Source organism: Amaranthus tricolor, chromosome 2 (assembly GCF_026212465.1).
Source record: "Amaranthus tricolor cultivar Red isolate AtriRed21 chromosome 2, ASM2621246v1, whole genome shotgun sequence".
Lineage (NCBI taxonomy): Eukaryota > Viridiplantae > Streptophyta > Magnoliopsida > Caryophyllales > Amaranthaceae > Amaranthus > Amaranthus tricolor.
In genome coordinates, this window is record NC_080048.1 from 14,382,150 (window position 1) to 14,454,238 (window position 72,089).

General features: G+C 33.9%; 3 protein-coding genes across 5 annotated transcripts; all 3 read right to left on the bottom strand.

The window, feature by feature from the left end:
* Window positions 1–11,738: 11,738 nt before the first annotated feature.
* On the bottom strand, window positions 11,739–39,198 carry LOC130804997 (ADP-ribosylation factor GTPase-activating protein AGD4-like). 3 transcript variants are annotated; one of them, XM_057669593.1, is made up of 19 exons: window positions 38,979–39,198; window positions 38,328–38,404; window positions 37,744–37,841; window positions 34,975–35,045; window positions 33,404–33,466; window positions 29,139–29,183; window positions 28,155–28,220; window positions 25,226–25,273; window positions 25,043–25,138; window positions 24,918–24,959; window positions 22,928–23,146; window positions 22,613–22,744; window positions 20,672–20,890; window positions 18,945–19,031; window positions 18,594–18,875; window positions 15,065–15,186; window positions 14,543–14,633; window positions 13,984–14,423; window positions 11,745–13,057 (listed from the first exon to the last, which is right to left on the bottom strand). In XM_057669593.1, exons 1-19 carry the CDS (start codon window positions 39,024–39,026, stop codon window positions 12,943–12,945), a joined length of 2,361 nt encoding a protein of 786 aa, XP_057525576.1. In that variant the 5' UTR covers window positions 39,027–39,198; the 3' UTR covers window positions 11,745–12,942. The 3 variants fall into 3 exon arrangements, with proteins under 3 accessions (XP_057525578.1, XP_057525576.1, XP_057525577.1); XM_057669594.1 differs by having other exon boundaries at window positions 11,749–13,057; window positions 18,594–18,863; XM_057669595.1 differs by lacking the exons at window positions 28,155–28,220; window positions 29,139–29,183; window positions 33,404–33,466; ... (2 more) ...; window positions 38,328–38,404; window positions 38,979–39,198 and adding an exon at window positions 27,530–28,147 and having other exon boundaries at window positions 11,739–13,057.
* Window positions 39,199–57,855: 18,657 nt separating this feature from the next.
* On the bottom strand, window positions 57,856–59,653 carry LOC130804998 (serine/threonine-protein phosphatase 7 long form homolog). Its single transcript, XM_057669596.1, has 3 exons — window positions 58,790–59,653; window positions 58,279–58,716; window positions 57,856–58,199 (listed from the first exon to the last, which is right to left on the bottom strand). Exons 1-3 carry the CDS (start codon window positions 59,090–59,092, stop codon window positions 58,110–58,112), a joined length of 831 nt encoding a protein of 276 aa, XP_057525579.1. The 5' UTR covers window positions 59,093–59,653; the 3' UTR covers window positions 57,856–58,109.
* Window positions 59,654–65,915: 6,262 nt separating this feature from the next.
* LOC130804999 (succinate dehydrogenase subunit 4, mitochondrial) lies at window positions 65,916–68,229 on the bottom strand. The gene is made up of 4 exons (XM_057669598.1): window positions 68,126–68,229; window positions 67,949–68,040; window positions 67,642–67,855; window positions 65,916–66,303 (listed from the first exon to the last, which is right to left on the bottom strand). The coding sequence occupies exons 2-4, from the start codon at window positions 68,009–68,011 to the stop codon at window positions 66,065–66,067; spliced, it is 516 nt and encodes a 171-aa protein (XP_057525581.1). The 5' UTR covers window positions 68,012–68,040; window positions 68,126–68,229; the 3' UTR covers window positions 65,916–66,064.
* Between the last annotated feature and the right edge of the window lie 3,860 nt (window positions 68,230–72,089).

The following is a 72,089-nucleotide window of genomic DNA, read 5'->3' on the forward strand; positions in this document are numbered from 1 at the left end:
TATATTTCATTCATCAAAACATCCCTATGGTAAGAGTGGGAGTAAGACAAAAAATTGATGAGAATCCACAAAAAGTTAAAAACATTCTTGTAGATCAGATAGTTCACAAAGCTGAACAAGTTTTAGAGCATCAAGTTGAAAACATGATCATAACATGAATTTGATCAAGCCTTAAGACGATCTGCAAGGGAAAGAAGATCAACTATCCAAAGTGATTATATAGCATATTTAAAAGAACTTGACAATGATATTGAAGTTTACAATGATCCTGAGTCCTTTAGTTAAGCAATGAGTTGTAATGAGTCAACACTGTTATACAATACCATGAAATTAGAGATGAACTCTATGAAAGCAATGGATTCTAGATTCTTGTTGAGTTGCAAGATGGAGTAAAGATGGGTTTTCAAAACCAAAGGATTCTTCAAGGAACATCGAAAGATAAGGCAAGAATTGTTGCAAAGGAATTCGCTCAAAGAAAAGGGATTGATTACTCAGACACATTTAAACCTATTCATAAGAAAGATTCCCTAAGCATTTTGTTGCATTAGTAGGCCACTTTGATCTTGAATTAACATTTCGCAACGGTTAATGCACGCACAAGATTTCATAAGCCACTTTACTTTTGCCCATTATAATTTAAAATAGTAGAATTTTAACTTCCACTTAAAACAATAGAAGGGGGAAATCTTACTTTAATCTTATATACTAGTAAACATAAAATATTTAACCCTCCTCCATTTTGTTTTATACATAAGAAAATATAAGAAATCAACCTTAGCAAAAAGACAACTGAAAGCCCCGATTAATGCCTAAGGCCCTTGCCTCTGCCAAACAGAATGTGAAGACTACATATGGGTTTAAGCCTATGTTTTTTAGGACCCTTTGGATCTAAGTCTACATCAAAGTCCAAGTACCTAATTCATCGCCATCAACAACATAATCATACCTAGTATATCCTGCTCATATAAGCTATGATCAGGGACTGCGAAGGGATACAAGACGATGACCTTTTTTAGATGCTAGACCTTGAGTCTTCAACTTTTGTACATACGTCGAAACTTAGCCCAATTCTCGCCTTATGATACCAAGAAACAAAATAAGGTTTGAATCTTGGATCTAGAGATACACCCACGTTCTACTCATGAATGTTGTTACTTAAGAGTTAAGAAGCGGAGTGTTCTAAGGTAGGTGACCTTTTAGTACCACCCTAACTTACTCGTGAGAGTTATTTTTATAAATCCCTCGTACCTTAATACCTTGCTCTTGAGAGTCTTTTTATGAATCACTATGTACCTTACTACCTTACTCTTTGAGATTCATTTTACGAAACCCTCCCTACTGAAAGTGAATTGATCAAGTACTTCAGAACAAAAAAGGCTGAGAAATGGATACATGTTTAGACCATTGCAATTCAAAAGTCAAGTAACTAGGCAACTACATCTCTACATCACTTTATGATATAAATATTTATTTAGTGCATTGTAACTCGATTTAAAACCATAATTGAAAATCAATTTAGATCTATATATTTTAAACGTCTAGTAAATGCTCATAATTAACTTAAAAATATCATAGATGTACCTCTTTGGCGATACTAACTAGATCTTCCACAGTAAGCTCATCTTCACTTGAATTGTATTCGGTTGTTCCTATGTGAAAATTTTTCAACTTTTTTGATTGTTTCTTCTTGACGGCTTCTTCAACAACTCTTTTTCGGACTAAGCCCTTAACTTTCTTACCCTTATCACTTTCAAGAGCATCATCCACCTGATCTTCACAATGCTTATCCGACATTCTTTTTTTTGTACGTTCTTTACGAGGTTCTATTGAACCATTCTCTTTGTTTTCTACTTTTGTCTCTAACGTACTTGTTTTCTCACGCTCAGCAGCAGTAGTTCTTATCATCCATGATGGCAATTGTCGTCTTACTCCACTATCCATGTTTTTATAAGTAGTTTAGGTCTAATGAAGTTCTGTAAAGATTAAACACAAAGGGCAAACTTAAAAACATTCGTATCAACTGAAAAGGGACAAGGAATGGAAAAGAATTCAGAATAAACTAGTGTATATGAATTGGAAGACATTGTACAAGCAACATGGAGATCGAGCCCTAATTTCTAAGTGATTGAGCGAGCTCACAATGTGACAGTGAACCCCCAACCTGATTATGCGACTGAATTTTTCGAGGGAGATGGATGTAAGATTATCTTGTGTAATTGATGGGCTGGGTGATGGATACATGCTAGTTGAATTCCACCACAATCTATTGACAACCCTAATTATGAACACTGAATGTCACTTTAGAAAGCCACATTAAACTAACAAAACTAAATTCAAATATGTTCTTTTAGTTTACCCCATTTTGAGGGCATGAACCAATCAATCAGATTATAAATTCCTTTTTAATTGTCGTTATAATAGTTGTATTAAATATTATGGTAGATATTTATAATAGTTAAGGTACGCATTTTTAATTGTTATAATTGGTTTCATCGAAAAAGAGGTCGACATTTAAAATAATTTTGTTAGGCATATGAAACTAGTTTTTGGTAGGTACTTTAAATTATCATAGTAGGCATTATAAATATTTATAGTGTGCATTTGAACTAGTTTTAGTTATTGATGTAGTTTTAGTTATCATTTCTGAAAATAGTACTTGTTTTTAGACAATGAAGCATGTGTTTTAATAAAGTAAACATTAAAACAAGTAGACAGTTTTAAATTGTTATAGGCATTGAAAAACTATATTATAAGTGTTCTAACTTGTTATAGTAGGTAATTTTGATTATCAAAGTAGGCAATATAAATAGTTATAGTAGAAATATGCGTTTACAATATTTCTGAAAGACCTTTGAAAAATATATATGAAGATTGATAGGAGATCAATTATTCTCTATCAATCTTCAATTGGTATCAGAGCTGAGTTTCACATACAAAGATTAATATCTTGTGATGGATCCGATAGGAGAAAGAGTTGATTGCTCAAGGTCGTTCGTGCTCCAAGCCTCCTTTGTTTTGTGGAACAAATTTCTCTCATTGGAAAACTTTGATGAAGATGTTTGTGATCAAGATATGGAGCTTTTGGGCATCATATCTAAAGGACCTAAGGTACCAATGAAAAAGGACGCTCAAGGAAATGATGTGGTAAAATCCGAGTCCGAATACTTACAAAGTGATTTGGAATCCGTATCCAAAAACTATAGAGCAATGAATCAATTGTGTTGTGCTTTAAATGGTACGTACCGAGTTCAATAGAGTTTCATCATGCACAAGTGCTGAGGAAATATGGGATAAATTGGTTGTGACATATGAAGGAACAAGTTAAGTAAAGGAGACAAAGATCAACATTCTCATGCATCAATACGAAATGTTCAAGATGAAAAAGGATGAGAATATTAATGAAATGTTTACTCGTTTTACATTAATTACTAACAGTTTGAATTCTCTTGGTAAAACTTTTACTAATGCAGAAAATGTCTAGAAGGTCTTGAGGTGTCTACCAAGATCTAAATGGGGTCCAAAAGTCACCGCCATCGAAGAAGCTCAAGACTTGAGAGTTCTATCACTTGACGATCTTCTTGGAAAGCTCACAACTCATGAACTTACCCTATATGATGATGGAGAAAGTGATGTAACACCATCTATGAAGAATCTTGCTCTAAAGGTAAAGAAACATCATGAATCCTCAAGCGAAGATGAAAAATTTAAAAAATTTAAACCTAGAAAGAAAGGTAAACCTTCAAGTTCTAACTCCAATTCCAAAACTAACAAACTTGCTTGTTTTGAGTGTGGATCTACAGAATATCTTGTAAAGGAATTCCCTAAGAAGAAAAATGAATATTACAAGAAAAACAAAAAGAAACAAGCAATGGTTGCTAAGTGGAGTGATTCCGAAGGATCAACCGAATCGAAAAGTGAAGATGGTCAAGCTCATTTATGTCTAATGGCTAATAATGACAAAGATGATGATCTAGAACAAAATCATAAGGACGTACTTGACTATCTTAATTCTTGTTCTAAAGACGAATTAGTTAAAGCTCTCTTTGATATGTTTCAAATTGAAAAAATCTTAAAAGATGAGAAAAACATTTAAGAAGATAGAATTCGTCACTATGTCGAAGGTTGTGAAGACCTTATAGAGAAAAATGAATCGCTTAACGCTGAAAGATTAAAATTTGAAGAGACTGTCAAAGTCTTGAAAGAACAGAATATCAGTCAAATGAAAAAGCTCATTGATCTTCAGAATAAAAATGATGATCTTGAATCTAAGCTCAAGACTTTGAGACATGAGTCTGAGAAAAGTTTAGAATCCTTAACAAAGCCACATGACTCTGAATCTAAATTCTTAAAAATGCTTTCACAACAAAAAGGATCTAATGATAAATGTGGTATCAGTTATAATAATGCTACACATAACTATAAGAGTAAAACAACATTCGTTAACAGTGCATACAAACATAGACGCTTACCTACTTGCTCCTTTTGTTGCAAAGAAGGACATCTTAAGTTTGCATGTCCGTACAGACGTAAGGACAATTATATTATCAAGAATTCCTTTCCTTTTGAATTACGTGAGCAGATAAAGCAAATATGGGTTTCTAAAGGGACAAGACCACCTAACATGGTCTACACGTAAAAACAAATACTGTTATGGTTTGATCAATTTAAACATGCATTAAAGAAAGCAATCATAGCATATACTTTAAAAAACTGCATACCTGAACCTTTCAATGATTAATTTCTTAATCAGGATTTTTGTGGATGAATCAACCTTCCAATTTTTTATTTTGCTTTAAGGAGAACGCTTGCCATAACCTTTAGTGGAGTTTGATCATGCCAAGTTCCAACCTCATCTTTTCATGTTGTTCCCTTGGAAACATATATATATATATATATATATATATATATATATATATATATATATATATATATATATATATATATATATATATATATATATATATATATATATATATATATATATAATTAAATACCTTTAATTAATAAAGAATATTTAATTTTTAAACTAAATTGTATGCTTGTAATATTTGAACGTCAACCACATATTAAATACTTATTCATGAATTTGGTCCTAATCTAACTATTTCTTAATTGGACTCATCATTACACTCCTTATACATTCCCTCACGTCACTCAAACACACTCCAAACCGGTCAAGTCTTCACTCAACATCAATGTTGCCTTTTCCCTAAGTTGTCAAATCACAATTTAATGATGTACAAATGCATTATACTTCATCTTCTTTTAATAGGTTGTGAACCGTCCTTTTCCCTTTCACTCTCACACATTTCTGATTTTTCTTGTGAACCATCCCTTTCATCCTTTCCCTTTCAAGTTCTTAAAAAGCTCAGTTTAGCTACAAAATCCGAAAAAGGAGAGACTTTAAAGTCTCCAAGGCAAGAAACTCCAACTCTATCTATTCCCTCACCTCTTACTTCTTTGGAGGTACCCAAAAATTGGTTCGAGAACCATACTGCATTTGGACGGTGGATTGACACCTGCAAACACCGTTCATTATCTTATGTTGATATTCTTGATTGCAACTTCTTTTTATTTGAGGATTTTGAGGTTGTATCTTCATTCATCCAAACAACTCCTGGTAAGTTGTTGGATTCGGGTTCTGTTATATACCCTATTCTTGTCTAAATTTTCTATTGCGATTTGTCATTCATTACTGTTGATGGATATCCGACCTTAAGGAGTTTTGTCAAAGGCCAAGAATTTGTAATCTCTAAAACCCTAATCAGAGTTTGTAATCTCTAAAACCCTAATCAATAAACTACTGAAATTTTCTTCTGATTTGGATGATTCTACACCTAATTCTGTGGCACTTCAAAATGCCAAAGACATGTTCGTTCTTGATTCTTATTCTGATTTTTCTCCCACCAAACAACTTACCCACAATAGTTTAAATCTTTGTGGAAAATTATTACATACTCTTCTTGTTAGAGCTGTTTTCTCTCGCAATTCATCTTGTAAACTTGTCACTGATGCACATATCATTCTTATGTGGAAGGTTGCTTCAATAAAAACTGTTGATTATGCCTCTCTTATTATCTCAACTATGCGTTTTTGTAGTTCTCCTCTTCATAACATTGCACTTCCTTATGCTAATCTCCTGACCATAATTTTTGATCATTTTAATTTACTTTCTGATTTGGAGGAAGTAGATTACTCTGGTTCTCAATCCCTTTCTAGCAATGTCCTCCCTCCCCTTGGTATTTTTAAAGTTCATGGTAAGTATGAGTTGTATTCACACTTATCCTTGTCCGAAAAAGAAGATCTTCAAAAGATCCATGGTAAAAAGCTTTCTCGCCTTGAACCCCAACTCAAAGAACACACCACACATTCACGCCTCCAGTCTCTTGACTCTGAGGTAAGTGAAATGAAAATGTCTATACTTGGTTTACATAACAAAGTGTCCATTTTAACTTTTATGTTGCACACATTTATGAAAGAAATGAACGGTATGGTTGTTGATGATGTGGTTGTGGAAGAAGAAGTTGAAGAGTGCGAAGCTGAAGAGAAGAAGGAGGAAGCTGCTATGGAGGAGGAAGAGGAGAAAGCATAAGAGAAGGAAGAGGAAGAGAAGAAAAAAGAGGAGGTTGCTACCCCTGTCAAACCTGCATTACCACCCATGTTGTTGTTACCCCTGTCACCACTTCACCTGGAAAATCTAAGGCTTCCAAGAAGAGGAAGACCCGGTCCAGGAAGTAGTTTATTATGTTGGTTGATGAACATTTTTAAAAAAAAAAATAAAAATAAAAAACAAAAATACAATCCCAAACATGTTAATCCCTGTTTCTTTTTGATGAAAGTCAAAAAGGGGGATATGTTATTGTATTATTATAATAGTTTAGTTGGTTTAATTTTTGTTGCTTTGCATGCTTGATTATTTGTTTGCTTTATTGTTGCTTAATTATTCATGTTCCAGTTCATGTCGTTTCATGTTGCATATTCGTGTTCATAAAATGTCGTTTCATGTTGCATATTCATGTTCATAAAAGTTCATGCTGATTGTTGATTATTGATGTTCATATTTATTGCTTATTGATAATCATGATATACTTTAATTTTTATAATATGACAATGTGATATGATGTTACAATTTAATATTGATAATTGTATCTTTGCATGTATTGTGGTTGGATATTTGTTTACTTGTGTTTTGTGGATAATGGTTTATTGTATTAATGATTTATTATCCATGCATGTAATTTTATTGGTTATGTTATATCATGTTCACCATTCTTATTTAAAACAGTTTTCAAAGTCTTGAAAACTTTCTGTTTAATTATAACTTAACGTGATTTATAAAATATCTAAGTGATTGTTCTTATCATGTTTCTTAATTCATGTTCACTTAGTAATATGATTTAGGAAAATATGCTTTTGACTTTCATCAAGTGGGAGATTGAAGACTCAATTCCTTTTAAATGATGATAATTTAAAACACATATTAAATTAAACAATAAATTAAGTAATTATATTTAGTTGTTAAAGTAGGTCCAAAATCATATTAAATATTAAATGATTAATTGATAAATTAATTAAGTCCGAAATATATTGAATAAAGTTTAAATTAGAATGACTTAAGTTTATCTTATTTGGATAAGGTTGTAATTATATTTGAATTTGAATTTGAGTTTAAAAAACGTGTGTTCAAGATGTTTAAATTTTTGTATGTGTTATTACACGTTTTATGTTTAAATATTTGAATAAATAAGTTGCATGGAAATCAAAGTTTGCTAATTAAATGTTTTCCTATAAATAAGGAGACATTTTGAAACTAAAAATAGGAAAAAATATTTTAATTAAGCTAAAAAATAGGAATTTAATTTAAATAATATTTACATGGTTTTATTATCTGAATTATTGAATTTGAAATACCTTATATGAATATTAACGTGGCAGCACATCAAGAGTACAAATAGCTAAAACTAGCAATCAAAGACGTCCTTGAATAAGTCTTCAGGGAGCGTTAGTTTGAATTAAAGCTCAAAGTTTTGAAGACTGACTCAGATGAATTAGATTAGCTATATTGTCGGATGAAGCTTGCTTGGCTTGCAAGATTATGTTGAAGCGTGACATATATATATATATATATATATATATATATATATATATATATATATATATATATATATATATATATATATATATATATATATATATATATATATATATGATCAAATAAGAAGGATTTTAAAATGAAAAGGGCGAGAAGGATTTTTGATTGATTTTGTTTTGTTACTATATATACAAAAAAGATAACTATGTTATAATATAAGAACATTCTAAAAATTTATCTCATAGTTATTTTTCTGTGTAACATAGTTGCTTTTACAATTATATGTTTTTGGCTCAATCGTGATCATAGATTTTTTTTTATTTTAGTGAAATTAAAGGTGTAGAGTCAAATTGATTTATTAGTAAGATGCGGGCAATCAAATTAAGAAATCTTGTGTATATGCACGGGAAGTCAAGATAGTAGGGTAGGGTTGCATTTAAAAAATGTCGCGCTTCATTCTTCCCTAAATGATTTCGGAATTAAATTTTTTTTGTTTAAATTTACCCCAAAGGGGGCCCAATAGTAGATCCGCCCCTAACCATAGGAAAGAGAATTACAAATGCTATGTTCTTATAATGGGAAAACTCTTCAAGGAGATATCCAACTAAATATTGAACATTTTTAAACAAACTGGAACAACCAACAATGTTAGTGGTTTTAGACTACCCATAAAAATGCTCACAATAGAATCGGCTCTCTATAGTCCCAAAAAATGTCATTCGTGAACAATAGACTAAAAAGTGTGTTGGACAACACTATCAAAATTGCACTTGCATATGTTTCTACAGATGATTAAAAGGAAGAAAATTCACAAAAGTGAAAATAGATCAACTTGGTTTTGAGTTTTAATGGCATTCATGTTCAACAATGTCTTTCTAAACAAAACTAGTATTAGCCGGTACTTCATCTATCTTTTTGATATTGCTTCTGATAGTGACATGTATATGAACGTCAGAAAATGTCACTATAAACAGTGTAGTATCTTGTTATTTAGTACAAGTAGTACTTGTAATGCTTCCCACAACAAAAGCATGGAAGTATGAATCTACTTCACACTTTATATGAAAACTGAAAAACATCAGAAAAAGGTTATGAGTGAAACTAAAAACTTGTTCAAGGATTTTGCAAAAATGTTCAAGAATAAGTTGCAAGAATATGCTCAAAAGCGAGGTTTACCATTTCCTGCATATCGAACAGCTAACGAGGGATTAGTGCATTTACCCGAGTTTAGGTCCACTGTGTTGGTTGACGGATTGGAGATTACATCTAAGCTTACATTTCGCCGTCTCAGAGAGGCTGAACAAGATGCTGCAAAACTTGCTTATGAGTGCCTTATAAGCAATGATCGCCAGATGAATGTCCGACCCTTAACACAAAAGGTTAGCTTCTAATTAGTCATTTAGAAGAGCCCATATAATTAACCTATTTCTCTAATTAATCACTTTAAGACTATAAATTGATCATTTTGAGATTCAATTTAAGATTAAAAGTGTACGTTGGGCCAGACCAATAGGAATAGTCTCTCCATGAGATCGTCTCATTTGAGAATTTGTGTTAGTCATTTGGTAAATCTGATACGTATTACATATATAGATTTTCATATTTCAATAACCTTATTTTTGTTGTGTAGGATTCAAAATCTAACAAGACAATTCTGTATGAATATGCATGGAAGCAGCAATGGAATATCCCAACATATAAGACTTGTATATCAGAACAGGGATCAGTTTCTGTTTTTGTTTCCAAAGTTACAGTGGGAGGTAAAACCTTTACTGGAGATGCCGGAAAAAACACGAAAGATTCAGAACAGCTCGCTGCGCGTGCTGCACTTAAGGTGCTTCTAGGTACATTTCATTTTAACTTAATACACTCATGATTTTCTTACAATTGTTCTTGTTTTAATTGAATTTGTGACTGTTATTGCTGTGGGTCAAGGCACTGTTTTTTTTGGGTATATACCCATTTTAGTAGAAGTAAGAATTTTTACGTGAATTTGCAGATGATGCTTGTTATTATTTTAGGGATCATAAATGACCTCTTTGTTATTACAAAGGTAAGGTTGTATATATTCGACCTTCTCAAACTGTGCCTATACAGACCTGTGTGGGAGTTATTTAATAGAATTGGGGTACAACGGAAGTCTATCCCTATTGGTTCCGTATAGGTACTGATACTGGAGCTGTTCTGAAGCAAAAGGTGAGCTTGAAACGGAAACGGTATGAAGATCTTAAGAAGGTGAAATTCGCTGGGTCTAGTGAGAAGAAACCCAGCAACACAAGTGTTAAAGGTAAAATCAACTTCCTAATATATTTTTAACCAACATCTTTCAAGTGGTAATAACCGACCTCATTTTACTCTTCAGGACCTGCAGTTGTCTCAAAAATGAAAGTGGAGTCACGGTGACCAATTTCAGCTTACGCTGTGTTTTTTTTTTTTTTTAAATTTTTTTGATTATAGGGTAGGATGAGGTGTTGGAGTTTGGTGTGACTTTGAGTGTATTAATGGGGTTTGATGAATTTGATGGTGTATGGATGTGTATATGTGGTGTATGATGATGAGAGAAGCACTCTTGAAGAGCTGCTCTACTACACATAACAGCTGCTCGATCGAATCTAGTTACCTCGACCAGATCAGTGAGCCACTGACTTGTTGGTCGACCAGTTCAGCCTTCGCTCGACCAGTTCAGCCTTCGCTCGACCAACATCTTCTTGGCTCGACCAGTCGAGCATGTTCTAGCAACATCAGGAGCCTACTGGACTGCCGCTCGACCAAGTCAATTTGGATCGACCGTCGAGCGAGAATTTAGAATACCCTTTGTTTTCTTGCACAATCAGTTATACGGGATTGTATCATTATGGACTTTTGCCCCAGCACTTGTACATGAATTCAATATAAATAGAAGTCCCTACACACATCCCTAAATGGATTCTAACCCTAAGCCAAACACAAAACCCTTTCTTTTTTCTCACTCTTCTTCTCCAAGTTTAATACTCCATTGTATGAGTTCTTGAGAACTCCATTGATTCTTCACATAATACAAGCAAACTAACCACCACCGAGGACGTAGCCCACATTGGGTGAACCTCGTAAATCTTGTGTCTCTTGTTTATTGCATTGTCTCATATTGTTTTTCATTGCTAGTTTATTGAAGTGTTGGTTTCATTGCATAGAAGACCCCTACCATAGTTCTTGGGTGTTGTTAGGGATAAAGTTTGAAATTTTGGACCCTAACGTGCTTATTATTTCATAAGGGAATGAGGAGCTAGTGAGAATCGAACCCAAAATCTTATCTGAAGAAAGTAGTAATTACTCCAACTGAGATAAAACTCGATTTTCTGTTTACGCTGTGCTTTAAGTCTTTAATACTATATCCCCTCGACGTCTTTCTCTTACTTGATACGTCAATTCATGTTCATGTGTATATATGTTCATTTTTGTTTCTGAAATACTAGTTTTATATAGTTTTTTGTTTACTATTTGCAGCTCTTAAAACCAGATTTTCACTCATCTATGTCCGTAAGAGACTTAAGAGTCATTCAGTCGCGCAAAAAGTAGCTAACCTGGGGACATGAATGTATCCATTGACTGAAAAGTTTAATCTTGAATCGTTATAAAGTATGATAAACCAAGAAGTAGATGGAACGAGTATTACAAAGTTAATGTAATTGTCTATTATTCATGTGAACAAATCTCTGTGATAAAAATCTGCCTAAGACGTTAGATAAGGCAAAGCATACAACATCATTGTCCTAATTTGGCTCGTTTTAGCCTTATCAGAGCTTTAAGAGCTGAACTACAGACTAAAGACTAATGCTATACGGATGTGCAACTCCTGCTTGGTAATCTCATCATGCTTTGATGTGGTTTGAAATTATTATTACTGTTGATTTTGTGCAAGTTTGGTTCAAATCAAACTCTAGTTTAGTATGTCTTTAAGTTTGCACCGTAAAACTCCAATATGTCAGAGCTTTTTCAATCCTAGTGCGCAAAGATAGAGGGAATGTCAAACTATTGATAAACAACATATAATAAGTTCATAACCTTCTAAATTCTTATCAATGTAAGTTGCATACAAAATAGGGTGGTGTTATCGATTGCTAAACAACCATGTTGGTGTGTGCTTGATCAAAGACTTCTATTTTCCAATATACGACGCTGTCATGATAAAAATATGAACAAATACCAATTGCAATATTTCTCTCGACCAAGCAATACATGTCAGCTAAATTCACAACAATCATTAGATACGACATTTCTAATTCACCCTGAAAGTGAAGTACTTCCAACTCAAAATAGAGAGGTTGTCAAGCACATCTTATAGAACACTTTGTTCAGATTGAAAAATACAGCAACGAACAGCATAGGTATTCCGTGTAAATCAGTGGAATTTTGATACTTGCTTAGCTATTCAAAATATTGGAGATAGCCACCTTTGTTTCTGAATATGCTATGACCACTTCTCATACAAGACTGGAACCGAGAGTGACCCGACCTGTAACCTGTCTGACCGACCGTTTTCCCAGGTCTATTCATGGGGTAAAGCTTTCGACTTTGTGCATCCGATCTAATACATAATAACTAAAAGAATTGAGTCGGTAAGGGACTGTACTTACAATCAGCTCACCTTTGCACCACATTGTAAAAATCAGCTACAACAACACTACCTAAATGTAAAAAGCATCCATCCTGTAAATCAATGGTGGGAAACAGGAGTTTACTTGATTTGTTTATATGATGCATCCTTGCATATACATTTCATCTTTGACATTTTACGTGTAAAGTAATTTACATGGTTTGCATTTACACACAAGCCAGATAAATACAGTAACACTGGGGCATTGAAATTTCGCTCATTCATTCTCAGAAAGCAAAATGAAGAGCTCGTCATCTGTGATTGATCCGAGCTCCATTGCTCGTTCCAGTGCTGTTAATCCTCCCCAGTCCTTAATAAGTGTTCTTGCACCTCTGAATCCAAAATAAAACAAAAAAAGGATTTTATTAACAGCGGAATAACAAGACATGGCAAAGCCTTGCTGGATTAGAAGGATTCAGAAACATTTCATCAAGCCGCCAAAGCCAAAAATGGGGAAATTCTGTAATTTCCTACGCATTACATTAGTCGAATACAGACAACAATGAAAGAGGTCACTCAAAGTTTTGTGAACTACAAACGAAAATCAAAAGTAACCTCATCTTAATAGTCAAATTTTCTCAACCTCTCCTAATTGAAGACATGTCATGATTTTCTAGATATATTTTATAAATATACTCTCTATAATAGTTGTTATATCTATATCCTTTTGAAGTTATTTAGTTTAAGCATGAGCATATTAGAAAATCCAAAAACAAACCAATACTAATTTAGGAAATGTGACAACTTTTTTTCGAAGATCCTTGATAGATGATGTTATTATTAATTGTTTCAAGACGTTTAGAATAAGATGCCACATTTTCTAAAAAGTAGTGGTTTACGATTAGATTTCTTTTCATGCCACAACTCTAAGTGATCAAAGAGTAGATAGAAATCATTATTATAGAGATTTGGATGGGATGGGATGATTTGGAGGGAAAAGAAGAGAAGTGAAAGGGAGGGGTGCAATTCCTTATTTGGACAGGAGGGAAGATAAATGGAGAGAAATTTCCCCTTTTTCTTAGAGATTTGAAACGAAAACGATTTCTTCTTCCATTCTCTCCCATTCTCTTAACTCCTTCTTTTCCCTCCTTACCTCAAATTTTACTATCCAAAGCATGTTTAAGCGGAATAGCCTACCAAAAGCCAAAGAAGCGATGGGAGAAGCCAGTTTACATTGACATTTAAGAGAAAACATAAAGGTTTATGAATTAGAAATGTATCCCTATGTCAAAATTGTGAAAATTCCATCACATTTTACCTTCTTAGAAGATATTTTGCCAAATTATTATCCTTCTTGGCAATACAGTGGTGCAAAGGAGTCCTTCCATGAAAGTCACGCATATTAACATCAGCACCAAATTGCAGCAAGAGTTCAATCATCACAGCATTGCCAACATGGCATGCCAAGTGCAGCAACGAACAACCACGTAGGCAATTTTGAGGCTCACCAGCCTTTACTCTTGGGCATGAAGCTGGATCCAGCTTGTGACCAGATTTTCCCAAGCTTTCTTCCAATCTAAATGAGTCGGCACTTTGTATCTCCTCAAATGTTGTATTCAAGATGCTGTTATCTGACACAGCAATTAGACGATAGGCTTGATGCAAGTTATTAGATCTAACTGCTTCCCACAGAGCATTGGCACGTGAACCACGGCCAGCATCAATTCCATTTGCATTAATTAACTTTTTTTCTGCATACTGAACCCAGATCACAAGAACCATGTCAGATAATGCTTGTGGTATCCCAGGAAAAGAAAGACAGGACCCTTGCTACACATGGAAGTTATTGAGTAAATACAAGAACACATTGGGATTACCTTCATCTGGACATATTTCTCCTTTTTACTGAAAGAGTCGTGTGAAGATGGTTTCACAATAGATTTGGTACAACAATCTGAGTCATCATTTCTGCAAGTGGAAGCTTTTACTAATCAGACAATAACAATTGAAATGCCAATGCCTTAATCCCAAAGATATGGGGTTGGCTACATGAAGCTAATCAAGTAAATGAGATATCATTGCTAACAGTGATATTGCATTCCATCCTAATCCATATCTTTATTATCTACAAGAACTGAATCAGAAAAGAGTGAAAGAAAAAAATAAGTAGCAACTGATGTCAAAAGAATATTCATTTATAGGACATTGAAGTAGACATTTACAGCTTACGGGAAACTTCATTTTTGTTAGGTTTTATTGGTTTGTATAGGAGTACTTAGTCAACAAATAGCCACTGACAAGAAAAGTATTGAACATTGAACAAGAGATACAGTCAGAGAGAGCCTCTGCATGTGAGTGCTAGGGAGTGAAAATTGTGCATAAACAGTAGTCATATTTACCTCTCATTGTCAGCTAACAATAGTTCCTCCCATACAGAATTGCAAAAAGCATTACCAAGTGCTTGAAATAATTCCACGATTGTTGACTCCCAAACCTTGACATCCAAAGTTATAGATCGGACCTACAAATGGAAACAAAGATGCAACATTAACTTCGTTCAAATTCTTGAGCTACACATTACACAATAATCTATTCAATGTAGGTGTGGTGTGCATTTTTTGCTTTCATTAACCAAAAATGATTCCAATTACATGATTAAATGATGTGACCCCCTTCTCAAAATAAATTGCTTTGACAAGTCATAGAATGATAGAAAGACTCATTATCCCAAGTTCCCAACTAATACACACCCAAAGAAAGACTTAAGCTGCAAATAGAGGAATATGAACAAAAATTAGCAGCACCATAGATGCCTACCTTGGCTTCCCCTATCATCTCTAGGACAAGGACTAGAAAGCCTTCGCCTTAGAATTAAACTACAACAATAAACAACATTTCATTACCCCAATGTCATTAAGCAGCTCCCACCTAGGATGGGGTTTGAGAGGGTTAGATGTACGCAACCTTACCCTTATTAATGATAAAAACAAACAAAGAGATTGTTTTCGATTGACCTAATCTAATATCATATGCAACTTCACATGAATAAGAAGTGCATATAATTTATTGAGCCATTTTAATTCACCTTAGAATTAAACTAAAACAACATTCAAAAATAAAGGATAGCCTCATCCAATATCTACTTGAAGCGGTCGCAGAAAATACTAAGTTCAAAAATTTCTTTTTGTACCGTAAATGGCTTAAGCTAGACCGAAACTATTATTTTAAAATCAGATTCTAACGGCCTGAAATCTAAAAATGATGCCAACCACAGGAGCCCAATTTCAGTCCATGAGCATAGCTCATGGTGATGTTTACTAAGTTAAATAACAGTCCAAGAGCATAGCTCATGGAACCGCAAGGAGATGAGGTTAGAGTACATGCTAATCACAAAAGCACAAAAGCACGGCAAAAACCATGATCAATGACACATTTATACGCACATCTTAACTTTGCCAAACCTAGCAACTAGCAAGCCAGCAAAGGACTCATCCACACAATATGATACATGATTATATTACTATCAATATTTTATTAATATCTTTTATACTACTAATAATATTTTTATCCAATTTTTTTCGTATTTTTATCGAGTTGTTTAGAACAATTATTGAGTTCAGATTTATTCATAATTTCAGAGAATTCGAGAAATAAAGATATTTCGAGGTTGAGAGTTTCCAATTGGAACTAAAAATTGAATTTAAATTCATACAAATAAATATTATTGTCATAATGTGTTATATAGTCATATAAATAAAGGAGGGAAATGATTAACACATCTGTTAGCTAGTTCATTAGTTAGCTCGCACATTATCAATTAATGTTGCCTTTCCATGTAGGAAAATTTATTAAATATTACAATTAGAGTCTCTCTTCTGACTTGTGTTCCAAGCATAGAAGATGACTATTGACTTAGGATGAAAGGATGGGTATGGGTTGGGCCTGGATTGGGTCCAACCATACCTAGACTTAGATCCATTAATTTTTGGTGGATCCATACCCGAACCCGGACCCGGACCCAGACCATACATCTAGTATCTTAAATGGATCTTAATTTGATTATTCATACTTAAAAAAAATTTACATTTTAAAGGTTTCATTAATACTATAAAGGATTTATAGGTTGTATATAAGTCTAAGTGGAGTCCAAATAAATATAGAATTAGATTTAGAATAAATTTAAAATTGATTTTGGATTCTCTAATAGTTTGAATCTAGGTGAGTTTGGAACGGATTTAGCGGGTCTGGGTTTTAAATGGTTTCAGAGAGAGGGTCTAGGTCAGATATAGGTCTAAAGACCCTAGACCCAGATCCAGACCCATTGATTGTTTTAGACCCGGAATCGGATCTGCTGTGTCTCAAAAACTTGGACCCAAACCCAAAAATTAGAAATGAGTCGAGGGCGGATCCAATTGGGTCTTGAACCCATGATCATCCTCACTAGAATGTAAAGTAGAGATTGCCTGGCCTGCTTACGTTCACTTTTCTCTTAATTAAAATGAATTAATTTGTGTATGTCATTGTTATTGGGATTTAATTGGCTATGCAATTTAAGTATGTGATTGTGATTGGAATTTATTTGTGACATAAATATTTTCTTTAAAATATCTTTAAATAATCATTTTACTAAATTATTACTTTATGGGATGGAGTGGAAATTATTCAATTTTTCTAGTTTTGGAATTTTTTATCCCGTGTTTCTTTATATATATATATTTTGCTGATGGACAACACATATTAAAGGTTCCTTCAAGAATAGAACTACCATGCACAGTAGTATTTGAGTTTTTGTAATGTAGGTTTAAGATATTTGGATACTTAGTGATTAAATATTTTGGAGATTATCATATGTAATGAGTAGGAGTAATTAATATTATTAGCCTTACATTAGTTTCCTTGATGAACTAGTGTGGGAGTAACACTCTTAGAGGATAACCCATGATTTTCCCGGAATATAATTCTAAATTTAAAAGGTTCGGTTTTGAGGGTGTTACAACCACATTCCACAGTGCAGTAATAGAAGAGAACCATTAGCTTTATGGTATAAGTTATATGCTTTCACAGTCGTACAAGTCGTACCAGAAATATTGAATTCAAACATTAGTTAGGGCTTTAATCAAATTGAATAGCAAGGTGGTGAAGGTTTACAAAGTCATTGCAAGATAATTTCATAAAACATAAGGTAAAGCAGTGTAAATTATGCATTGGCGGATTCAACGTGATTTCAGTAAGGTCAACTAACATCACTTAAATTCAAAACAAAAACAAGTATTACAGGAAAATGGCAATAGATGGCTTGGTAAGTAAGCTATCTTCCACGGCAAGGAGCAGGGATCAAAACCTGGTGTGCCCATTTTTTCTTTTTTTTGGTCTTTAATATTTGAACTTTACTAATAACAGTAAATCAATTTGAGTATAGATAAGGAGAGAGGCACACAAACTTAAATCACATTTTACTAGTCTACTTGTATTTTTTATTTTAATTTTGTCCACTGAATTTGCACATTTTTATTGTGTGTATGATCTTTTTAGTCTTTATATTATCTATTTTATTTCTAAATAGTCCACTACTTTTAATTCATATCTCACTTTTGTGCCGAAAGTGCTAAATTCATACTCTATTATCAGTCCTCATGAAATCACTGTGATCGAAAATAGCACAAAGATTAAAAAATGAGTCGAAGATTTTAAAATTGTGTTGTTTCAAAAATATGATTAAAATGAAGATTAAATGGTGACATTATGTGTTGTTCAAAAAAATGAAAACTTAACAATTGCGTTAATCAAATAATGTTGAATGTGAATACTAGATTTTTACTTAAATTATCGACATCACTTTTTTTTTTGTATCCGCCCCTAGATTATGAGTTGTTTTACACATAATGGTTAAAATTAATGCCAAGGATTGGTGAAAAAAATGGAACATACCTTTGAGATGTGAACACCAAGATTACGATGGGCACCTGAACATTCGATACACATCAAGATGCCAAGATTCAAAGAGGCCCAATCTGGTCCAGCAGCACTGCATTCTGCACAATGATCGTTTCCAGGAATTTCTCTTAGGAGTCCGGACACGCCAACTGTGAGCTTCTCCAAATCACTGCTCAAATTTCGACTATGTGATATGGGAAGATTTATCATAGCATCAGCAGGAGAGTTTGAGTTAAGCTTTTCATCCACTGGGATAATTGACTCCTGAATATTATTCTTTCACTATCTTCAGTCGAAAAAAAGGTGCTCAATATATAATGTACTAGTCATAAGCCACAAGCTAACCTGATCCAAAAGATGAGAATTCAAAAGCGAAGTAATAACTCCAGTTATTTTGTTGACCCAATCCATTCTATCTGCCTCAGTTTCAGCCTGCCAAGACCATAAAATACAAATATGGACCATAAACACAAAGGCACTCCATATATGAAGACAAAGAGATCACAGATACACAGTTCAAGAATATGCTATGATCTGGGTTTCAGGTTTAAGGGAGTGATAATGTAGAAGAAGGGAAGAAGAGAAGATGGTATTAGAAAGAAAAAGAAAAGGTTACAACAGCTGATTTTTGAGTGTCAGTCACTCCTACCACAAGGTACTAATTACACTTTTTTGCATACTACAGCTACCCTTAAATGCTACTATATATAGTACTAGATTTCTATCCTGCATCCACTAGAAGGATCTAGTAAATACAAAACAGAATGCACTGCCATTACAATTTTATTCTCAAAATCTATTATAACAGAATTGTAGTTTGTTTCTCCTCTTGTGCCACGTCAGCCGTAGTTTGTTGCATTTCCTTGATTTCTCTTTTTCTTCCTCCTGTGATGCGTAACCCACTCTTTCTCCTTAATGAAGGGCATAGCAGAATATAATGTTGTAATGCTATGAACTAGGGTAATAAGACAGATAAAGAAATACAGAATCTCAAAAAATAAAGGAAGAAAAAGGGAGAAGAAAAAGAAGATGAAGACCAGAGCAATAGACAAATAGTATTTGGAATAGATATCTCCTAATCATTATAAACATAGGCAAATACTGATGAGTAGCTACGCTGATAACCCTAAGCAAAACATGGGGAAAAGGGGGTAGTGGCAGTCTGGCAGAAAAACTAAAAAAGACAAGGAAATGTGAGGTATGTGTGAGGAGGTCATTGTAATATTGCAACTAAAGAATCTCTTCCATGAGTTGAACTGATGACAAAAACCCTTGAATACTACTCGAGCAAAACAATCATTGCAAATAATTAAAAAAAAGCATCATCAATTATGGAAAGGGAGAAGGCATCATAACATGCTAGAAAATGTTTGATGTACACCTATGGATATAATAACGGAACACGGGTGAAAAATCATCCTAAATATTGTCCAAATAAGCAAAATAATCTTAAATTTGAAAGCAGAGAGAGATTACACAAACTAATGAGTGGTTGACTTATCTATACATCACAATGAGAAAGTGAATCACATCAGGAAGTTCTAGGGTTATTACACCAACGACATGTTCGGCAACCAAAAAGAAATGGCGGTCACAATTATAAATTTAAAGTTAATCGTGTAAGAAGATTGTCATTCCATTATCCACACCGCATGGTCAAAATCTCGGATATATGCGTTGTCGGGTGATAGTCATGAAACGACTTTCATGGTCAACGCAGATGGCTTTGCAATTATTTCGACCTATAATATCCAAAACATTGACAGTACAGTCGCGGTATGGTGATACGGGCAATATTTGGCACTATGGTCCACGATAATGAAACATCATTTCCAGACATGTCTTTCACTTAATTCCTTTCTGTTACAACTCGATTACAACTACCATTTTTGAGGAAGAAAGAGAAAGAGGGAGAAGAGGTATTTGAGTTCAATTAGAATCACAAAGGACATTGGTATTACAAATAAAAATTATTCTCATTATCACCATATATAATTGCCAAAAAAAAAAACCATAATTGAATTCTATGACTTTCAAATCAATAAATATACCTTAATCAATAAAAAGTTTACCTGTAATGTATATGATTTTGATGGAGAAATCACTCTAAAGCAAAGTCGGAGATCTGTGTCCTCTGCATCAATTTTAATTGTTGATGTATGGAGATTAACGGTACGACAACCTAGGCTTTCTTCGCTCCATGATGACGTTCTATTATGCCTTGCCCTAAATCTACCAAACACACTGTTGCTATGTTCTCCACTAGCAATTGATTGATTTGAGTAAGGACCCTAGAGAAGTTAGAAAAAAAGGACATTTTGAAAAATAAATATAATTTTTTTGTACAGAAATCATTAAATTAGAGATTAACATAGAGCATAAAGTATAATTAAAAAGCATTAGCGATGCATGTACAAATTAATGTCATCCCATTAACCATCAATTGAATTAAAGCAAGATGTCATGAATTTTCTTTTATCCAACCAAAGCATTGTGCCGACTCTATTTTTTTTTCAAATGCACACGTTCCCATATCCTCCTTTAGAAGCAAGTTCTCTTTTTAAATTTAAACTTCACCAAAAGAAAGCATCGAACAACCAAGGAACAGTTTGGTGCTCGCTTAGTGAAACAGTTATAATATCTACGATATTTAAGACTGCACAAGGCTTACTGGTGGCTAATTCAAAAATGCGTCTAAAGGAAAGACTATCCTAAATGCAATGCTTGGGACTATTGAGCACAACAAACAATAGAAACTTCAAATTCAACACAACTTCACATTTCTAGACAAAATGCCGCATACCATTGATTATTCTCCAAGTACTCAAGTACCAATGCTATCTTAAACAAAAAATCAAAGTCTCAAAGGGTCAGTTCAAAATTTGTCTTGTGTGTGTGTGTGTGTGGGGGGGGGGGGGGGGGGGTTGTTGGAGAGCAGGAGCAAAGGACAATAGTAACTTTAAGGTAATAGGTGTGGAAAAGAATAGGGGAGTATGTTCAACTACTAAATGAGAATACCAAGAGATCTTGAACAGTCAATTAGAAAATAGTATAGATTACCCACCTCTTCCTCAATCCCCCCTGCTCACTTCATCTCACCTCCTGTTCTAAGATCAATTACTTCCTCCTTCCCCTTTCTTTGTTGTCTCTAAACCTCTCTCCCTTGCATTTCTTCATCTTATTCCATATCCTTCTTGCTCTAGGCTCTATTCATTTATCCATCTCTTCATGTTTTGTTCTCCGCCCTTTCCCCTAATTCGTCCTCACTAATCTTTTCTCACCATCTTGAACTCTCTAAAGGAAGGGAAGGGGAGGGAATAAAAGGGAAAGTCTCCTTTGTTTGCGTAAGACAAAAAACAAGGAAGAGGAAGAAAATACCATTTTCCTTTGAAATATTTTCATATTTGGAGAGACTTGATCATTAACAATATTAAGGGACTTTATTCCTTCAAATCCTTTCCTACCAAACCCTTCCCCCCTAAACTGGTATCCAAATAAAGAAATTATATCCCACCGAATCTCACCCCTTCCTTTCTCTCCAATTCCCCCAATCCAAACAAAGTTTTAATCTCTCTCTCTCCTCTTCATTCTTTTTTGGTTCTTTGTGCTCCACCTTAACTCTTGCCTGCAACACTATCTTACCACCTCTCACTCAATCATCAGAAGTTAACTTAAAGCAAGTTATCGTACATTACATTCTCGAGACTAAAATCTCTTAACAAAGGACAGTGTCAAATCTCTAAAATACTCATTCAAGGAAAGGCTAGGTACATAGGGTACTAATATATAATCTAGAAAGTAGCACAGTACATTATGCATACGAAAAAAACATCATGAAAAGACAAACTAAAAAGTTGAGTTTGAGGTGAATATATTAACACTAGGTTACAAATCTATTCAAAGTAGATAACCAAATGCATGATGTACTACTGATATGGAATTACACATTAAGGCATATTCTTGAAGAAGCCCACCATCGGTGAAGCATATTTCAGAGCTACCAAGAATCTTACCACAGGTTTGGGGCCCTTGGTTCTGTAATAATATAATGTTCCACGACTGTCAAGCACAAAGAAACGCCTCTTCCAATCTGCCCTCAAGCTTGAAGAACGTTTTAGGAGATAACCTTGCTTGATAGTTTGGACCTGAGGCAAAAAACAAAATCCCATACATCCAATCGTTGAGTCATCATATACCCAAAAAACAGATCCATGTACAAAACATGAGAGCACTTGTAAATTGTACAACACCTCCAAGAACAGATAACACGAAAGAAAGTGGAACAGAAGATTTAATAGCAGGCGTAAAGATTAGAGATAGTACGCTACCATTCCATTTGTAGTCGACTGCATAAGTGCCTCAATATCCTTGTAGGAGGAGCCCATACCAACAGGGCGAGAACTGTTGATGCTTATTGAGGCTTCCGCGTTACTTGCAGCACGTAAATTGTCCATTTGGACTTGAGTCCTAAACTCCTGAATTCTTCTAGCGAGTTTATCCTGCTCAGAATTTGTGACCTCTTTTGATTGCTGTGCATACGTCAACACCTATAGAACAGAAAGTCATGAGAGTACAGCAATGCAAATAGAATCAGACCACTAGATGTAAAAAACTTTCGTCTTTCCAATTGAACATTTATACTGAGCAGATTTGTGTACTAACAAAAACCAACCACAATTTTTCAACATGCAAAGTCATCAAAAATTCAAAGTTTACTTTGAAGTTTGAAATGTATAAAACCCTAAGGAGCAGCTTATATAAAATTCATCTATTTTCAACTAGAGAATAAGAGTCCTCCTAAGTTTTAACCAGTGGACTCATAATGATTTCCTCCACAGCAATAGCTAAAATAACAAAGGTAATTAAAAAAAATTAAAAAGATAGTACTTACCCTGGTACACACTTTTCTGTTTAAGGCCAGCCTAAATAATTGGTCAATACTAAATTATATTTGCTTTTTCTCAGAATAAATTTATTTAGGGATTCCAGGATTGAGATTTTTGCAGCACAATGAGATAAAAAGTTAATATAGTGAACTGAAGGATAAACATAAAATTTCAACATCTTTCCTAAATAAAAAACCGTAACAATCGTAACCCAAGTTCCATATATTGTACAGAGACAAATGAAGTACTTTGTTAATATGATAAATAAAAAGGTTGTCCCCACCCATAATGCAAAAACAAGGTTGTATCTGCTACATTGTAAAGATTTCTCGAAAAAACCAAACCGATGTTTCACACGTTGTTAAGGTGTAAAACAACCGTGTTTTGGGTCGTATCAAGGGATATTTCATGCTTCCGACTGGTATTTAGGCATTAAGATGAGTGCATCATTCTTGTTCCGCATCATCGTTCTGTTACCGCAAAAGCGATCGTTACCAAATTTTTTTCACTATGATCCCACTTACTGACCGCCAAAATAAAAAGACAAGTACATCCAGTTAAGGGGAAGTGACCCTTGCTGTCAAGAATGCAAGAAGAAAAGCTGCATTGATCATTTGGTCACGACGATCTACAAGTAATCCAACATTTAGTTCGCCTTGCTCTCTTAATTGAAACTTTATTAGCTTTCATCTTAATTTAACGGCTTCACTCTTAAAATGGATAGATCTAGAGTTAGGACTGAAAACCCTATATATGAAAAGATCTCACAATTTGCCTCGTTTTGTAGACACCCCTAAACTCAATGTTCAGATATTGGAGTGATGACATCTGAAACCAAAATCACATACCACAACTATATGGGACATGAATGAATCACAATGCAGTATGCAGGAACCCATATGTTGGAGGGGATGTGGCATGAGTGGAACAATAATTTCCATTAGGCTAAGTAAGGCCGGTAAGCAATACATTCTCCCAAAATCAACATTTTTAACTATTTGATGTTTGCAGTTTCACCTATTACAAAAACTTTAAATAAAAAAAAATAAAAAATAAATAAAAAATAAATAAATAAAAAATAGATGATAGTCCTTCCTATAAATTTACTTTCCTGGTTCAGCTACACAATCCAGCCTCCTAACAAAGGAATCCCTATTCCATTATCTCATTCTCTCCCTTGACATCTTTACATTTGAGGATATAGAAGACCAAAAGATGACAAAACTAAGGCACTTTTGTAACAGTTCAAAAGCTTTGTTCCATGAAGAGCAATAGCTCTAAAATGTTTAAGCTTTTTCTTGTCTGAATTGTATCATGATTAATTGTGTCATCACAAATCCTGCCCCCAACACTAGCATCCCCATCAAATGAAAAATAAAAATAAAAAAGAATATTCACTGATTATTGTTGGGAAGAGAACATAAGTCCATACCTGATGTATCAAGGGTTCCATTTGACTTAATAAATCATATCCCTGTAAACAAAAATATCTTTCAGGTTTGACTATCATAATCGTATATTTGCTCCAAATCAGAGAAAGTTCTCCGCACTAGTTACCTGCTTAAAATATCTTAGATGGGCATCCATAATTGCACTGAAGGACTCTAAAAACTCATATTTCTTTTTTGATTCAACGTTCATTAGAGAATTCACCTGGAATCCTTAATTCATAATGGTCAAGAAAGGTCCATAAACAAATGGAAAGAAATAAGTACAGAAGAGCATTATTTTTCAGCATACCAAACTAAAACGTGTTCTCTCAAATGCTGATTTGGAATTCTGGAGCTCCTGTAGACAGTTTAGCAATATGCAAAGCAGATAAATTTTTTGTTAATGAATGTCATATACTCGCAAATGTTAAAATATATACCTAGAAGAATAAGCACATACAATGAGGCAATATTAGTAAAAAAATTATCAGCAGGATAGACCTTGTGATAAACAAACAATGCTACAAGTAGCTATGAGGGTTGAGGCCTTCTGCTTTTGCATCTGTTAAAGCAAAAATACCTTTGATTCTCAACGAGAAGTGATGGAGTGTATCACTATCAGAACAAATTCTCTAATTAAAATTTTCATCAACATCAAGCAAAAAATCCTACGAAAGTAAACAAAGCACAAGTACACCATTGATTCACTGTTGTTAAAGATATGCAAGTCTTTGGATATGTTCAAGTGTCTTAAAGTTCTAAATTGCTCAGAAGAATTATTCATTTGTCCTAGGTCGCTAAGGTATAACTTTTTTAAAACTAATTTAAAACACTTCCAATTTAAGTTTATTTCAAAAAGTCATATTTAAACCAACATTTGCATGAATAAGGAAGCAGATAAGAGAATTTGGCAAAATGTTGAATTTGAAGTTTGTGCTTATATAAAGCTACTAGCAAGACCACATGAGGGAGAAAATAGAGTTATTTGATGGAATAAACACAAACCAATTCAAGAAATCAATACAAGGGTAGATAAGAGTTGTGGGATAAGATCAAATTGTGAAGGTGCATTTGGAAGCCAAATTTCCTATTCATCCGTTTTGAGTGAGATCTGTTGTGTTGTTCCGCCAAAACTAAAGAGCATTACTTAACATATAAAACAGGTATATTATGGAAACTCCACATTGGAAACCCTGTCCTTGTGACTTAAATCTAACAAAAAAGGTTATAACTTCTTTCTCCAACTCATTGGAGTTCACACTTAACACCATTACCCTAGGAGTATTCTCTTTCTTCTTGTTCTTCAATGGACTGCTACTTCCTTTAGCCTGTCGATTTGGGTTTAAATGGATGAAATCAATCTATCATCTCCCCCCCCCCCCCCAACCCCCACCCACAAACTTCATTCTCATAAGCTCCAAGTTGGAAGTTCGCTCACTTTGAACAAAACTGATAAATCGCCTTATCTAATTACAAATATCTGCCAGGTGACAAGATGAAGACAAAAATCTAACACATCTTTACAATTTGTGGATCTTGCAGACATTATTGGTGAATCTGAAGTATGACACAAGTTTACCCAAGATGCTCCAGCAATGACCCTTCTTCAATTTCATGCACAGAAATATCATCTCACATAGACACTCATCCTGCATGAGACCTTGAAATAGGACACCGTAGATAAGTCTACGTATCTTAAAAAAGAAAACTAAACATCATAGCTGAAATCATCCTGCATGTGACCTGTAACAATTTGTCAGAGATCAAACTATAATCTTTGATCCAAACAAAAGGCAAAACAAATACTCCTAAAATATTTTAAAAATCTGTTTCAACCATACACCTAAAGAAACAGCCAAAATATGAACCACCTCCACACTGTCTAAGATATAGAAGGAAATGACAAATGATTATCCTCTTTCGCTCCAACTTCACCTTAGTTCACATTCGACATACGCTGTAAACTTTCTTAGAAAGAATTGAACCTTAGAGCATCCTTAATAGGGGTTGTTTTTCGTTCACCAATCCATGAGAATTAAATGGTGGCTCTTAATGGTGGTAAAAATGTTGTTCATTGGTTGTTTGTTCATGGAAAATTTGCCTGACAACAAAAATAAATTGAACAAATGATGTGGCAGTGAGCTTCAATGTTTGGTTGGGGTTCATTCCTAACGTGACACATGTCTCTCTTTCTCATTTTGTAAGGTAGCTTTTTCATCCTAGTTTACACATTAAATATCTTAAATTCTACAAAATAAAAAATATAAAAATTATACCAAAATTTCGGAAATATTTTTATCTATCTATAGACTGATTTTTCTATTTTTTACAGCAAAAAAAAACTCATATTTTTTGAATTTCATATTCACTTTTAAAACATAGGGGAAAAGAAATGATGAGATTTAAAAGTTTTGTTTGGTATCAGGAGGGTGTTTTTGAGTTAGTTTGTTTGGTTGATGTGGAAGAAAGAGAATAAAATAAAAAGAATAATGAGATTTTTTTTTTTTTTGTTCATGGATAAAGATGCTCTTAGCCTTGCTAAAACATTTCATTTTTTAGATATGTTTGCCAAAAACAATCTTAATTCTTAGCCAAAGCATATGTTTGTAATGACCTGATTAGATGGAGAAATTCCAGAAGTCCTCGGAAAGCAAGCAAAAGGCCAAGAAAGTAATTTCTCTCCCCTGACTAGCATCTATAAATACAATGATGCAGACTCCTTACGAGGGCAGCTGAGAGAGCTCATTTGTGGTTATTACCCAGGTGAGAATCTCTCGGTACACTCATTCTCTCTCTCTCTCTCTCTGTCTCTCTCTCTCACAATTCTGTTATTGTACTCTTGTCTTATATAGTTATTCCCAGCACTCTTCTCTTCCCATTCGACCATATTCATGCCCCTTACTCATCACTATTGTTACAGGCAGAACTATTTCCACGGCAACAGCCACCTGCAGGTACATTTCAATGCTATGTCTAAACAAATCATCCAAGAAAAAAGATTCTACGAAACTCTTAATTGTCAGGTAAACTTGGAAAAAGAGCTTGTTTTTTGAGAAAACATTGCATTATAACACTGGGAATACAATGTCACCGTATATCAGTGAGTAAAAAAAGGAAGAGGTCATTATCCTGCAAAGTCAACTGCAAAATTTTCAAAAAATCAAAGGATATCGAAGATTTTTATCATATTTCTGAACCACAGAACAAAGAGTTTAACACAGAAAATTATCAGTGCATACCTCTTCCACTCCAGCAACTACGTCCTCACGTGTACTCTTCTTTAGAGAGGCATATCTTTCACGGGCCTGAATTTCATCGGGATTTTTTTACCCCAAAACAAAGCATAATATTAAATTAACAAAGAGATGGCATTAAGAATGCCAGTTAAAGAGATGACATTGATTACTGTAATTTGTAAATACAGAATAGGCTTCTTTCAGGAGCATTTTAAGAGATCATGTTTTTGCCTTTAACCCTCACTACCAACACAATAAATATTACACTAGGAGGATGGAACCTATTCAATATCGGTTTTGTAGTAATATCAACAGAATTAACATTTAGTTCGCGCAAAGAACAGGAACTTAAGCAATTTGTATTCAAGTATAATTGGAGAGTGAAGAAACGAATGTATAAAATTCGAATAGAAAGTGAGGTGTTTGTACAAAGAATTGATGCTCCAAAATCCTTCAATGCCAATTTAAGATCCAGAAAAGGGAACACCCTCTAAACTAACAGATTGAAAATCATAACGAAGGCAAAAAGGAATGAGAAAGAACACGAGAAGAAAATAATGGTTCTATCAGAATATATAGAAATATATAGGCAAGGGATAAAAGAGACAACAATCAGTGATGGATGATAGAAGATACCCATTACAAAGTGAAAAACTAAGAAAATCACAACACATGTATACACACTAAGAAATTTATCGTCTCATGGTTTCTCAGGATCTCTTTATCATTTAATATTCTTCACAATTTGATTTGGAAACCAAGAATATTTTTTTATAATTTTGACAAAAAAAAATAAAGGTAGTTGATAAGGAAAGAAAAAGGTAAAAGAAGTGTCAAAACGGAATCTGAAACCAGATGTGATGGGGATAGAAAAGAAATAACACAAAAATGAGTATTAAGAAAGAAGGAATATCTTTTGTAACAGAATGATACAGATAACAAATGTAAAGTAACAAAATAGGGAAAAACAAGAATCATCTAATTTACCTGATCATAGACATAGATAGATTTGTCAAATCGCCGACGGGAATCCTGAAGAAAAAAAGATACTTGGATCATGAAGGAAGACTGAAACACATCATCACAATTCACACCACTATTAATTCACATGGCAGAAAACATGGAAGATAGACCAAAGGACAACAATCACTAGAGTACTCTGTCAATGTTTAGTGATGATGCAACATCACGAGCAATACCTTGGAGTTTCAGCATGTTGTAAGTGACCTATGTAAGAATAATTATAGCCTATGCTATGACGATCTCATTTAATTCATTCCTCATGCAAAAAATAGCTGACAAATATTACTATACGTAACCTCATTTAGTTGAGCTCTTGTTCATAAAACTCTTCAGGGCTCGGGCATTCACAGAGGTAGTTGGTAGATGAAGCTAGAAACATAAACTTTAGAACAAAATGTGTCTGCGGAACTTTTAATAAAGAAAAATCAAATTGATAAAGCAATAAGTTCAGATTGTGAAGAATAAGCTGCTAGCCTAAAATTAGAAAGAAAGAGAACCGCTACGAATCGCTAAGCACAGCTTCTCAAGCTCAACACTAAGAATCCAGGTAATTATAATTATAGGATACATATGTGATAAATATAGCTTGGGATGGCCCCACAAGTGCAAGATAGCTATCTCCAGAGATACACACAAAAAAAAAAAAAAAAAAAAGGTAGCCATCCCAAGGAGAGATAAAGGCACATAAAGGTAAGGCATGTAAGCTAATTCTAACCAATCAACCCAACCTGACAGAAAATATCCTCTACCTTTCGTAGTCCAGCAGGAACCGTATCTAGTTAAAAAGACCTGAGCAGTGTCAACAAGGAAACTATTAGAGTTATCCTTGAGCAATCCTCACATACATCATGGTAAGAGTCCCATATTAATTACCAAAATACTAAAGCCTCTCTATAAAGTCAAAAATTCTAAAAAAAATAATTGTCAAAGGTAGAATTTATGTTAATAGCAACCACATCTCATCAAAATTTGAAACAGTGGGAAACTGGAAAGAATTAAGAAATCATCAAATAAAAGTCTTCATTTTGTATCAAAATTCGAATTTAATTAATAAAGAGAGGAACCTTAAAATAGAGAAAACATGTAGAGCAGTCCTATAATTAAGTGGACGAGCAAAAACAGAAAGCACCAATCAAAATAGATAAGCTACTACCATAGTGTAAAACTGTGGTAACGATTGCGATCGTGGTAACGGAACGCTGATGCGGTAACGGGAGTGATGCAGTTATCGTAACATCTAAATATTGGTCAAAACCATAAAATATCCCTTAATGCGGCCCAAAACGCGGTTTTTTTACACCTTTACAACGCGGGAAATATCGGTTCGTTTGTTTTGAAAACCTTTACGATGCGGCTGATGCGATGCGATGCGGCCTTGTTTTTATTCTATGGCTACTACACCCCCCCCCCCCCCACACACACACACACAAATACCCAAGCGTCTAAGCATAAAACCAAAGAAAGGTTGAAAGAATACCATAAACCGCAACAGAACTTAGTGTAGCTCCACAAAAAAAGAAGTGCATATGATTCAATAAGTCATTCTCCACTACAACTTAAAACCAAAAAACTATAAATTTTTAGCCCTATCAAAAAAAGACCAAGAAACAAGTCTTCAAAGAAAGATAAGTGCAAAATAAAACGGCAACACTGATACAAAATAAGGCCCACAAAAAGTTCTAGCGTTTAGTGATGACTCAATGCCAGACAGACCAACTTGTCTTAAGAGATGATCTGAAATTTTTATCCCAATAAATGTCACGCCCTTTAGAAAAGATTTTACATCCATAAGCTCCATTGCATCTATTAAGTGATGAACACAGCCTTAACCTTGTAATAACAAAGAGGTTGTATCAATTGACCCTTGATTCTACAAATTATGAACTACTTAAATAAGAAGCACAAAGTATTTACTAAGCCATTTCTCTATAGAACATCGACCATAATACTTCGATACCAAAGAGCTATAAATCTTTGGCTCCATCCAAAAGCTTCATTACCCAAAAGAGAAGTCACTCTACAACTGTAAAGCACATAACACTAAGTACACAACTACTGGTGAAAATAGACTTGAATAGCATCTGGGTTTGCATGTTGACATTGTTCTTAAAATAACTCATCTAAGCAGCAGAGAATGTCAATCTGAGCCTAATAAATCAGATTAACTAGTAGCCATTGGTTTTGTCAGAAACATACTGGGCAATCTGCCATCTACATTCTCTAACCACAGAGATAAACCCCAAAACCCAAGTTATGTAACTAGGTCCGACAACTCACAATCACGAATATCCTGAATGGAAATTTCAAAGCTATATTGGAATTGCTCGTCAAGAATTGTCATTATACTGCGTAAACAGTCAATAAAAACGTGGATACCGAATGCATTACAGCTGAGTTATCATGAGAACTTTCATAAAGTAACTGTATTCCTCATCACCTCGTCAACCTTTACCAAGATGGCATGAACAACATTTAGTGAATCAACACATAAAGTACACTAAAAGTTACTGATAACACAAAATTCACAAATTTTTCCTTTTTCAATTTTTTCATCTCTTGATCCGACATCTCTATTTCCCTTGCTTGCCCAAGACTCCTCTTGCTCTTGATTTGGCTTTTTTCTTATGCTTCAAAAAAAAAACCTTTTTTTTTTCTTTTTCAATTTCTCTATTCTACTATATTTCTCATTTTATATAAGTCCACCCCATCATCAAACATCAGACATTGTTTTCTTTACGTGAAAGGAGGCAATACTATTTTAAGAGGACACAACAACATGTCGTAGCTTACATGGGATGGGTAGCCTTATAAAGTCGCTCCTTCATAAAAAATCGAAGCAAGACATACATGTGAGCGCATATGATGCAACAGTACTGAAAGGAAAGGTTTTGGACCCAATCACCCAACAATGGTGAATAAGAAAGTAGAGAAGGCAAGAAAAACGGAACACAATAGTGGAGTATCAAAAAAACCAAGCAAGAGACCAAACAAGCAAGAACACAAGTGTTAAATGGTATCTTGGACACCTCCCCCTCAAAATAGATTATATTTTTATAAATGGATTCACAAATACAATAATATAATCACTCGCAAATAGAACTCACTCACTAGAGCTTTCACAATCTCCAAAAATGGAGTTTTCACTCTAATACTAGGAAGAACACTCTAGGGTATCACCAAATCTTTTTCTTAACCTAATACTAGCCCACAATAATCTTTTTCCCTCACTTCCATGCCGCTTTTATGGGCTAAAATATCAAAAAAAGTTCCCCAAAAGGACATTACCTGTCCCACAAAATAGCACTTTGGTCCAAAAGCTAACAACAATACATGCCAAGGAATGAGCTATAAGGAGATTGAAGTAATTTGGTACTTGTCTTACAAGTACCATGACTAGTAGTGATTGAAAAAACAAAAAATCACAAACAAACATCAATAAATTTTGTTTTTAGTCTAAAAGGTAATCAAAGACACATCAAGATTTAAAAAGATACAAAAATCCCACTTATTTAAAGCATGAGAGATGGATACAGATGTAGAGAGAATATATATGGAATAAAAAAAAGGGAGTCCGAAATATATAAACCAAGCAATGAGTGACTTCCATTAAAGTTAGTCCCATCATAATAACTAGCTGAAAGATATAAGATCATGTCTCCATAAGAACACTATTTTTATTTAAAAAATGTTTAAACCATTAAAAAGGTCAATAGAGGTTCGCATGCTGAAGTGTAGAAGATCGCAGGCAAATTTGAAATCATAGTTCAAACAAAAGGAACCAACAATTGCTTGGGTGCATTGGAACCTCCATCCATCAAGGTTTCAAGTTCATTATGTGAGGATTTGTATATCACGACACTTAGTGTTTCTTGAGGTTGCAAACAAAGTGTTAGATAATCATCAATAATTTCCTTGTTTTCATCCCTCCTTTTGAGAAAAGGTGACACACATTACGTGTCTCAAAGTATTTTTCATGAATCTCTTCATTAAATTCTCAATAGAACCAAGATTTATAGTTTCTTGGTTTGAAAGATATTGGAACCAACGAACAATCAAAAACAACAAATGTGTTGTTGCAAGAGTATTGTTGCTTACATCTGACGCCCCCTTGCTTAGGTGTGAGCCAATCAAATGAATGGAATGTAATATTGATTTTATGAGATGGAAAAAGAAAGAACGGAAAAATAATAACACCATCCACAATTTCATTAGTAGAGATATTTGTGCACCTTTACATCTTGTAGATCAACAGATATAAATTGTTTGAGACGGTCAACTAAAACATGCTCCACCTGCAACAAAATGATAAAGCACAACAAAAATGATAAAGTGCGTCAGAAACATTATCAAGACATACTACCACATTTAAGAACTCAGTGTATCAACTTCCCAAAAAAATCTCTTACATGTTCGTCCAAGAATATGGTTTGTTTGGAAAATAATTGATGTTATGGATATGTTTGGTACAATTAGTAGTTGGTTGTTGGAAAGAAAATTGGATCAAAAAGCACAAGCCCATGACAAAGGTACTCATAATAGCTTTTAGGTTTTGGCTAATCACTAAGGTTTTTTTTGTTTATTGGTTGTTCGACCAACCAAAAAGTCAAAAGCCAACAAAGTCATTTGCCAAACACACCGTAGGTTTTAATTACTACATGAACATTTTCTATCATTTTGAATACTTTGGTTTTAAGCAAAGTGTACGAACCCGTGTCAAGGATCTGACATGGGTACTTGAAGTGATATGAAGATACCAACATAAGGGGGTACTTGAAGTGAAATAAAGATAAAAACATAGCAAAAAAAAAAGTAATAACGATGAAACGGTACCAACAAGAACAATAGCAAACATGAACAATGGATATAGAGATAAAAGAATTTCATTTAGAAACTTTGTTAAGATCATATAAGTTTGTCCATTTTGAATAGAGTTGAAGACTATAACCACATTTACCTATGGATTATAATTACCAACTATATCATATAGCCAAGTAGCCAACCCTTTTGTTGTGGTTATATTTTCAAAGGACACTCCCACAAAGCCATATTAAGGAATTCAAGGAAAGACCACAGTTGCACCAACAATATAGCATTTTGAACTTGTCATTGTTTAAAAACTATCTTTAATGCATTGGTGGTATTAGTCCAATATTTCTCATTTATTACAAAGTGACTTGAATTGTTTGTCCAAGAAGTGTTCCAAAATTACATTATACTCCCTCTATCACAAAGAGTTAGCCTCATATCCTAAATGAAGCTCTCACAAGATGAAGTCAAATAGGGCAGACTCGGGGGAGATGGACTAATTTTAAACTAACAAAACTCACTCCACCACGACACACTACCCATTCTATATGTCCTTGAAAAAAATAAAGATTCAACCCCCTCTAGGATTGCACAATAATCAGCTCCCACCTTTGATCTCAAGGTTCTACCATTTTATTTGCACCCGAATCTATGATTATAGTTTCTCTTAATCACTAAGGGCAGACACCCATATAATATTTAGCATCTGTCCAACTCAAAAAGGAATTATAAGATCTTGAGAAATCAAATCTTTCAACCTAAAATACTCCTTCAAGGCTACAATACATTACTTCTCATTTTCTCCAATTCCAAAAACCACTAAGATGGCAGGAATTAGTCCTTTAGGAGTTTATGAGTTTCCATCCCTTGATGTTTTCTAAAGCATGACTCAATTTTCTACGATTTAACAATTAAGTAAAAGGGAAAGCATAACTCAATTTTCTACGATTTAACAATTAAGTAAAAGGCAGCATTGAGTATTTGAGATGTTTACCTGCAAACGAAGAAGGTCTTTATAAGTTGCAAGCTCTCGAAATGCACCGATAAATCGGGATATTAGTGGACCTAAAGAAACAATTACAAAGTACATAAAAACAGAAATGCATGAGGCATACTAGAGCAAAATGAAATAAAAAGCAAGAATGCAAAAGCTTTTATTAGAATGAAATGAAAAAAAAAAAAGGAATCAACAATGTTTTTAGGTTGTAAAAAGTACCTTATTTAATATCTCTTTGCAAAACATAACCTTTGAGAAACAAGAATATCTAATGTATAACATTTTTCTCTACAGTTTTTCAACTGAAGGAAAAATGATGATAAATTTCTCATATCGAGTCAAAGTTCCCATATGAACTAATCTTATAAGTGTGATGGAAAGGTACAGATAAGGAAGTGAAATGGAAACGATAAGTGTTACTTTTATATCTTGTTTGGTTGAAATCAAGGCAAGTAATGGAATGACTTCTTTTTCAGTAAAACAAAATTATTCTCAATCAACCAAAAGCTCAAACTTGCAAATCCAATGCTTAGTTATTCATCTTGCTTTCTCCACCCACTATTACTTTCTCCTCTCATTACTACCACCACCTCTATCATGACTAGCACCATTCCTACTCTCTCCACCACCACCATCACCACCAATTGTCACTTCAAACAGCATCACACTTGTATAATAGACATTGTATATTATTATTAGCACAATGTCCCTTTATGACAGCATTATGATTTATTTCTAGAATTGGTTACCATGAGGAAACGTAATTTGTTTTTGATATTTTTTTCGGTAAAAAATGAAGAGTTTAGGTTACAAAGAGTAAAGGGAATCGGAACCTAAAACCTGCTACTTTAGTTTTAAAAAGATTTCCTAGTGCGCCTAATGCTAGCGCCTTGGGTGAGCGATTGGTTGGGCGCCAAGCTTGGCAAATCCTTAAGGCGACACCTCATAGCGCTTCACGGAGCCCAAGTCTAGCGGCTTTGTGCACCTTTTGGTCTAAATCTCAAAAGGAACACATTTGATGCGAGTGCACCAAGTATATATTTTCTTCTTTATTTCTCTTCTTTAGAGTTTTTTTAGAGTTTTAAATTTATTCGTGGGTTTTGAGGGGCCTCACACCCAAAGGCTAGTGCCTTCTCCTAGAACATATAGCATCTTCGTGGACCCTTAGGGCCATAGACCATATCGCGCCTTTTAAAACTAAGCCTCCTCGATAAGGGATTCAATTAAATGAATCTGTTTCCTTAATCCAAAAACTACATATCAAATAAGCTCTAAACCTCAATGACTTTTTATGTAAAAGATACAAAAAATGTCATAAACCGAAAAAAAAATATTTTTTTCACTAGAGAAGGCATGTTTAGTTTTAGTTCTCACATTTTTAAGAGAGATTAGTTCTCATAGTAATTTCACCTATATCTATACACAGATATATATACATATACAAGGGAGGATATATAAAACTATTAAAGTGGAAAAAAATTTTAAAACCAATTTTCAGGGTACATAAAACATTTTACGGGGTACATTGGGTGGTATGCATATATTTTGAGTTCCACCTTATTTCAAATATTAAAATAATGTCACTGACAATATGTACCCACAGATAATGTACCCCCATCAAAATTCCATCGAAATATATATCCTAAAAGATTAACTATATATCCTAGAATTGTATATATAGACCACACAATACCTCAATCACATAACACCCCGGTGTCTGCTCTTCGTTTTTGTCATATGCACTTGATCCTATAGGTCACATCGTGTTGGATATCCCTAGTACTCTAAAATATGGATCCAAGGTATTTGAAGCATCCACTAAACCCAATGTTTTTGAAACATGTTATTTTAAGACGCTTAAATTTTTGTAAGTTACCATGTACAAAATCAATATAGGTAAGATCAAAAAGTATGAACTTGATTTTAATGGTACCTCTACTCAAGTTGAAATCGTTTAGATCGAACAATGAGTTTTTTAATAAAGTCATGAACACGCAGGTTGGAAACTACAAATTCAAACAAGATTTATAATTCGTTTCAAATAGAGAGGAGCAAGTTCGGAAATACAATGCAAGTCTCACTGTGCACATAGCCGATTCTGAAGTGGAGACTTAAGTTCTAGGAGTGTAAGGTCGATTGACAAGACACGACCAAGCCCGAATCATTTAAAAACTTTGCTACATTCTAGGAAAATACCAAAATCCTAGATCTGGACATATTAGCTTAGTAAATAATCATGTAGCCCCCTAATGTGATCAGTGGTAGTGCCCTTAGCCCCTTACTTCCCAATCTCATCAAATAATTATTTTTGTTAATTTGTGATACTAATCTCTGTTGAAGAGCCACAAGCCTGTAAGGAATTAACCTCTTCTCACTTCTTACTTCCTCATGAAGAAGAAACTATATCAGAAACTCAAAAAAATTTCAATTTTTGACAATCCTTCTTTTACATATGCTAGAAAAGGAAAGAGAGAAAATTTGAATCTAAGAAGTTACCAACTCTTATACTCTATAACCAACACAATAAACCCCAATATTTAGGCTTCATCTTTGCATCATTTACTTTGACAAAATTGCATGCCCTTACAGATTCCCCACTCAAAACAAATAATAGAAGAAAAGGAACAACGTAATGATAGTCAAAATAAATAAGAATAAAAGCATGAACAAGCCAAAGCCAAATAACAGAGGAAGTCTAAGTATCCAACATCCAATTCTCATATTGGTGTGAGTAAAATCTTAAATATATGAGGAAGCAAGACCTACCTCCTATTGATAAACTTAAAGGATCTTCCTGTCCTCCAAAGAACTCCAAAGCATCTGCAAATGTGGTGTCCCCATCATAAGCTTCAGAGAGGGAAGCCCTACAGTATCATGTGTAAGCCAATTTTAGATTTTCAACTAAAGATCCTAGAAATGAATCTTTATACCACATGCCTAATAACACTAAATCTTTATGCAACAACAATGCTAAGCCTATTCAAAAATATTGGGGTCAACTATAAAATGGATCTTTATTACTAACAAAAAAATCCCAAACATAAAAGAAATTTATATTCATTATGTGTTCGTGTAAGAAGCAATACTCTAAGACCTAAGTACAACTTAATAAACCCTCGGGCACATTGGCCACAATATATAAAATAAACATGAATGATAAACAGTGTTAATAATCGCAATGTAGCAAGTATTTCAGAATGGAGTGAGTATGAATTGATTGGCCAACAGGCCAATCCTAAATGAAATACAAATTTATGATAAAACTACTTTGACCGTTGTTAATTATATACTCCAGATGGGGATGCGGATTGCATATATATGTTACCAAAAAGATAATTTCTTAAACTCACAGAAAATTCTGGCATCCTTTGAAAAGCCTCTGACAACGATCTTTCAGTTCATCAGTAGTTTGTTCCAATGAAGAAACCTACTCAATATCAACATAGTCAGTCTCAAACCACAACAAAAAAGGCTATAACATCAAATAGATCATTCGTTCTCCAGCACTGTCTCTTGCTTGCGCAAGCTCATGAAAAAATTTGAGCATCAGCAACGAATTGCAGAAACAATAGAACTCTTCCAAACTCCAAAAATTCATTTAAGAACCTAGTAACATACTTCTCTATAATACTGAATGACTTCCTATAGCTCAAATAGCACAATGCAAAATAACACATGACAATTAATTTCCATAAATTCGCACATAAATGATAAATCAATTGAATTTGCAATGATCATGCCAATTACAAGATACATGATAGAAATCACAGAAAAAGAAATGTTTCAGTTCCTTAATTTGAATCAAATTTTAGAAAATAATTCACACAAATCTGAAAAATTAGTAATGCGAAAAATAGATAGGGATAATCGCGATGCTATTGAGCTTAATTTACATAATATTATATAAACAACGAAATATCATAAATTTTAGATCGATGAAAACGTAGATCAATGCGAAATGCAAAAAGGGTGAATAAAGAAAATGGAGAAGGAAAATAAACCTGCTTGTGAAACATAGGAGAATCTTCAAGATCAATGAAGGACGCCATTGAAAAATGAAAATGATAGTGAGACAAGTAAGGCGACAAGCTGAGACTGAAGATGGAAGAGAAAAGAACACAAGAGAGAGAAACGCATAAATGTTTGCTGTTGGAAGTCACCTCATTTTCTATGGCACACGCTTCATCCCGACACAGCGACACACTCTTCCCAACTTTTTATTTTAGTTCCTTCTACTAAAAATTTCTACTTTAAAATTTTCATTTTTCGATTATTTTAGAAAAAATTGATCTTTATCTTTATTTTTCTTTTAATGATAACGATCTAAATGTCTTAATCGATTTTTTGAGTTACTTTTGGTTTTTCTTTTAAAAAACTGAAAAAAATTATTAAAACTAAAGAAATAAAGGAAAAAAGAAAAACAAAAAAAATAGAAAACTCGACCCTTCCAATCAACCCTTCCAACCATCTCATCAACCCTATCCCTCTATCTTTACATATCCCCTCCCAACTCCTACAATAAACCTTCATCACCTAAACACCATGTTGAGATTTAGAGCATGCACGACATAATTCAAATGGCTTAAGTAATAAACAAAGCAAGAAAGTAACAAAGAAGCAATATAGGCCTGCTCAACCAACATGCTCGTTCGAGCAAGGAGGTGCTCGTTAGAGCACTATTGTGCTCGTTCGAGCACTTCTATGCGGCTTTGACAGTTTGGTTCAAATGCTTATGTTTGATGGTTTTGGCACTTGCTTGTTCGAGCACCATATATGCTCGTTCGAGCACTTAGGAATTTTCACGTCAAAAAGTTTCTGAAAAGTGATTTGGCTCATGCTTGTTCGAGCACCTCAAAATAGTGCATCTGTTCGTGGATCAAAACTTCGATTCATGGAGTGTTATGTTGTTATGAACTAATGTTTTACTTGATTATAATCTGATAATCATCAGATATAATTAGTAAATTAATTTGGTTGAATCCATGCCACATTACACTATAAATAAGAGTGGGTGCATAAAATTATTTACACTTGGATCATACTTTGAATATAATTTTTGATTCATCTTTCTCTCATTCTCTTGAAACATAAAAGAGAGTTATAAACTCTTTTATTGTTTTATGATTTTATTCTCTACATAAACACATAATCATTTAGTTCAATCGGTTTGTACTAATCGGTTGGAGAGATTGATTGTATCTCAATGTGAATTTCAATTCTCATAACCCAAGTACCTTTGTGGGGGAAATATTACAATAGAAAAGCTTGTAGACTGTACGCGCCTTCAATTTATATCAAGATTTCTAAGTGACGTTACCGTTCCAAACTAATCTTCTTTACGGTGTTTTTTAATTCGTGATTCATTCAAGTAAGGAGTCCATTTCTATACACAAAGGGGATACTACAAACATCAAACTTGTATTTGTAGTTACATTTCGCATTATTATTTGTAATACACCATCCCTCCCCCGCGACTCTCTCCTAAAACCATATCCTTAATAGTTCTAACATGAACAACTAGTTTTTAGGTAGCTTATCACAACAACATATCATCCAGAGAAAAAACTATGAAATTGGACTGGTAAATGACCCAAATTAACCATGGTCCACATCCAAAAAAATAATGAAACTACATATGATTCTAGTGGAGCTTTCTACCCTTTCATCATAGACACCATTACCACCTCATTTAAGAATTCCAAATCTCTGGAATTAGAGCAATTTCATTAATAACATTATTGGGGGGACATGGAAAATTTGCTACTCATGCCAAAAAGGAGTTCAGCTCCATCAAAGCGTCACCTGTACACATTCAATGATAGGAATCACTTATACCCCGGCGATCCCTTTCCGTAAAACCCCCATTTCCCCTAGAAACCCCATTCCTTTGAAACCCCATTCCCTTGAAACCCCAATCACTTGAAACTGTTGTTAACTAGTGTAATGCTCGTGCAATGCACAAGTTTTTTTTAACTTTTTCATATGTATAGTAATTTAACTATTTTGATAATTTTTATATGCATAATTAATAATTATACAGATAAAATAAAATTTTAAGAATCTTTTTAAAAAGAATTTACATACTGAATCAAAGTATATATTAAGAATTAAATGCGAATTACAGCCTTAATGTTAGGGATTTTGCGAATTACAGCCTTGATTTTTTTTTTTTTTTTGCGAATTACAGCCTCCATAGTTGATTTTTGACCAGTATTCAGGCCAAGTGATCGGATTCGTACAAAATGACCGGTTGATCAGCGTTTTTACCTTCGACTTTTTGTCTTTCCATTGAATTAACTTTTGTGGTTAGACATTTAACCCAAGCAACTAACAACCTACTCTACATCTTCCTTTAAAAACCCTTTCCCCCTTTTGTCACTGTGTTGGCATACATTCAAAGACCTACATTTTTACGGGCTCCATTGTTGAAGAAGGTAAAGTTTTCTTTTTCCTCTATTTATCACATTAATAAACTGCAATTCAGGTCATTTAATTTATACTTTTTTTTTCTTCATTAAAAACCCTAAATTTCAATTTGAAAGTTGAATCCTAATTTCACTTTGTCCTAGATGTCATATTGTTCTTTGAGCCATAAGAAGCGAAAGGAATCTACTGTGGGTATGATGTCACTGTTCAACATGGTTAGACTACTAAAAATCCTGGTCGGAGGTTTGTTGCTTGTCCCAACTGCGATGTGCTCAACAATACCAGAGATTGCAACTATTTCCGGTAGGTCGACAGCGACACGACTGATTGACAGAAAGATGTGATCTTGAAGCTAATGGAAGAAAGAAGTAAGCTTCAAACGGAGGTTGAAATTTTCCAAAGAGAGTTAGAATTAGCAAACAAGAAGATTCAAAAAACAACATCTGTTAGAATCATGATGAAGATACTTTACCTATAGAGGGTTTGGAGATGTGGATTGATTATGAACTGTATTGTTGTAGTTCTTGTTGTTAGGTTGCTAATTAGTTACTTTATTTAGGAATGGTGATTGAATTAGCACAGTAATGTATGCAATGTTTTGTGTAATCGAAAACATTTTGTGTATGCAATTTTTTGTGGTTGTGTTAAGCACAAATTGAGTTAATCAAGGTTGCAATTATCAAATTACTTCCAACTAACATTTGTCATTCATAGAACATGAATCATTGATGATTCATGGACAGTTGCAAAATACATACATCCGCAATGTCAGAAACTACATAAAAATACATCCATCCCATTGTTCCATCCAAAAAACATACATAATTCCTACATAGTTTACATACATATACTAAGCAACTACTTAAAAAGTACATCAGTCATTAGACACAAACAAGTGTAGGGTTCTTTGGATAGTCTTGGTCATTGATAACAGTTGATGCTTGAAAGAAATTTGATGCTGAAGCTTGAGACAAATTAGTGCTAGCTTGCATATGTATTATTATGTCAGCATCCATTAAATAGCCTACATATGTACAAAAGATATTTGTTTTACCTGTGTTGAAGTCTGATTTTTAAGCCTTTTTGCTCTTATTTTTTCAACAAAAGGGTCATCTCTACTTGAAGTTGCTCCAAAGGTATCTCCAACAGTACCTTGATAAAGCTTATGGTACAATATCATCCAGTGCCTTGATTAGGCCCTTATGTCTGTCTGACATAAAAGCATAACCTTTACCTGTTTCAAATCCCAAAGCATATTTTAGTTGACTTAAAAACCAAGCCCAAGTTTGATGCTCTTCAACATCAACAACAACCCATGCTAGGAGGTATATGTTGTTATTTCCATTCTTATCCACAACTGTTAGACAAATACCAGGGTATGCACCAGTCAAGTGATAACCATTTAATCCTATAATTGGTCTACAACCTGCTAAAAACCATCCAAAACAGGCTTCAAACACATAAACATTTTCTGAAATAGAGGTCCTTCAAGACCTGTCATTACCCCAACCAAGGCAATGCTACCGGGATTGTATTTCAAAACAGTTGTTGCATAGTCATAAACCTTTTTGTACTGCTCAGCACCATCACCATATAGCATAATCTTGGCTTTAGCCCTAGTATACCAGCATTTGTGGTAAGCCACAACAATCCCATAATCTTCCTTCACTTTATTCTGAAGACCCTTGACTAAATCCCACTCTAGATAATTTCTCCAAACCTCAAGATACCTAATGGCAAGAAATTTGATAATAATCTTCCTAGTATGGTTCTTACTCCAACATTGATGTTCCAACCTACATGTCTTTATCTGCATTATGTGCTCTTCCCTTAATTTGCTTGATCTGCTTGTCACATGTACACCTGCTTGTCACAGATCGTTTCTTATTTCATGGATACTTATCACATCTATCCACACAAATAGCATTAAATCTTATACTATTGTTGTGTAAAGAAAAAAAATCATACTTATTCTCTACAGCATGTTGTTGAACTACTGCTCTTAAAATCTCAACATTTGGAAATACCAATCCAGCCTTCAAATTAATCTTTCTACTAAAATCAGTTTCAGTGTTAAAAACTGGATACCTTCTTCCTTCTTCCTCTACTTCTTCTGATAGTAGCTCATTAGAAGCATAATCTTGTTCCTTATCTTTTGAAACTTTCTTTCCAACATCCTTTTCAACATATGAGAACCACCCACTAGCTACAGCCCTCCCCAGCTGCAGCCCCATTAATATCATCTAAAATAGTTTTTCCAACATTTTCAAAGAACAGATCTGCATCAATACTATCATCAAAGTCATCATCTTCAAGATCTACTTCGGAATCATCACTTGAATCATCCTCAAACACCAATTTCCTTGCATTTGGCTTGGTCTTAACCTTTTGTGTACCCTTGCCCTTTGATGGAAGTTTCTTCTTCTTATCAACTGGTTTTTTGGGTTTATTGACTGGTTTTTTTGCTTTACCAACTACTTTTTTATTTTACCAATATGAATAGGTGAATTAGGTGTGCTGGGTTGTGCTGCAACAGGTGTTGGTGGATGATGATCTGTGTGATGTGTTGGGTCAGATATAGGTAGTGAAGCTGGTGTAGGGGTTATGCAGGGTGGTGTGGGACCAGTGCAAGGTGGTTGAACATCAGCAGCTGGTGAAGGTGGATTTGGAACAGTAGTTGATGGTGTTGGATTAGTTGAAGGTGGTGTTGACTTCCTTTTAGAGGTGTAACACCTCTCCTTGCAGCTTGCTTCACTCTTGGTGTAGTTTTAGGTTTGGGTAGTGGAGGAGAAGGTGGTTTGGATGTAGGTGGTGGTGTTTGAGTCTTCTTTCTTTTGATGGGGAGCTTCTGTCTAGGGATTGAATGAGGATTTAATTGATTGGGTTTAGATTTAGGTGGTTGAGAGATAGCAAGTGGGGGAATGTTTAATACCTCTAATACTTCACAATCAGGTATGGGGTATTGTGTAGATGGAGTACGACAAGGTGAACTATTCACATGTGGTCTACTAGAAGAATCCTTGTAAGATGTGGTCATATTCCTAAGGCTTCTCTTAGGAAGATGCTTATTTTTGGTGGTCGTTCCCTTTTGTGGGTTTCCTTCCTCCATCACCACATATAAAGTAATAAAACCAGTGTCAACATCCAAAGTACCTAAGGCACATAAAGATTCTGTTTCATCTTTTATCAGTGTTTTTCCCTCTTTGAGACTTTTACCTTCCTTTTATAGTACAATTTCAAAGGTGTTTTCAAGCCCAGTATTTTTCTCACAATAACATAAACATATGTGATCCTATAATCAACTATAGGTGCAACTATCCCAGTGTGCATAGACCCATTAACATAACTAACACTATCTCGTTCTTTAACGAGCTTACCCCTATGAAATACCCTTAATTTAACTGAATCATTTGAGATTGTCATCTGTAATGGTGACATTCAACAACAGATATGGTTAATCTTCAAAAACCCTAAATATTCTAAATGAAGAATATAACTTCAAAAATAAGAAATTACAAATCAAATAACCCTAAATGTCGAAATTATAGCATAATCAAACACCAAATACCAAAATTTAGTTAATAAAACAAGATGAAAAGAAGGAGAAGTTATCTTTCCTGAAGCTCGGGAATGGCGGATGAATGAACACTAATGATTTTTTTTTTGAAAAGCTTGATGTTGATTGAGACAGAACGAGGAGGGATAAATAGGGGGGAATTAAATATGAGGCAGTAAAATAATAATGTAAAATAGTTGGTAGTTGCTTGGGTTAAATGTTAACCCACAAAAGTTAATTCAATGGAAAGAGAAAAAGTCAAAGGTAAAAAGCTGGTCAACCGGTCATTTTGTACGGATCCGGTCACCTGGCCTGAATATTGGTCAAAAATCAACTATGGAGATTGTAATTCGCAAAACCACTAAACATTAAGGTTGTAATTCGCAACTAATTCATATATTAAATATTTTAATGTAAGTTATTGTTGGTTGTCAAGCATATGTAAAACATTTACAACCAAATAAGCTTGAACCTAGATCTAATAAAGTCATCATTGTGGGTTACCCCTAAGAAACCAAGGATATTAAATCTACAACCCTATTGAGCAAAAAAAAATTGTAGCTCGTGTAGGTGTCTTTTTAGAAAGAATATTCATCTTGAGGAGGTTTAAGATGATCAGCCACAAATCAATCCTATAGTAGGAGAGATTGCCTCTTCAGTGGGAGCTCAAGTATTGGTAACCCTCGAGCTATATCTACTAATGTGGTGGATATCCCAATTCGTAGGTCTAGTAGACAGAATATACCTCCAAGGAGAGATCCTATGGAGGGTTATCTTGTTCATGAAAGTCATGAAGTATTTATACTAGATAAAAGATGAATCTACTACCTACAAAGCACTAATAGCGAAGTCTGACTCTGAAAAAAGGCTTAGAGCCATGAAGTCTGAAATGGAGTCCATGTATGAAAATTAATAACTTGCTCGAAGGTGCTAGACCTATTGAATGCAAGTGGATTTATAAGATAAAGACTGATATGGATGGCAAAATAGTTGTCTATAAAGCCCGGTTAGTAGCTAAAGGTTTCAAGCAAGTTCATGGTCTAGACTATGATAAGACTTTTTCACCAGTAGTTATGCTTAAATCCGTCAAAATTATATTAGCAATAGTTTCGTATTATGTCTACAAGATTTGGCAAATATATGTCAAAATTGCATTTCTAAATGGATATTTAGAAGAGGAAGTGTACATAACATAACTGGAGGGTTTTGTGGATCCCGATAACCCTAGGAAAGTATGTGAGCTTTAGAATTCCATTTATGGAAAGAAGCAAGCGTCTAGGAGTTAGAATATTTGTTTTAACAAGACAATCAAACATTTTAGTTTCCTTCGAAATTCAGAAGAGTCTTGTGTATACAAGAAAGTTAGTTGCTTTTTTGTTGTTTTCATAGTTTTGTATGTGGATGACATACTGATAGTAGGGAACAATCTATCGATGCTTGAGTCTGTAAAGACTTGGCTAAGTAGATGTTTCTCTATGAAAGACCTTAGAGAGGCTCAGTACATTTTGGGCATCCGAATCTATATAAATAGATCAAAATGGATGATTGGGCTTAGTCAAGGACTTATATTGATAAGGTCCTTGATAGGTTCAATATGAAAAACTCTAAGAATGGTTTTCTTCCTATGTCTCATTGCATGTCTCTTAGCGAAAAGTAGTGTCCATTGACACCTAATGAGCTAGAGGATATGAGTAGGATTCCATACGCTTCAACTATTGGATCTATCATGTATGCTATGATATGTACCCAACTAGATATTCCATGTGCTTTGAGCGTGGTGAGCAAATAGCAATCGTGCTAGTTCTTGGTTTTTGGGGGTGTATTTGAATTATGTGTAAAAGGTTACACAAATGCTAGTTTTCTTACAAATAAGGTTGTTTCTGATCATAATCTATTTACTTCTTTAATCTGAATGGAATTGATTTTATTTAGAAGAGTTCCAATAGAACTATAGAAAATTCTACAATTGATGTTAAGTAAACTAGAAGTGTAAATTTTAAACCATTGTCTCAAAAATACCATGAGATGCATTTAATTGGGATAGACTTCAACCTATTATGAAATAGTTTAGATGTCAGTTATGGTATGAATATAAGTTATGTTACATTTGTAGTGCTCTTCAAAGTAGTATAAAATTCATGATTATCTTTTAAAGTATTGAACTTATTCATTTAATAATAGTTTAGAATTAAATGAAATTAAATTATAACCTATAAAGTATATATAGGTTGTTGGATGTGATTTGACAAATGAACTCTATAATGTGAGCTAGAGAGCTTATATTATTTTAGGTCCTTGACTAGGTAGTCAAGTTGGATACCAATTACCTAAAATAGTTAGAATGTTGTTGATTGATGATTGCGTTCAAAGATCACAAAGACATTGGATATCTCGTCAATCACATTGGTAGAGGTTGAGTATCTAGTCAATCACTTACTCATGTGTGAAATTTAATATTCTTTGATGCAATCTAACGTCATGCCGTAAAAGAGGGCTATAAGGATTATGCTTAATAATTTTATAAATCACATAGCAAATGGAGGAAGGAGAAGATGAAATCGTCATACCCTTATGGAGATATAAGTCTTAGGCCAGTCGGAGAGTTAAAATTATAAAATGCATGGCCATGCTCAAATGAATTATGAGATAATCATTTCTTTTTCAATTCATCTCATGAGTCCAAGAAATATGATCAGACCAAATAAGGATGACAATTGTTCTTAAATCTTATCTTATGTTTGATTGAAACTTAAGTTGACAAAGAATTCAGAATTCACAACTTGTTGGAGCAAGTGGGAATGTAACGGCCCGGTTTAAGTGACTCGGAAATTCATATGAAAACACGAACTCCGATTCACTGTTCGGACTCTAGAGAAAGGTCTCCTCTAGGATCGTCAACGTTCCGTTGAAAAAGGAATATAATAGACAAAACAAAAACAGTTTCAAAGCGGTAGAACCAAGTCAGCGGAAGTTCCTGCGTACAACTCGAGAGCCTATTGGCCTCTAAACAGACTAATCAAAAAAAAAAAACAGACAAAACGAAAAGAAATTATCATAACTCTTGTTACATAATATTGCTACTTCTAATTCTTATTACAAAAGAAAAACAAAGGCTTGATGATTACGGGTTCTAAGTCAAGTCCTCACTCTAGCCCCAACCTGCAATCAACCTGCTAGTGGTCGCACGACAACACATAGCAGGTTCCAAGAACAAATTCCAATCCACGTCAGAGACTTCATACAAATATCAATTAGGTTGAATACAAGCAACGTGTTCATCATAACATGCAAAGGCTCTATAACATTCGTTATTAGATATTCCCAACTTGTAACGTTGCCCGTCCTGTTCGGGTCGTTCAAGTAAAAATCCAATCCTTTTGGAGGAATACACTTGGGAGAGCTAATCCCAAAGCAACCACCGACCTAAGACGTTGCCCGTCCTGTTCGGGTCGTCAGAGGTTAAAGTATGCATACCCCCATGGTGACCGTAATGATCCAAAACTGCCATGGGAACAAAATTGTATAATCCAATCCAAAAGTTAACCCCTTTGGGTAACAAACATATAAATCCACAATTCCAAGTTAACTTCTTTCAAATTATTTGAGATGTCTAATCCTTATGTGATTTACAATGCGCGATTAGAAATAAAACAACACTACTTGCACAACCACATAAACAGTATGGTCTAAGCGTGTACCTTTAAGCACTGCAAATCCAAACGACGTTTAAGCACGATAGGAATTTCACCCTCTTATGAATCGAGGTCCTCATTAACATACACACAAAACGACCACGTTTAAGAACGGGTTTACACATTCAATCCACTCCATACTACTAAAATATCACAAAGACTTGATAATTTTAATTGAATTCATCAAATCTCAAATAGCTCAAAACTTTAATACTTAACCAGAAACTTTAACAGCCATTTCGAACAGTTTAGAAAATTCAAACGAAAAATCTGACTTTACCACTGCGTCCGGAACGCATCAATTACCTTGAGTACCAAATTTCATAATTTCGAACATCCATTTACTATTTTTTTTAATTATTTTGAGCGTTTTTACAAGTTTTAAAACGCAACGGGTAAATAAAACAACAACGAAACACACCCAACACTCGGATCGGGGCGCGACTACCGAGGCGGCAGCCGCTGTCAGAAATTCCTTTTATTTTAATTATATATTATATATATATATATATATATGTATATATTTTTATTCAAATTATTAAACCCTTTTAAATCTCATGACCAAGGTACATCTAACAAAAACCGAATTTACATTCTACTAAAATAAAACAAACAAGACCAATTTTTCTATCACACAACCACTTGATATTTCCACACATCTAACAATACACAAAATCTCATCATCAATCTAAACCATCATCAAAGCATAAGGCTAACAACTTAAGACATACTCATCCACAAGATCCTTCAAGAACACTTAAAATTCCATAAATTATGATAATTAAATTAAATACTTGATTCTCTTATCAAATTAAAATTTTATAGAGAATCATAAACCAACCCCTTTTTTTTTGAATCAAAGCATATATATATAGATATAAACACAATCCTTTAAACAAATCAAATTTTGTTAAAGGATTTATAAACTCATGAATACCTACATTACTTAATCCATACATTTTAAATTTCTTCTAACAATTGAAATCTTGCTAGAGAAATATAGATCATAACATAAATTTATTTAAACATAAAAAATAGACTTTATTCTTATAACAAATTTAGGCTTTGTTAAAGAATATAAATCAAGGAAAATTTTATATAATAGAAATATGATTTAACCCTTTTAACAAATCAATTTTATCAAAGGATTATTAAAGAAAACTTATATAAAATACTCAATCCTCCTAATAAGTCATAGGATATCATCATATAAAAAGAAATATTATATAATCTCATACTAGAATTTCTTATAAATAAAATTTATAATTAACAACCCAACTTAACTTACCCTTTGATTAAAAGATTGGATTGAACAAATTTTTTTTTTCTCTTGAAATGCCGAAACAAAAGAGCAAGAAAGGGAGGAATTTTTCTGAATTTTTTGTTCACTTGGAAGATTAGGAAATGTGAGGAAATCAAATGATGCTTAAGGATTAATAGGCACTTAAGAAGTGAGCTTAATGTGCCATAATACTCACTTATGAGAGGAGTTACAAAACTCCTCCCATTCTTCCTCACAACCGGCCACCCCTTCATTCCCCTATTAATTTTTTTTTATTTAATTAATTTTTATTATTATTATTTTATTTATTTATTTTTTTAACGGAAAAGAAACATCACGCGATAACAACGTACGCGATAAAACGCGTTACCGTAAAAAATTTAACTTGCTTGTTTCTTATAGTTATCTATGTAAATAATTTTAATTTAATAATATCTATTTATTTAGTTTCTCTTCAAAACCCGATAAAACACGGGGTGTTACAGACTACCTCCCTTAAAAGAAGTTACGCCCTCGTAACTTGCATGAAACATACTGGTATTCAAACACACACTACACACACTACACATGATTAAAACACAACATTTCAAGTCAAAGCAGTTTGTCACTATTCGCGCGAAATTCCTATCACCCTCTACCCCCCCCCCCCCCCCCCCCCCTAAAGAAGTTACGTCCCCGTAACGCGACTAACCTGGAAGAGGTGAGGGTACTTTTCTTGCATAGAGTCTTCAGTTTCCCATGTAGCCGCTTCGCGCTCGTGATTTGACCACATGACTTTTACCATAGATATATCCTTTCGTCGTGTACTGCGGACCTTCGTGTCCAAGATTCGAACCGGTTGCTCAGAGTAAGACAAAGATGTATCCAATTCTAAAGGTTCAGGATCTAATACATGAGAGGCTGCGGCATGATACCGCTTTAACTGAGACACATGAAATACATCGTGTACCTTTTCTAAAGAGTTTGGAAGGGCTAACCGATACGCCACTTTACCCACACGTTCTAAAATTTCATATGGTCCGATGAATCGAGGGCTCAACTTACACGAGCACCCAACCGTACTACTCCGCGCATGGGTGATACGCGAAGTAACACCCGTTCTCCCACAATGAACTCCTCTGGCCGTCGCTTCAAATCAGCATAAGACTTTTGACGATCTTTTGCCGCTTTCAAGCGAACCCTTATCAACTTCACTTTCTCAGTCATCTGGAACAGCAATTCAGGTCCCAAAGTCACCGCTTCAGTGAAATCATCCCAATAAACCGGACTACGACAACGACGTCCATACAAAGCCTCGAATGGGGCCATCTGTATAGATGCCTGATAACTGTTGTTGTAAGAAAATTCGACTAGATCCAAGTGTTCATCCCACGACCCTTGCCATTCCATGGCAATAGCGCGTAACATATCTTCTAATATTTGATTCGTTCGTTCCGTCTGCCCATCCGTATGCGGATGAAAAGATGTACTATAAAGCAACGTAGTACCCATTGCCTGTTGCAAGGTTTGCCAAAAATGTGACAGGTATCGTGTGTCTCTATCAGAAACAATGGTACGGGGCACACCGTGAAATCGCATGACATACTTAATGTAAGCTCGAGCCAATTGTTCCATTTCCCAACGACAGTTCATAGGAATGAAACGTGCTGATTTAGTCAAACGATCAACTCTAACCCATAATGCATCATTACCTGCCTTCGTTCGGGGTAAACCCACAACAAAATCCATAGAAATATCATCCCACTTCCACACAGGTATCTCCAAAGGTTGTAGTAAACCTCCCGGTCTTTTATTCTCACTTTTAACCTTCTGACAGGTCAAACAGCGCGAGACATATTCTGCAATATCTTTCTTCATCCCAGACCACCAAAACATTAACTTAAGATCTTGATACATCTTGTCACCGCCTGGGTGGACTGAAAATTTTGTACAATGTGCTTCATCCAAGATATGCTCCTTCAAAGATTCCTCCCCCATCGGCAAACACCAACGACCATTGAACCTCAAACTTTCATCTTCATGAACAAAGAATCCCTCCGCTTTTCCTTCCCGAGCCTGTTCCTTTAACTTCAACAGTTTCGGGTCCTTATCCTAGGAATTCAAAATTTCTTCAAAGAATGAAGGTCGAATAGACAAAGCATTCAGATGTCCTTGTAAATCACCTTTACGCACTACTTCCAAGTTTAATCTAGCAAAATCCCGATGTAACTCCTCAACTCCGTTCAAGGCTGACAACGAGTGACTAGACTTCCTACTCAATGCATCGGCTACCAAGTTCGCTCGTCCCTCATGGTATATAAACTCCAGGTCATAATCTGTCATCAACTCTAACCACCGACGTTGTCGCATGTTTAAGTCGGGCTGAGTATAGAGATACTTCAGACTTTGATGATCAGTGTAGATCCTACATTTAACGCCATACAGGTAATGCCGCCATATTTTGAGAGCAAAAACTATAGCAGCTAACTCTAAATCATGGGTGGGATAATTAATCTCATGTACTTTCAGTTGTCGTGATACGTAAGCAATCACCTTACGCTCCTGCATCAGTACACAACCCAATCCTTTCTTCGATGCATCACTGTAAACAGTATAATCCATCTTAGGGTCAGGTAGAGTAAGAACAGGGGCCGTAGTTAACCTTTCCTTCAAGGTCATGAAAGCCTGTTCACACTCGTCCGTCCATTTGAACTTCTTCTCTTTCTTCATCAACGAAGTCATAGGCCAAGCAACCCGCGAGAAATCTTTGACAAAACGACGGTAATACCCAGCCAAGCCTAAGAAACTTCATACTTCGGTAACATTCTTTGGTGACGACCAGCTTCGAACTGCCTCTATTTTCGCCGGATCCACCGAAACCCCCTTCTTAGAAACAAAGTGACCCAAAAAGGATACCTTTTCCAACCAAAATTCACACTTTGACAGTTTCGCGTATAACTTGTTTTCTCGCAGGGTTTGTAGGACTAATCGTAGATGTTTCTCATGTTCATCCCGGTCCTTGGAATAAACCAGTATGTCATCAATGAAGACTACTACAAACTTATCTAGATTAGCATTAAATACCTGGTTCATCAGACACATAAAAGCAGCCGGGGCATTTGTTAACCCAAAAGGCATCACGGTGAACTCAAAGTGTCCATAACGTGTCCTAAAAGTCGTCTTATATATGTCTCCCTCAGCGATCCTCAGTTGATGGTAACCCGACCTCAAGTCAATTTTCGAAAATATCCCAGCTCCTCTCAATTGATCAAACAAATCGTCTATTCGGGGTAATGGGTACTTATTCTTAACGGTTACCTTGTTTAACTCTCTATAGTCAATGCATAGCCTCAAACTACCATCTTTCTTCCTCACAAACAGAACCGGAGCCCCCCAAGGAGAAACACTAGGTCGGATATAACCCTTGTCCAACAATTCCTCAAGCTATGACTTTAAGTATCCAATTGTGAAGAGGAATAAGGGTGGAGTTTGTAGGTCTTACTCACCATTTTAATTAAGCTATTTCTTAATTCCCATCAACTATTATGTAGCTTATTTTCTTTAGGGAAATTATCAATTGTAATTTGTAACCCTAAGTTTTTGCACTTTATCAACTATAAACCTTTCTAATTTTTTTCGTCCAAAATTGTCAAAAACCGTTAACTGTTTTTCTTTTTCGTTTATTTTTTTAATGTTTTTAATTGAAAAAGTAAAGAAAAAGAAAAAGTCAACGGTTTTGGATGATTTTGGACGGAAAAAAATTAGAAAAGGTTACGGTAGTAAAACACTCTATAACACGAGGGTAACATTGATTATCGAAAAAACTTAGAGGTACCATGGATAAAGTGCAAAAACTTAGAGGTATAATTGATAATTTCTCTTTTCTTTATTGGGGATGTTACTCATGGGTTTTTGCTAAAGAACATATAGGAATTTATAAATCTTGATCATAATGCCTATAAGAGGGTAACATGTAGTACTAACAAGTACTAACTAGTTTTGACATTTTAAGAGCAAAAGTGAAGTGGTAATACAAGAGTTGTATACACACTAAATCTGTTTAAGAAAGGTATTTAAACAAGGTACTATTATACTGTGTCATATAAGATATTGTTGGTGGACTACACTAGAGGAGCTTTGTTTGTGGTTCTTGTCTCATGTTATATTTTAGCTAGTGGATTCACGCTACAAAGGTAAACTATTTTGTCCAAATATTTACTTGTATCATTTCATGTTAATAATTGGGTTTTGAAATCGTTTTAGTTTTCCGCATGTTAAAAGTTAACAATACTAGAATCTTAAAATTTCCTCCCTCCACTACAACAAATATGAGCGGAAATAAATGAAAGTTAGCATTTGTCCCATGACAATCATCAAGGTGTCTTTGGACTTGTCATACAAATGAGCCTCATTAATTGTGAGTAATGGTCGACAATGGTGAAATTCCTTTATCGAAGGTCTGAAAGCTCATAATATGTGTTGAAACATTTGGACGGTAGGATTTATTGTTTGAATTGTCTGCACAATCTAGTTTAATAATTATTTTTTCTATAAATTACATTATATCACATTGTTAGGAAAATATTACCTCTGTTGAGTTTCGATAAATCATTATTTTTTTTAGAGAAATTTGCAAATAACGGCCTTCAAGTTTAGAGCTTTCGCGAATTACAACTTAAATTTTTTTTTTTTTTTTTTTTTTTTTTTGCAAATTACTGTCTCCAAAGTATCAAAGTCTACACCATTTAGGCCAAGGGATTGTTGACCAACCCAAATGACCTTTGACCAGCCTAAATAACCGTTGACCCTCACTATTCACCTTTGTGTTTCGTTGACCATCCATAATCACCTTTGACTTTCCTAATTACCTATAGTACCCTTATGTCTTAGCACTTTAACATCGTTTTTACCATCATAACGATATTTTTTCAAACAAAAATCGGATGTCGCGATTACCCTTACAGGCTAACTCCTTCAGAAATCAGGTCGAAACAAGTACTTATTTGCCTATTTCCTGATACGTAGACCGAAAAAGATATTTGACGTTGTTTTTACCCATCATAACGTTATATATATTTTTCGTGACGTTTGTTTTTTGAAAAAATATCGTTATGATGGGTAAAAATGACGTTAAATATCTTTTTCGGTCTAGGTATCGGGAAATAGGCAAATAAGTACTTATTTCGACCGGATTTCCGAAAGAGTTATCCTATAAGGGTAATCGCAAAGTCTTTTTTTTGAAAAAATATCGTTGTGATGGGTAAACACAAAGTTAAAGTGCTAAGACATAAGGGTACTATTGGTAATTAGGAAAATCCAAGGTGATTATGGATGGTCAACGAAACTCAAAGGTGATTAGTGATAATCAACGGTCATTTAGGCTGGTCAAAGGTCATTTGGATTGGTCAACGACCACTTAGCCTGAATAGTGTAGACTTTGATACTTTGGAGGCAATAATTCGCAAAAAACAAACTTTAAGGTTGTAATTCGCAAAAACCCTAAACTTGAAGGCTGTTATTTGCAAATTACTTTTTTTTATTTGAATTATCTCTTAAATACTATCTTATTATTATTATTATTATTATTATTATTATTATTATTATTATTATTATTGCTACATCTACATTAATAAATTCGTCTTTACGTATGACATTATCTTTCAAGATAAAGGTAGAGTTGTATAATATATGTATTTGACGATCAACTCGAAATTAGAGCTTAATGTTAAAGTTTTATATAGTTAAATGAAGATTGTATAACTGGATGCAAAACTAGTAAAAATAACTAACTGAGCATATGGTATTCACAAAAGCTCTTCCAATGTATAAGTTAGATAATGATGGACATCTGAAAAGTGTGATATAATTATACATAATGATAAAAAATTTTTATTTCTATAATCGGTGTGCTTTTACAAATGGAAATTTGATTCGATATAAATAGTGACCTTGAGGTTGTGTTCGAAACTAAAAAATCTTTTGCTCGAAATGAAATTCTCAAACTAGGACTCTTCCCTTTGAATGGGGATGCAAATTGTGTCTGGAGAATGTTAAAACCAAACTCTTCCCTTGAAAAGTCCAAAACCTTTCAGTAAGAAATTTAAACTCTTTCCATACACATTCCTTTCAAGAAATTGCCAACTCCTCCGGTAGAAGAAAATAAGGATGGCAATGGGTCAGACTCGGTTCAAATTATCCACCCTCCGACTTTGCTCTGTATAAACTCGGATTATTTTTTCTGTCCACTTCCAACTTTACTCCTACTCGACTCTCAAACCTCTGATAGAGTGAGAATTATTATCAAGCTTTATACTTATCGTTATTATACCAATGATTTAAAAGCATAAAACAATTGATAGAGTATGTCATGAACTAGCTTGGCCATTAGATGAAAATTGCTAAAGATTGAACAGATAAAAATGTAAAGAATGTAACAACGTGTATGTAAAATGAAAATGTATATCAAAATGTAATCAAAAGACAATTACAAAAGATAGTATACAAGTATTCGAGAGGCTTGTTCTCTTCAAAAGAGTATTAAACTCCTCTTAAAACTATTACTGGAATGAATACTTAATTCCCTTCCCTTCCCCTCTATTTATACTAATTATTCCTACCTTTTACTCCCTACAACTTAACTAATTGCTAAGTAGTATTTATTGCTAATTCCTATATTACCCTTTTTTAGCCCTTCGTGACATACCGGCACCTAAAAAATCCACCTTGTCCTCAAAGGTGGGTAAAATTGAATTGGACTTCAGCTTTTAAACAAAAATGAAAAATTTGAAAAAACTAAGATTTTTTAACAACTTATTTCCAAAAACAAGTTTCGTTCAAACTTTATTCCCAAAATAAGCGTCCGTACATCCGAAGCTAAGTCTGGTAAAACATCGCACTTACTAACAACGAATTAAGAAGAAATGGTCAAAATTCAGTCAAGCATCAAGTCGTTGTTACTAACAGCGACTTAATGCCATTAAATCGCTATTAGTAACAGCGACTGCATGCTTGACTGAATTTTGACCATTTCTTTTCTCTTTTGTATGATTTAAACTAGCCGTTGTAAAATTGAAAAATAGTTGTTATGAAGTTAAAAATAACCGTTGTTATTATGTTTTATAAATAACTCCATCATTTCCCAACTTCATTATATCCAAACTCCATCATTTTCACACTTCATTGTATCCAAACTCCAACATTTTTGTTCTAGTTAATCGATTTTGAAGGTAACATTATGAGAGTATTATTCTCAATTTATAAATGTTAATATTATTTTTGAATGTTTACTTATGTTAATATATCGTATGTGATTCCTAGATGTCACAGAAGCATTGTATTGAAGAGCTTTGTGATTGTGGTTATGAAGTTGAGATTAATAGAGATTGCAGCGACGTCGATCCTGACCATGATTTTGTTGCTTGTCCTTTCTATTTGGATGAAGGATTGGGGTGCACATACTTTAGGTGGGTTGCTCCGAAGGGTACCAAATCGCTTGAAAAGGAAAAACAAGAGCTTAAAGTTGAGGTATTTAATCTCAAGAGACAAATACATGATATGGAACATAGGATAGAAGAGACTGATAGGATTATGAGAAAGTTCAAGAAGCCATCTTAGTTAGCGGCGGTGGTTTAACTTAACGAATGAATTATGTAATTTGATATGGTTTCGTTGAACATGAATGGAATTGTGTTGAATTTTCGAGAGCATTTCGCCTATTTGAATATGATTGTGTGTTTGATTTTGATTAAAAAACATACTTAATTCTTGGCGGAATGATTCATCGCCGAAAACTCTGAGGAATTAACATCATTTCATTCATAATAAACATGTGATAATACGATAAAAATATATACATGTAAACATATATTAGAAATTATATACAAAAGTCCAAATGTTACAAGTATTCAATATGTACAAATGTTCAATATATACAAACGCTATACTAATGCTACTCCTCCTCCTGTACCCTGTCTAACTGTGACGGTTTTCGACGCCTCCTACGATAGTAAGAAGCCGTCGCATGACGCTCGGGTAGGGGAGGCGATTGATAGTGGGATGATCCAGCACCCTGGGAGGACCCGGCACCATAGTCGGGGCACGTTAAGTCTACCTCCTCAAGATGAACGTCAGAATGATGAGGAGATGACCCCTGCTCGTACATAGTGGAGTCGGGCAGAGCGACTTCTGGAATGAAGTGCTAAAACTGTGTCCCTAGGAGTATGTCTTGGGCAATCTCCCGTATAGGCTCCTCCTGGGTGGAGCTGATGACAGATGCAACGCCCTGTGCCTGCATTAAGACTGATGTATTAATGTAATGTATAACATGTAAGTTCATTGCATAATAATCAACGTTGAAGAATACTTACAAACCGTGTCATCGTCGGTGCTGCGGGAGCGTACTGGGCTGCCGCGATGATACCTCGTGGTGTCATCCATCGACGAGTGATGGAGAGGAACCACGACATGTAATCCGCCGAAGTAGGTGCGCCTACTGCCTCAATCGGCGCACCTTGGGCCAGTAGCTCTAGCCTGTGCTCCCAACGAGCTATATGGCGCCAGTTCACCTCCATCCAGTTCTTGGGCTCCCGACCCTTGCGTGAGCTATGATGGAGAACAACCACTGTGTCACAAGGCGGTGGGATGCCCTGTACCATCTCAAATTGGCGCAGTACGCGCTCAGGGAGATGAACTTCGACTATGTCGAAGCATATCAAAGGTACAGAGGCTCTCCATGCCCCTGACAATATACCTGAGTGCTGAGGCAATGCAGCGTATGCCTCAGCGGGGTAAGGGTCCCATAGAAACTAAAGGTGAAAATGTAATTAATAAATGATAGTTACACATATACAAATATAGTAATTAATAAATGATCTTTACCTGGTCAATTCGAAGTAGATCGAATTGATCACGGTAGAACCCCACGCCTGATCCAGTGTGGGTCCTTGTGCGTCTGTCAAAGGACCACCGCGATCCATACGGCACATGTGGGGTGGAAGAACTGGTGGCGCAAATGCACCACGTCCCACACTCCTCATCGGTTGCCCAATGAGAATGTGCTCCCACGCCCAAAGCTATGAATTGCAAATATAAGTAAGTAAACGAATTCCACCGTTGCTGTTTGGTCATTTTCTTGACCTTCTTGAGTAGTCTCTTCATCCTCAATTGCAGTCGAATTCTCATGCTCGTCTTCCTTATCAACGACTTCCTTTTTGACTGTCTTTGAATTTTTCTTAGACATTTTCATGAGTAAAGCCTCCCAACGCTCATCTGATTTTTTTTATTTTTCTCTAAATACTTGTTTCTAAACTGTTCAAGATCTGCGTTGAACTGTATGGCAAGTTCTCTCATATTCCGAGATTACTTCAACTAACTCCTCCATACGATGCAAAAACTAAAGTATGGCATATTTCCGACATAGTTGAACTCCAGCAATACTCTGACCTCGACAGCTGCTGTTCTTGGACTCAAGAATACCATCAGAATGCCAATTCTGAATATCGCGGCCTCCGACGTGTCTTCAATCACCAAGAATCGAACATATTTGATACCAATTGTCATGAACTAGCTTGGCCATTAGATGAAATTGCTAAAGATTGAACAGAAAATGTAAAGAATGTAATAATTTGTATGTAAAATGAAAATGTATATCGAAAGATTAAATGTAATCAAAAGACAATTACAAAAGATAGTATATAAGCATTCGAAAGGCTTGTTCTCTCCAAAAGAGTATTAAACTCCACTTAAAACTATTACACTATTACTTGAATGAATGCCTATTTCCTTCCCTCCCCTTTATTTAAACTAATTATCTCTACCTTTTATTCCCTTCAACTTAACTAATTGCTAAGTATTATTTATTAGGGGTGTTCAAAGCCGGGTACCGGGTCGACCCGGATCCGGAAATCCGGGTACCCGCTTTTTCGGGTACCTAAAATTGTGATCCGGTTCCGATCCGGTTTAAACCGGGTCGGAAACCGGATACCCGGTTTTCTTAGATTAATTTTTTTTTTTTGTTCAACTGTGCATTTTTATCTCTATTTTTATTTAAAATATTTTTTTATATAAAATTCAAATACTAACTCTTTAAAAATATTTAGCTTAATTGGTCATAAAAGACAAATTAAGAAAATTAAAGAATAATATTGTTACACATTGGTATAAGCAAGAACAATTATACAAAAAAAATTTATCTACGGGAGAAAAATTATATTAAGATTCAACCCAAAATTAACTTAATAGATACTATCATTATTTTATTTATGAAAAAGTAAAAAAAAAAAATTTAAAAACAAAAAAAAAAAAAACTGATACCGGGTACCCGGTTTTCAAAAATATGTGACCCGGATCTGGATCCGATACCCGGTTTAAAAACCGGGTACCTGACCCAGATTATCCGCTTTGCAAAAACCAGGTAAATTATCCGGTTTTGAAAACGGATACCGGGTAATCCGGATCGGATATTTCGGATCGAGTTTTTTTGCACACCCCTATTATTTATCACTAATTCCTATACTACCCCGTCCTAGCCCTTCATGACATAGTAGTCTTTCAAATACAACTAGTTGTAAAAGCACTATCAGAAGTAACAATTGAGATATACACTACAAGTACATCTATAGCCATCTTAAAAAGAGTAGGAAATTTGCTTGATTACTTGCCTTTGATGCAAGTGGATTTAAAGAGATGTTTAGCTTGTCTTTGATGCCGAGTGGGTGATGGGTAGCCGAGGGATCCTTGTGGTGGCCAGAGTGTAGTATGATTTTCTCGTTTCAGGTAGCACTGTTAGAAAAAAAAAATATTACATCACTATATGTCACTAGGGTTTAGTTTTTTATTTAATAAATTTAACTAGGCTCAAAACCAAAATATCAATGAAATGCACATTTTAATTTTAAAAATTTTAAGTTTTAAGTAATAAAATTTTAAAAATTTTATGTTTGGATCTCATGTGTTTAAACTTTAAATTTGAGAATGTAACATTTCTTGTGCTTAAGAAAACTCATTTTCAAATTTGGTTTGAATAAATTATGTTCATTTTGTTTTTAAAATAAAGTTCAAATTTGTTCAAAATATAAAATGGCTTAAACTCAAATTTAAAGTCGGATGTCGGGTCGAGTTAGAGTCTGAGTAAGACTAGGATCGAAGTCGGGTTGGAGTATCAGATTTTATATGATATCCAACTCAGGTTTGTCTTCAAATCAAACTCGGACTCTATGATCGAATTCGGGGTCGAATATTTTTTCTCTTCTTCGAATCAGATTAAATTGTTCTGATCGAGTCGAATTAGTGGCGAACTTAGATTGAATTGCTATCCCTAGAAGCAAACCCATTGTGGACAGGGTTGTCTCATTCATTTTTGAATTTCAGAGCGAAAGATATAAAGGAGCGTTAAAAACTTAAGACCTAATAAATAATATAACACGCTTTTGTTTTGTATTGTTGATATTTTAAATATTTCATAAAAAAAGTCCTAATAACTCATTACATAGCAAAAAAAATGTAAATTATACCTAAATTTAATTAATTCAAGTTAAAATCAATAGATATATGAAGTTATATTTTTTGAATGTTAAAAAATTTAACGCCTTGAACAATAGCCCGTTTTACCCTTTTTAATCGACCACTATAATTGGGGCCAAGTATACAGTGCCTCCGACTCATATTCCTTGGTCTTCGACTTTTTTTTTGTTTTTTTTTGGTGCAGACTTAAAAGAACAATATTTGGGAAATCAAAATCCAAAATCATTCCATCCATAAAGAGTAGAGAAGGAAGGCTCACTTGGATCCGATCCTTCCAACCAATATTTCTTATACTTAACTTTTTTCTTTTGCAAATACGCATTCAAATTCCAAAAAAATGTACAGAAGGAAGCTCTCTTGGAAACCAAGCCAATTATATACTGAAGTACACTCCATTCTACTTATAATTTATAGGACTAGGCATTTTTTACAATAACCACCAAATTTAGGAGTATCCAAATTCTTTTCAAGCAACAGGCGTGAACAATAACGTAAATAATTCTAAATTTATGAATGTATATACGATGATAATAGATAAAATAAATAACACCAATAGTATTATGAGAATATAATCATAAAAAAATCTTAACTATATAGATTTAGTACTAAACAATTCATATGTCTCCTCTTATTTTGCTCATTTGTCATTTAAGTATATACTTTTTATTTTTGCATTATTTTGATTTTGGTCTATGGCCCATCACTTTTTAGTCTCTCTATTTCTTTATTACTTCTTGCATTTATAATACAAAAAGAAATAAAAATACTACTTAATACTCATCTTGTGTTAAATTTTATCTTAATATCAAATAATGTTATTTAAAAGGGACAGAAAAGTATAACTTAATAAAATATAGATAAATTTCACGTGGTGATCATGAGATTTAAGGTTTTCAAGTGGTAGACAAACTTTTTCTAAAATTCACATGTTAATCCTGAAATTTACCAATTGAAAACTTTGTGACTTTTTTTGACGATAGAATTTAATAATCCGTTAATTATGAAATGTCAAAATCATACCCTTCCTTCCCAATTGTTAAAAATGCATAATATCCCCAGTTTGAAACAAAAATTTCCCCAATTCTAATTTCCAAATAATAGAATTTAATCAAGAACTTAATCACCCGTTAATTATGAAATGTCCTAATTTTGCGAGTTTGATCAAGAATGTTCAAGTTCAAGCTAAAATTTTGATCACATTAGAACCCATACAAGTTTTTGAAGGTTTTGCAACTCATAATTTTCCCCAATTCTCCATAATTCCTAGCTTTTGCGCCTCAACAATCACTCATAAAGCTACCTTCTTGCCAAACCAACGCTTAAGCTACAATAACCACCCAAAAATAAACCCAACTCTTAAACTTTGCCACCCTTTTCATTTTATCGCCACTCCCTCCCCCTATGAAATTACGAATTTGTCCCTAAATTTTAAAAAATTACAAATATGCCATTAGACTTAATAAAATATTATTATTATACTATTATTACTATTATTATTATTATTATTATTATTATTATTATTATTATTATTATTATTATTATTATTTTTATTATTATTGTTATTATTGTTAGTATTATTATTATTATTATTGTTGTTATTATTATTATTATTATTATTGTTATTATTATTATTGTTATTATTTTAAAGATTATTTTTATTATAATTAATAATAATAATAATAATAATAATAACAATAAATAATTATTTAAAAAAAAAATTCCATTCCTACGAAATCCGCGAGCCCACCATGGGTCACTCGCACAAAACCCGCGACTCGAACATGGTTCACTCGCACGTTTATTGTTATTATTATTATTATTATTATTATTATTATTATTATTATTATTATTATTATAATTATAATTATTATTATTATTGTTATTATTATTATTGTTATTATTATTATTATTATTATTATTATTATTATTATTATTATTATTATTATTATTATTATTATTTTTTATTTTTATTTATTTATTTATTTATTTATTTATTTTTTATAAATTTTTTTTAAAATATTATTTTTATTATAATAATAATAATTATTATTAACAATAATAATAATAATAATAATAATAATAATAACAACAATAATAATAGTAAAAATAATATTAACTTTTTTTATTTAAAAAAAAAAAAATTGAGTCACGCGCGACTCGACCATGGCTTAGTCGCATAAAACCCGCGACTCAGCCATGGCACAATAGCACAATTTGTGCGACTCAAATTTTTTTTTTAAAATATTATTATTATTATTATTATTATTATTGTTATTATTTGTTTTTAAAATATTATTTTATATTCATTATCATTATTATTATTTTTATTATTTTTATTATAATAATAATAATAATAATAATAATAATAATTATTATTATTATTATTATTATTTTTAAATATTTTTATTATTATTATTATTATTATTATTATTATTATTTTAAGTCAAGGGGTAAATTTGTAATTTTATTTGGAAGAGGTGACGATAAAATAAAAAGAGTGGCGAAGTATAACAAAGCCAAAATAAACTCGATTCACTCAAAATCTCTGGATTATCAATGGAATTTTTTTTTAAAATATATGATGTTGAATGTTGAAAATGTCACACTCTACACTGAACACCAGTTGGTCTTGTTTCTCAAAATGCAACCACAATAATTAACGCAGCCGTTTTTTTTCGTATTGTAAGCGTTTGACAATTAGACTTTTGTTCTCTTTTTGATTCGATTTTGTGTTTTAGTTTTTTTTTTTTTTTATTGGTCAAACAACAAAAAAACATGTAATAAAGACTTTTCAACCAAAAAAAAAAAAAACTGCTTCTAGTAGGATGGACTTACTTGACACTATTTTTATTGTACATTTTTCTTCAATATTTCATTCATAAATCCACATTCTTCTTCAATATTTCATTCATAAATCCACATTCTCGACTTTCCACTTTATTTAATCACGCTTTACCTCATACTCCTAAAATTTAAGGTTAATATACACTATTTTAATGTAAACCAAGTACATACAAGACCAATCTTCCTAGTAGTTTTCTTCTTGGCATTTAGCATACTTTTTCTAATAAACAGTCAATAACTAACAAAAAATTTTACTAAATATCTACCTAACAATCTTAAACAGTTAGCTTAATATCGATTCATATTTTAGCTGCTCAAACTAGCCAATAACTTAAGTAACAATCATTTATCATACAAACTAATTGTCCAATTTTGATGAAGCCTAGCTTTTATTTTATCCAGTTTGTGATGATGAAGATACCTTCCTCGTGAATTTCGAACAAAAACGTCAAATTTCCTCTCAAGAGACAAAAGACCAAAACAAATGTCAATTTTGTTATTGAGATCTACGACGAGTTGTATCTTCTCGGCAGCGCTAAGATGAAATTTCACAAAGGTATCAAATGATAATGGAAGAAAGTAAATGTCAAATATGCATTCTTCTTGTCATTCTTTTCGTTAACATATTCATCGTCATTGCTAGTAGAAAATCTTTTGATATCAAAACAAAATTCATAAATAGCAAATTAACATGTATCAAGTCATGGATAAGAATTTAGGAGAAAATAGAAAAAGTTACTTCCCCAATGTTAAAATGCAACATAAAAAAGCCAATAGTAATTAATACCCACAATCCACTATTAAAATAAGACACGAAAGTATCGGCAAGATATAATTTGGGTATTCAAATTGTCTCCAAAACGTATGCTAGAATTTCGAACACATAGCAACATAGTCACCTAGAATGAGAAGTGCACCCGAACGGATAAACATAAAATTTGGCAATTTAAAATTTTCAAAATAAAGCATATACTTGACAAATGATTTTTTGTTAAATTTTTATTTGCTCTTGTCTGTATTTGACAATGATTTTTTTTTTCTTTTTTTGTACTATTTTAATTTGCTATTGACTTTTACTTTTGTGGTTGGTTAAACATAAAAAATGTATTTTAGTAAATAAATATTTAAGACAAAATAAAAAAGCTACTATGTAGTTTTCATTAATTTTTTGGCAACATTCTCTAACATACGGCTAATAGCCAATAATTATTTTTTATCAAATATATTTTAATAAATGACAAACCAATAGTTGATAAAAAAACTGAACAAAATTAGCTAACAGCTACAACAACCAATTGCCAAGCACTCCATACAACAAAAGTTCAATGCTTCCATATGTACAAGAGTATCTAAGAGTGAAAAAAAAGTTTTAGTCAAATCAAGGAAGAGAAAGGAGATGATGGAACAAGAGAGGTATACCTGTGAATAGACGAAGCAGCAGACACCCAAACTTTGGATGTTAGTGACGGCTTCACTGAAATTCATCATCTATGATGCTCGGTTGCTCAAGTACAACGTCCGCACCAAATTAACAAGAAATAAACTTCGCATACAGAAGAACGACAAAGAAAGAGTGGCCCGAAATGGAGGACTATCTATCCAAAGCAGTCAAAAGGAGAAGCATTGGAGATATCACCAATAACAAGAGAATCATGGACTAAATTTTATTTGCTCGACAACAAAAGACAGATGAAGTTCTGAAAATATAGGTCATTCCACTCGACCAGTTACTGGAGAACAATGAACCATAGAAAATCAATCATCGAATGTCGAGTTCAACTAATAACCTCAGAAAAAGAGTGCCAATATAAGATCTTTCATAACAATCAAAAGATACAATTTAACACAAACCAAGATAAAAGCTCGAGTCATTTCATGGTGAACATAATCTGCAATAATCTCATTGAGCCCTTCTTCAATATGGAACAAAGGAGACACAGCTGTATGGTACAGTCCAGCAATTCTATTCGAAATAGGCACACTCTTATCTTCTTTGATTTCTCCCTTACCTTCCTTCATCTCATAACCTATAGGGACAATACAAATAAATCCATAATGACTTACTTATAAGAGTTCTATGAACAATGAAACTATAAAATAAGTCATCAATAATCACATATCTTTTAACTGTTGTGGTATCGTACTCCCCTTCTCATTACCTATTCTAATTCACCTCTACATATTTAGTTTCTTCCCCTATTAAAAAATGAACCAAATGCCTTTGATTCAGTAACTGAACCAAAAACAAATCCAAACTTAAGCTCAGGCCTAAAGGAGGAAGACCACACTGTCCATCTCTTGACTCCACTCGTAATAAGGCAACATAAATCCGGCTACACTCCAACCGACTAGAGACAAGCCTAGGTGCCAGACATGAACCAGCAAGAAGAACTTAGACAAAGTAGGGCACCTTTTAGAGGAAGAAATACACACCTTCACAAAAAGAGGAGCATAGTCAGCAAGGAGTACATAGTCTTCTACAGTTCTACCTTACTTGGACCACTGCCCACATGTGCAAGAACCCTACTTAATCATGCACGTGACACTGCTAATCAGTTAAGTAGTAAGAAAGTTGTATCAAATTAGGAAGGTTGTTATGTTAGTTAGAAAGATCTTGTTATGATTGCATAGGATTGCCAAGTTGGCCAGCTTAGAGCCTTATGATCAAAAGGGAATACAATGATTCTCTTAATTTCTCATTTGTGAAGGCCATATATACAGCCTTAGCATGTTTTTTCATGACAACTGTTGATGAATAAAGAAAATCCAGGAGGAAATTCAGAAAGTGTATATTTCAAAGGGGGGTTCGGTTTGTTCTTCCTAATATGGGTTATCGACTTCTGAGTGAAGCAAGAAGATCAATTCAATACCATTCCAAACAAAGAAAAAGGTGACTTAAAACTTATTTGAAGGTAGGAGGATAGAGGCTTAATAATCTTGCTGGGTCCATTAAATTCAGCAATATTAAGCCGTCATTGAAGGATTTACATCCCTTACATGGTGCACATATTCTACTACAACTGTTATTAATATCAGGGAACGGGGTTAGCAACTAGCTTGCAAGAATAGATTTTATGTGACATTAGATTTTCGCTTTCAACAAATAGTTACATCCCATGTACAACTAGACCACTTAACCATATTAAGCGAGTAAATTGAAGAAAACTAGCAAGTGTGAACTCTGATTCTACAAGAATTAATTATACGAAATTGGCATTGTTGTTGTTGTTGTTGTTGTTATTTGATGCCATCAAAACCATCTATTTATACCTAACAAACAAAAAAATATACAGAATACTGCAATAAAATACTATAAGCACACAAATTAAGGAATACAGAAAACGTAGAACTAGATAAATTCTTACTTTGTTTATTTGAAGTATCAGTGGAGAAGAACCTGGAAAGGCTAGGGTTAACAAAATGGGAACTTGAAAAAGATGAAAAAGAAGGAGCAGCATGTTTAGCAGCACCAATTGATGAAAAGTAAGAATGGAAAAACCCTAGCTCAGGATCAGCGCGCGATGCAAACACGCCAGAATGAGATGCAATTCTAGCGCTATAACCATCACAACCAATAACCTACAATTACATAGTAAATTTGGAACAATGAAAATCAATGGATGAATCAAATTGAGAAATGATTGAAAGAAAAAAATGCTTATTTTCACTTACAGCGTTCAAAAGCGAAGAGCGGGAAGATCTGGAGATTGAACGACTGATTCGTGAAAGCATCATCTTGATGTTGACGAAAATTAAGCTAGGATCTGAAGATCAAAAGTTACTGATCAATTCAAAAAATAAGGAATTGGAAGAAGCGAGGAAAAAAACACCTATAGAATTAGAGCGTACCTAAGATTTCGAGGTGTCGGAAATCGGAATGATCTCGGGTTGTAAATTCCAAATCCTCGCTAGTGGACACTCCATATCTCCTCTTAGGGTCGGTGGTAAATAGAAATTTAGTGAAGGAGAAATTATATTAATAAGAAAAAAATAAATATAAAATAAAAATAAGTGATTAAGACGGGGAAATATTGTATGTTTGCGAGTGAGATTATAAGATAAGTGAAATCATTGCAAAAAAAAAGAAAAATATGTAAAATCAGCGAGACAAATTAAATGAAAGCTGGTGCAAAATGAGAGGGACAATGAAAACAATTGTTAGTGATCGGTTGGCATTTGGCATCATCGGTGAGGAAAGTCATCGATAAACTGTTAATTAATCAAATATGAATCTAACTCTAAGTGAGTTTGAGGAAAAAACTTTAACCTAATTAAATAAAATGGGGTGATCCAATGTAATCTGAATATCAAATAGGTTAGGTTAAGGTCAATGTACTAAATTTGAACAAAACTATATAACTCATTTAATTAAATGAATTAATTTCAAGTCAAATCTATCATTTAATATTTTCCTATTTAATTTTTCATTAATAAAGGTATATTAGTCATTTCATTTCATTTAAATATTTAATCGGATAATCAGATTGAGTTTGGATGAGTAACAATCGGTTCGGTCCGATTCATGCTCGGTTCGAATCATTTTTGATGTTGATTCTCCCATGGTCGATTATTCAAGTGACTAGGTTGGCATCGACTTGATGTCAATTGAGGTTTAAGTCAGTTGTATAACATTTGAAACATTAATAATTTAAAACGAGTGAATTTAAGAAAATTATTAGTGCGAGAATAATCTTAAATATACACATAAAATATTCTCAATTTAATTCCTCCACTCTTTTCCTCATCTTCTTTTAAATTGATAAAAAAAAAACAAAAAAAAAACACCCAAAAACCCTCCTCTCTTTCTCCCTCACGCGTATCAACCAAAGAAAAATCAGATATCCATCTTCTTCCTTCTCGCCATTTTTCTCTGATTCCTTCTCGCCATTTTCTCTGAAAATGGTTGATTTCTTGCTTGAAATTTGCTACAATTGATTAATCTTTTTCCTCATTCAATCTATTGATTCTCGAGTGCAAATCTGGTAATCTTGATCTGAAGTTTCAAATAATTCGGCCCTAGCATAGCCTCCTCCTTTGAAGCTTTTTTCTTCGAAAAACAACAATGGCGAGATTCGCACCGTGTTCTTCCTCTGACCTTCAAAAAAATGCATCAGAATAACGTTTTGCTTCTTCAGTGTTGAATCGTGGGAAGAAGCAAGTGTATTCATCCTCAATCTTGACTTTTAAAGGTAAATTAATCATGGTCCTTCATCATAGATCTGTTTTCTTTGAATGTTGAACATTTGATACGATTTACTATGGTTTTTGAGTGCAATTCCATCATCTTGTTCCATTTATTTTGTGAATTTTCAATCTTCGATGAAAACCTAATTTCCGGCGGTACGTGTAACTACAATCCTAGTCTTTCATTTTCCCTCTGATTTTTGTTGAGCATACATGGATTAAAGCGCTTTCTCACTTACAATCGGACGAAAAATACGACCATTATTGAATATAGAACCGGACTTTTCTTTGTCCAGTTGCAACCAAAAGTGAGGTAAGGTTTACACTCACCTCTTTTCTTGATTTTTTTTTATTTTAACCGCTTCTTTACCAAACCTTTGGATATAAGTGAATCTTGAGAAATTGTGTGAACTAGATAAGCTTGTGTATTGAGGAATTAGGAGAAATTGATAACTATTAGTGAACTACAGGAATTAGTTGATTTCAAAATGTAATATAAAGAATCATTGTAAATCGAAACAAGAGAATTTTGATGATGATATATGTTAACCAGCTAAATCTTGGAGTAATGGTATTAAATTAGAGAAATGTGGGACTATAGAATTTGTGATAATACTTGCTTAGTTACTTAGTTATGCATATTGAGAAATAGTGGAGGTGAATAAATAACATTAGATAATGACCTTGTTGAGAAATAACTGAAAATGATGAAAAATGGGGTAATTGGTGATCTTGATTGGAATATAGGATCCTTGGAATGGCAAGTTGAAATAACTATGTTACTTGTGATTGGAAATGCACAGGGAAAAAGGGAATTATGGAGACGTATGATGTTTACAAGAATATAAGCTCGTCTTAAACAAGGTTATATATTTTGATGATATTGGGGGTTGGAGTTAGAACTTGCGCAATCTTTGAAATTAGAAATATTAGAATATAAGTTGAAACTAAGATGCGGTCATAGGAGGAGATGCGATGAGTTATATGAATCTAGTTTGTAGTATCAAATGCTCTTTCGTGATGTTGTGTTTGTTATGCTTTAGGAGGTGACATCATCGAAGAACCCTTCTAGTTGATAGCTGCGATCTGGTTTCGACTCCTAAAAGTATCTTTTACGGTGAGTAGTAACAGTCCCTTAAAAGGGTCTGGCGAAACTATTGTTTTGAAAATGGTTTTTATCAAATTGTTTTGAATTGATAATTATTGAAGCGAATTTGTTATGATGATTATGTTGATATTAATATGGTCAATGGATCGGGCTCACTAGTTGGTCATTGACGGAGTAGAGGGAAAATCTCCCTTACTCCCCTTTTGAGGTGAATTGTCATTCAAATATTGACTAGCCTTACCCGAGAGTGACATAGCCTTAGAGCTATGGATGTTCCTCTCAACTAGACTCCCTGTGCGCACATAGATCTAGGAAATTGATGTTGCTTTTAAACCTTTGTTTTGAATTACTGTGTTTTGTTGTTTTGGATTGTTACTTCTCATTCAGTTTAATCTGACTTTCTATTGTTTTCAACTTTTAGTTTGATTACAAATTGAAACCGGTCGAGAATGATGGGTCAGCGGAGTTGATTAGAGTTCCAAGGATGTATATTGAGCTGAGCACGTGGGAGTTTGTAGTTTTGTATTAGGGTTTTGAATAAATGTATATTAGGCTTGGTTGTGTTGGTTATATTGGACTTAAAGTGAATTGTATGATTACCTTGTGTTTTAGTTAGATGTTTGGTTTGAGAATTAACTGAGTTAGTTATGTTAAAGAGCTGGTGACCCCTTTGCTCAAGTTTTGGAATTGTGATTTAAATTTCTTGGGAAATGAATCCCCGTGATGACCCTATTTACTCAGTCAACGGTAAGTCGGGTTATTACAAGTTGTCTATTAGTCATCAAGTAAGGGTTTTAATATATGAATCACAAATTATTGTGAGTGACGGTCTTTTCGAGAGAGACGCATTAGATATATGGACTATATAGCCCAATTAATATAAATTAAAAGAACATGGGCTTATTGTATTGAGGTTATTTCTTTGAAAAACGGTCTCTCACAAGAGTAGTTGTATATGAATTTCAAGTTATCAAATTTGCTAAAACCCTCTCTATACAAAGGAATTTCTTAAAATCGAACTGACCTCTGATGCAAGTATTAAAGGCAATTAAGATTCTTCTCTAATAGAATGGTTATATATTAGCTAAAAAAGTGGTTTAAGGGGAGAGACGCTTAAGGGGGAAATTAGGGTTGGCTGAGAGCAAGCACATGCAAACATTGAAACAAGCAAGTAAGATAAAGGGTTTCTGAAAGATAAAGAGATGTGTTTTTAAGTTTTAAGCAAGTGGTGTCGGTGTCGTGGAGCCGTTGCCAGCCATTAGAACAAGAAATGAAAGAAAAAAGAAACTACAAGAAATATATGGCCTGATACCATGAAAAACTGATGAAGTTGATGATTTGCATTAATGAACACAAGGTTTATATATTACAGGAACATGGAAACTAATACTTGAAAAGCAAGAAAAGGAATAACCATCATGCTCACTAATAGCAAGAAACTGAATAACCGTCCCACTAATATTCTAATAACTGTCCTAATAGTATGCTAGCCTAAATTTATCCTAATATCCTAACAATATT

Bases quoted from the DNA above. Each gene is read 5' to 3' on its own strand.
- LOC130804997 (XM_057669593.1), bottom strand. From the start codon at position 39,026: ATGGCGTCCTTCATTGATCTTGAAGATTCTCCTATGTTTCACAAGCAG. The intron at 23,147-24,917 runs GTATGGACTTAT...TCTGTTCTATAG, and splicing joins TGGAACCCTTGATACATCAG to GTGTTGACGTATGCACAGCA. The intron at 18,876-18,944 runs GTTAGCTTGTGG...AGATAGTGAAAG, and splicing joins ATTCTCATCTTTTGGATCAG to AATAATATTCAGGAGTCAAT.
- LOC130804998 (XM_057669596.1), bottom strand. From the start codon at position 59,092: ATGAGAATTCGACTGCAATTGAGGATGAAGAGACTACTCAAGAAGGTC. The intron at 58,717-58,789 runs GTAAAGATCATT...TTTCACCTTTAG, and splicing joins ATCTACTTCGAATTGACCAG to TTTCTATGGGACCCTTACCC. The intron at 58,200-58,278 runs GTAAGTATTCTT...GTCTTAATGCAG, and splicing joins CACCGACGATGACACGGTTT to GCACAGGGCGTTGCATCTGT.
- LOC130804999 (XM_057669598.1), bottom strand. From the start codon at position 68,011: ATGATGCTTTCACGAATCAGTCGTTCAATCTCCAGATCTTCCCGCTCT. The intron at 67,856-67,948 runs GTAAGTGAAAAT...ATGTAATTGTAG, and splicing joins GCTCTTCGCTTTTGAACGCT to GTTATTGGTTGTGATGGTTA. The intron at 66,304-67,641 runs GTAAGAATTTAT...TTGTCCCTATAG, and splicing joins TGATACTTCAAATAAACAAA to GTTATGAGATGAAGGAAGGT.